General features: G+C 43.7%; 6 non-coding genes across 6 annotated transcripts; 2 read left to right on the top strand and 4 right to left on the bottom strand.

Moving 5' to 3' along the window:
* The first annotated feature begins 39,005 nt into the window (after positions 1-39,005).
* On the top strand, positions 39,006-39,187 carry LOC140285932 (U2 spliceosomal RNA). The gene has a single exon (XR_011910869.1). It is a non-coding gene; the product is annotated as a U2 spliceosomal RNA (small nuclear RNA).
* A 5,816-nt stretch (positions 39,188-45,003) lies between these two features.
* Positions 45,004-45,191, bottom strand: LOC140285930 (U2 spliceosomal RNA). The gene has a single exon (XR_011910867.1). It is a non-coding gene; the product is annotated as a U2 spliceosomal RNA (small nuclear RNA).
* A 275-nt stretch (positions 45,192-45,466) lies between these two features.
* On the bottom strand, positions 45,467-45,580 carry LOC140285952 (U5 spliceosomal RNA). Its single transcript, XR_011910883.1, has one exon. It is a non-coding gene; the product is annotated as a U5 spliceosomal RNA (small nuclear RNA).
* Positions 45,581-45,991: 411 nt separating this feature from the next.
* LOC140285960 (U2 spliceosomal RNA) lies at positions 45,992-46,182 on the bottom strand. Its single transcript, XR_011910890.1, has one exon. It is a non-coding gene; the product is annotated as a U2 spliceosomal RNA (small nuclear RNA).
* Positions 46,183-57,662: 11,480 nt separating this feature from the next.
* LOC140285948 (U5 spliceosomal RNA) lies at positions 57,663-57,776 on the top strand. The gene has a single exon (XR_011910879.1). It is a non-coding gene; the product is annotated as a U5 spliceosomal RNA (small nuclear RNA).
* A 392-nt stretch (positions 57,777-58,168) lies between these two features.
* Positions 58,169-58,282, bottom strand: LOC140285958 (U5 spliceosomal RNA). The gene has a single exon (XR_011910888.1). It is a non-coding gene; the product is annotated as a U5 spliceosomal RNA (small nuclear RNA).
* Between the last annotated feature and the right edge of the window lie 13,807 nt (positions 58,283-72,089).

The following is a 72,089-nucleotide window of genomic DNA, read 5'->3' as shown; positions in this document are numbered from 1 at the left end:
ATATTTATCCATGTCCAAATAGCTTTAAACAAAAAAGACCGTTGTGCTTTGCAGGATAGGAAAGAACAACACTAAACCTTTTCAGGAATCCGAGAATAAGCGTCGTTTGACGAGTTCTACACAATATCGGATTTTGATATAAAATTAATTCCTTCACTCAAACCAAGTTAAAACTGCTTTGTCCTTCATATTTATCCATCTCTAAATACCTTTAAACAAAAACTAACGTAGTACTTTTCAGGATAGGAAACAACAACACTAAATTTTTTCAGGAATCCAAGAATAAGCTTCTTTTCACGAGTTCTACACAATTCCGGATTTTGATATAAAATTAATTCCTTCACTCAAACCAAGTTAAAACTGCTTTGTCCTTCATATTTATCCATGTCTAAATAGCTTTAAACAAAAAAGAACGTTGTACTTTGCAGGATAGGAAAGAACAACACTGAACCTTTAGGAATCCGAGAATAAGCTTATTTTCACGAGTTCTACACAATTTCAGATTTTGTTATAAAATGAATTCCTTCACTCAAACCAAGTTAAAACTGCTTTGTCCTTCATATTTTTGCATGTCTAAATAGGTTTCAGGCATAAAATTCTTCATATTACCCTGTATGTGAAAGAAGCATACTTGTGATGGAGCAATACACTCATTTTGAGTAACCTAAACTGATGGTTGGGGAGGAAAGTTAGAAGAACAATCAACTATCAACCAAAGACAGATGACGTGATGAGCGGGCAATATAACTGTGTGTTTTTGCTTCAGTGGTCAGAGCAACTCTGTATTCTGTACTGTGTTGTTCTCTCTTTCAAGATATTATTATTAAAGACTCTTATCTCCTCAGAAGAAAATAACTGACTCTGTGCGTTACTAAATTTCCACCACAATTTTGGCGTCACGAACAGGATCCCTCGACTGGTGTCTCTGGACCGGATCGCAGTGCATGGCCAGCCTGGACTGAAGTAGCTGTTCCAGCCTCATACCTCCAAGGCCTTTTCTGAGAGAGAGGACTGGCAAGTCCTTTTCTTGAATACCAGCGCTGGGATCATTTTTGAAATATGATAGTCTGAGACGATAGGACTGCTTTTTAGTTTTTATTTGAATAAAAGAGGGTTTCCCGGTTGTGTCATTAGTGAGACAGAGATTTCATAGGTAAGTGAAACTTTTGAAGCAGTCCGAAGAAGTGTGAAGTACTCCGAAGAAGTGTGAGTACAGATTAAGGTCCTCATTGGAGACGTCCTTTGAGTGAAGGAATATATTTCCCCATTCCAAGTCTGAGAATTGGAAACAGTAGGTCTCAGACTTTTGACCCTACCGGGGGACCTAAGCATGTTGAAATGAAAAAGACATATGGTCCAGAGGTTTTCCACCAGAAGGTTCTTTTAGTATGTTAGAAATAAGAAAATTAGAAGAAAAGTTTTGCAAATCTGAGAAAGAGATGAAGCAAAAAAAAAGAAAATTAAGTTTAAATAAGAAGTAAGAAAGGTATAGAATTTTGGAAAAAATAAAGTGTATTAAGAGAAAGAAAGGAAAATGTTAAACAAATGCCATGATGGAATGATGATCATAATTTAGTATTAGCTGTGCCGGATCCAGACCTGGACTCCTGCCCTCCACGACGCCTGCAACAACAACAGCCAGCCCTGCCACAAGCCTCTGGCTCTCGGGAAGAAGGGACTTCTTCCATCCTCCCTTGGGAAGAAATTCCATCATTCTCACAACATCAGCTACATAGGTCTGATGATGAGGAAAAGGAAGACGTTTGGTTCTCCAGCGTACCTGCCCAAGAACTTTTAACGCAAGTGACAAAAATCCTTTACCCACAATCTGGACTTCAGAGATCTAAACGTGAGAAAAAACAAAACCAGATTCAAACCATGCCTATGGTTAAAGTTGCAGTTCCCACTGGACCATTACTGGTTTATCGACCCTGGACTGAGACTGACATCATGGAAGCATAACAATGCTTACCAGATCCAGAGATTTCTGGACCCCATTTTGCTGACGAGTTGCGAGATTTCTGCGCACAATTCTGCCCGACTGGGGTTGAATTGCGTCGCATATTGGCAAAAAAGTTCAAACCGTCCGACCTCTGCAAAATAGAGGCCAGTATGCTACCACTGGATTTGCGACCTACCAACAGTGAACGAGGACATAATGATATCGCTCAATATGAAGCAGCCAACCAAAGACTGTGTCAAGCCATCACCACTCAATTTCCAACCAAAATCAATATGTCCCACATTTACACCTGCAAACAGAAACCCGGTGAAGGGACTGATGATTTTGTACACCGCATCCTTGAGGAAGTCAGCAAGCACAGCGGTCATCAGAGACCAAGGGATTTGGGTAATGAATCAGGACCATGGGAGAGTATTGCATGCAATGCAATAATTAAAGGCCTCATGCCAGATGTCGCCACTGAAGTAAAGAACATTTACGTGGGATGGTGTGAGGGTCCTCGTTTGGCTGACGTTCGCCGATATGTTTGCCATGCTCATAACCAAGTTGAGACGCGTAAGACAACCAAAAGGGACAAGTGTGAAAAGGAGCTGCATTTGGCAGCCATGACCATGTATTACGCAGTTGGTGTAAACAGAGGACGAGGCCGAAGTCGAAGACGTGGACGTGTGGGATCAGAGCTATGATCCGAATATTTGTTTTTACTGTGGCCAGACTGGACACTGGAAGAAGGACTGTCCACAGCTGAAAAGTGATGAAATTGGGCAAAAGGCTGACTGAGGGTGGGAGGCAGGTTCTGGACGTCACGCGGCAGCGGAGCCTCCACTAATGGGTGATAGCACAAACACACTCACACATTTTTCCTGCTCTGTGTAGTGAAGAAGACTCTGATTCACGTAGTAAAGTTTTGCATGCTATTTCCGTCCTAGAACAAAGATATTTCTCTCAGAATATGGGAACTTATGTTCATCAGTAGTGACGTCAGGGGAGTTTGATTGTCCTCCAAAGTTAAGTGGAAACCACGTTTACTGTATGTCTGCCTCAGGCCAGGTTGTGAAGGAGAAAATGACAATGCCCATTGCGTGTTGTCACTCCCGATGAGCTCTCCTTCAAACACTCATTTTTGTTATCAGAGTTGTGTCCCATTAACCTGATGGGCTGTGATCTCATGTGTAAATTAGGCATTATTTTAACTTCTACACCAGAGGGTGTTAAGGTTATGTTACAGCCTGACAAAGTTTTCAGAGCAGTGCAGTTTGATTCATCGGCACTTACATATGCTTATGAGTGGAAACTTCCCAGCTCTCCTTTTTCACAACAACTAGTGGAAGAAGCAAAAGTGTTAGTTTCACCCCTTTCTGATTTCATGCAACCTACTGATTTGCACTGCACATCACACATTTCTTTGGGGCCTGACAATGACTATGAGAAGAAGTGAAAAAATATGTGCGCCTACTTTATTGGCTGTGTCGCTCACTCCAGAGCACTTCGATTTTTTTAATGTTTGTGGTACTCGCCCTCACATTTCCTTGGCCAAACGTACACACTGGCAGTGACAAGGTGTGGGAGAGTTTGTTGCTACATGTCAGAAAGAAATGGAGTGGACCGTTTCACCTGATGATCCAAATTTGATGTTTTCTGAACGATTGTCAGCATACAAAAAAACATTTTTGTGTACAATGCATTGTCAAAGAACTGTGGACTTAATTCCTACCACAGAATCACATTTTGAAGCATGTTTTTTATCTGAAACAGATCTGTCTTCGATACCCATGTTGGCTGAAGTGCCCAATGATCTTTGGGCTAAGAGCAAATATGATGTGGGGTTGATAAAAGGCTGTGAACCAGTAATTGTCACCCCTAAATCAGACTTTTGTCCATGTAAAAAACAATACCCTTTTAAGCCTGAAGCAATTAAAGGGATTAAACCTGTTTTTCAATCTTTTCAGAAAACAGGCGTTATTGTTCCTTTTGAAAATTCACCTGTGCTTACTCCATTGTTTCCTGTTAAAAAGATTAAAGATGCTGGCCAGCCAGATGAATGGCGTTTTGTACAGGACCTCCAAGCGGTGAATGCTGCAGTTCAGCCACATGCTCCTACTGTGCCCAACCCACACACTATTTTGTCTCAAATTACATCAGATGCACAGTTTTTCTCAGTGGTTGACTTGTCGCCAGTGCACCCTGATAGCCCATTTTGGTTTGCTTTTTAGTTTGAAGGGAGATCTTGGACTTTTACCCGGTTATGCCAGGGGTACTGTGAAAGTCCCACTATTTACAATGCTGCCCTCAAAGCTAGTCTGGATTAACTTCAATCAACCACAGGCTCTGCTCTTTTGCAGTATGTGGATGACATCCTTTTATGTGGTCCATCTAAACAACAGTGTGAAAAAGACAGTGAATCTGTTGAAACATCTTCCTTCTTATGGCCATAAAGCCAGCCTTTCTAAGTTACAGTTTGTACAGGACGAAGTCACCTTTTTGGGTCATGTGATTTCTAAGGATGGGCGCTCACTTTCTCCTAAACGTGTTGCTGCAGTTCAGATCATTCCTAAACCGGTTACTAAAAAACAGCTTATGTCATTCTTAGGTATAACATCTTACTGCAGGAACTTTATTCCTAACTACTCTTTTCTCGAAGCTCTCTTAGGTGCTCTTATCCATGGTAAAGGCCTCCAGTCAGCTGATCGTGTTCCATGGACTCCTGAGGCTGAATCAGCCTTTAGTCAGCTTAAGCTGGCTCTTCAAACAGCACCAACACTTGGCATTCCAGATCCTCATAAACCTTTCATACAGGCAGTTGATGAGAAGCATGGTTGTATGACATCTGTTCTTATGCAGGAACATGGGGCAGGCAAAGGCCAGTGGCTCATTTCTCAGCAAAACTGGACTCTGTGGCTGCAGGCCTGCCTGGTGGTCTTCGTGCTGTTGCAGCTGCAGAGAAAGCTGTCCTGGCCTCCCAAGATATTGTGGGCTACGCTAATTTGACTGTTTTGGTTCCTCATGCTGTTGCCATTATTCTTCTCGAGCAGAAAACTTCCCATCTTTCAACATCTTGTTGGCTCAGATACACCTCTGTGCTCCTTGATATGCCAAATGTCACTGTTAAACGTTGTACTGTTCTGAATCCTGCTACTTTGCTTCTGACTCCTGAGGATGGGGAGCCTCATGACTGTGAAGCTGTTTTGGAACAAGTTTGTACACCCCGACCTGATCTTTTAGAGACTCCTCTTCCAAACTCTGACATGATTCTTTTTGTAGATGGATCAGCTTTGCGTGATCCAGCCACAGGTACTAACTGTGTTTGGTTTGCAGTATTTTCTTCACATGACACTTTGTTGTCTGGTTCTCTTCCTAAACATTTCTCTGCTCAAACTACTGAGCTTATTGCACTTACTGAAGCTTGTAAGTTGGCAGCTGGTAAGTCTGTCACTATTTACACAGATTCCAGATATGCTTTTGGTGTTGTTCATGACTTTGGTGCGCTGTGGAAACACAGGCATTTCCTTAAATCAGATGGTAAAACTATTCTGAACTCCAAGCAGGTTTCTGATCTTCTTGATGCGATCCTTTTGCCTACAGCAATCTCGGTCTGTAAGTGTGCGGCTCACACTAACTCAGACGATCCTGTTGCTTGTGGCAATGCCAGAGCTGATGCTGCAGCTAAGCAAGCAGCTAAATTTTTTTCCTGTTTTCGCTTCCCTCTCTTTGCAGGCAGAAGACTCCCTCACAGATCTCCATGCTTTGCAAACTTTTGCCTCTGCAGATGAAATTTGGTCCTCTGGACGCATTTGGTCCTCTGTGGGTGCAACTCATACGGATGGTGTTTGGATGGGACCTGATGGTAAACCCTGTCTACCTAAACATTTTTTTCCTCATTTTTCAAAATTGACACATGGGTTGAACCATGTGTCAAAAGGGGGGATGCTGAATGCACTCACTGCTCAGTGGTTCACAAAAGGGTTCAGTTCATATGCGCAAAAATACTGTCAGTCATGTATGGTTTGTGCCACACATAATGTAGGAAAGGCATTACACACATCGCAAGTTGCACACCCTCCACCAGAGAAACCTTTTGAACATTTGATGATGGATTTTGTTGAACTCACACCAGCTGAAGGAAAGAAATATGCACTAGTAATAGTGGACGTGTTTAGTAAATGGGTTGAAGTTTTCCCTGCAAAACATGCAAACAGTAATGCAGTGACTAAAGCACTGCTAAACAGAAATCATTCCTAGATGGGGCATTCCAGAGAAGATCAGCCGTGATAATGGCACACATTTTGTAAACACTGCATTGACTGAGGTTGGTAAATTCCTGGGAATAACCTTGCGCACACATTGTGCTTATCATCCACAGAGTGGAGGTGCTGTGGAAAGAGAAAATGGTACATTAAAGTCCAAGTTAGCCAAATGTTGTGAAGAAACAGGTCTGCCATGGACAAAAACATTACCTATTGTGCTTACCTACATGAGAATGAGAATCAGAGCTCAAGTGAATCTCAGCCCATTTGAAATTTTATTTGGCAGACCTCCTAACCTGGGATTGGGACCTGTAACCAGACCCCTCCCTTCCACAACTGTTTGTGATGATGCTATGTTGTCTTACTGTCGAAACCTTTCCACTGTTCTATCTCAAGTTTCACAGACAGTAAAAGCAGCCCTTCCAGCCACAGAAAACACACCATTCCAACCAGATGACAGGTGGTGAAGGAACTTCGCAGGAAACATTGGAAGTCCAAACGTTGGCAAGGCCCGTTCCAGGTGCTACTGGTCACTCATACAGCTGTTAAAGTTGCAGAGAGAGCAACCTGGATTCATGCCAGTCACTGTAAGAAGGTACCAGAACCAGTAGATGACTTCCACCCTGACATACATCAGCCTAACCAACACGCCCGGAAGGACAAAGATAAGAGTCAGCAGTAAAAGCTGTACTCCACCGGTGTGTTAAGTGCTAGTAACCTCTGACACCGAAGATTGAAAAATCCTTACTGAGACCAGCGATGAAGATGATCATACACATGCTGTGAACCATGGAAGAAACTGTTTGTTGTTTGTATTTTCTTATTTGTAACCAGCATGTGCACATTGTATCTTGATTTCACAGGAAGCAATAATACAGGGCTGCTGTATTTCCCCACGACCCGAGAGACCACCAGACGCCCGAAGCCACACAGCCCCCCCCAGCACACACCCAACCGCCCAGAGCGACGGGACAGCAACCCACCACCACCACTATGTGATCAAGCTAATCAGAAGGGACCAGAGAGAATTAAATTCAGCCAATTGATGTTTTGAGGAAGCAGACATTGTTTCCATGCTAATATAATCTAAAAGAAAATTTCTAAACTGGTTAATACACAGATTGTTCTTCGCTTTCCAGTTCATGAGAATTGTTTTCTTTGCTATACATAACACTGTGAGGATCATGTGTGCTAAGCTAAATTCCACATTGATGTTGTCTAAGTCACCCAATATGCACAGTGTGGGGCATGCAGGAATGCTACACTTTAGCCATGTTGATAGGTCCGCACAGACTTCAAGCCAGAACTTCTGGACAGGCGCACAAAACCACAAAGCGTGTGCATAATCATCAGGTGTGTTATCTGTGCAATGTGAGCAGATGTTTGAGTGTGTTAGACCCATCCTGAACATCCTTTGTCCTGTATAGTGTGTTCTATGAAGAATTTTGTATTGTATGAGCTGTAAATTAGGATTTCGAGTCATTGTGAAGGTGTTCAAACATATTTGTGGCCAGAAGCTATGACTAGAACTGATGGATAAATCTGCCTCCCATTTTGAGGACGGTAGAGACATTGTGTCATCTATCTTAGACAATAATTTATATATTTTTGATAGTAGTTTTGGGGTGCAGATGCTTAGAAATTCTGCTTCCCTAATCGGGAGTTGTAAGTCTGGTTGGTGGAGGATATATTTCTTTGTTATTATAGACTTAAGTTGTTGATATTCTAGGAATTTATTGCTGCCTATCTCATGTTGTGATATGAGCTCATCAAATGAAATAAAATGTCCATTTTGGATTATATGTTCCAGATGTTTGATTCCTTTGATCTTCCACAGAGTAAAGTTTAGCATTTTTTTGTTTTGCAGGATGTCAGGATTGTTCCAGATGGGTGTAAGCTTACACGGGACAAGTGAAGACTTTGTTATTTTAAGAAATTCCCACCAGGCTGTCAGAGAGGTGCTGATGTTAATGCTTTTGAAACATTTGTGATTTTTCACGTTTTGACTAATAAGTGGCAGGTCAGAGATTTCCAGATTATCACACAATGCTTGTTCTATACTTATCCATGTTCATGTATTGGGCTAGGTTTAAACCATTTTGATATATACTGTAACCTATTGGCTAAGGAATAGTGCTGAAAATTAGGTAAATCTAATCCACCCTGTCCTTGGTCTTCTGTAGGGTTTTTAAACTAATACGTGGTGGTTTGTTTTTCCACAGAAATTTAGAGATGCATGAATCTAGTGACTTAAACCAAGTAGCAGGTGGTTTTATGGGGATCATTGAGAACAGATAGTTAACTTTTGGTAGTATCATCATTTTAATGGTTGTAACTCTCCCCATAAGTGATATAGGTAAGGACTTCCAACGAGAGAGATCGTCCTTTACTGTCTTTAATAATTGCACATTGAGGCGGCCTGTTGCCACTGCGGGTTCTTTCAGAGAGACTCAGAGACAGAGGACGGTTCAACGTATAGTTTATTTAACCCTTTTTCATGAATGTGGAGTCGTTCGCAGGCCTTCCCTCCCGGTTCGTGCTGCCGACTCCACTTCAATCCTCCTTACAGCTCTGAGTTTTTTAAAGAGGAGAGTGATTAGACAAGTGACTGCCGGTGTACTAATCACTCACCTAGTCCTGCTCCCCAGAGCTCTCTCCACAGCTCTCTCCTGCAGCTGATGCACCACGCCCCCTCCACATACCTCCACCGCCTGACCTTGGCCGGGGAGCGGTCCGGCCTAACCTACTCCCCCCCCCCCCCCCCCCCCCCCCCCCCCACCTCGCCATGCGAGCTGTAAAGGAAGTCGGCCACCGCCATCTGTGCCCCCGGCCTATGGACCACTTTGAATTTAAAAGGCTGTAGTGCCAGATACCAGCGGGTGATCCGTGCATTGACATTTTTCATTCGGTGGAGCCACTGGAGGGGAGCAAGGTCCGAGCAAAGGGTGAATGGGCGCCCCAGCAAGTAATACCGCATAGCGCCGACCACCCACCGGATGGCCAGGCACTCCCTCTCCATCGTGTTGTATCTGGTCTCCCTCTCGGATAGTTTCTGGCTGATGTAAAGCACTGGGCGGTCAACGCCCCGCACCTGCTGGGACAGAACAGCCCCTGACCCCCTTCCCGATGCATCAGTCTGCAGGACAAATGGGAGAGAGGAGTTAGGTGTGTGGAGAAGAGGCTCCCCACAGAGGGTCTGCTTTACCCTCTCAAGTGACACCTGGCACTGCTTCGTCCACCGGACCGGATCAGAGGCACCTTTTCGCGAAGTTGGGAATAAATCGCCGGTAATATCCGGCCAGCCCCAAAAACCGCCTCACCTCTTTCTTGATCTTAGGTTTTGGGCAGGCTGCAATCGCTGCTGTCTTGTCTACCTGTGGACGCACCTGTCCGCCGCCCAAGTGGTACCCCAGATACCGTACCTCCCTCCATCCAACTGCACACTTCTTTGGGTTGGCCGTGAGCCCCGCCTGCCGCAGTGACTCCAGCACTGCCGCCATCTGCTGAACATGCTCCGCCCAGCTGTTGCTATGGATGATGACGTCATCCAGGTAAGCGGCAGCATACGCAGGAACTTACATCATGAAAAGCGAGATCAGAGGTGTTTGGCTGAGAGAAGGCCACAGTTTGCGATGCAATAATTAAAGGCCTCATGCCAGATGTCGCCACTGAAGTAAAGAACATTTACGTGGGATGGTGTGAGGGTCCTCGTTTGGCTGACGTTCGCCGATATGCTCGCCATGCTCATAACCAAGTTGAGACGCGTAAGACAACCAAAAGGGACAAGTGTGAAAAGGAGCTGCATTTGGCAGCCATGACCATGTATTCCGGAGTGTGTGTAAACAGAGGACGAGGCCGAAGTCGAAGACATGGACGTGTGGGAGAGGAGGTCGAAATGGGCCACGCCAGAGCTATGATCCGAATATTTGTTTTTACTGTGGCCAGACTGGACAGCTGAAAAGTGATGAAATTGGGCAAAAGGCTGACTGAGGGTGGGAGGCAGGTTCTGGACGTCACGCGGCAGCGGAGCCTCCACTAATGGGTGATAGCACAAACACACTCACACATTTTTCCTGCTCTGTGTAGTGAAGAAACGCTTGCCGACTGTGATTCACGTAGTAAAGTTTTGCATGCTATTTCCGTCCTAGAGCAAAGATATTTCTTTCAGAATATAGGAAATTATGTTCATCAGTAGTGACGTCAGGGGAGTTTGATTGTCCTCCAAAGTTAAGTGGAAACCACGTTTACTGTATGTCTGCATCAGGCCAGGTTGTGAAGGAGAAAATGACAATGCCCATTGCGTGTTGTCACTCCCGATGAGCTCTCCTTCAAACACTCATTTTTGTTATCAGAGTTGTGTCCCATTAACCTGATGGGCTGTGATCTCATGTGTAAATTAGGCATTATTTTAACTTCTACACCAGAGGGTGTTAAGGTTATGTTACAGCCTGACAAAGTTTTCACAGCAGTGCAGTTTGATTCATTGGCACTTACATATGCTTATGAGTGGAAACTTCCCAGCTCTCCTTTTTCACAACAACTAGTGGAAGAAGCAAAAGCGTTAGTTTCACCCCTTTCTGATTTCATGCAACCTACTGATTTGCACTGCACATCACACATTTCTTTGGGGCTATGAGAAGAAGTGAAAAATTATGTGCGCCTACTTTATTGGCTGTGTCGCTCACTCCAGAGCACTTCGATTTTTTAATGTTTGTGGTACTCGCCCTCACATTTCCTTGGCCAAACGTACACACTGGCAGTGACAAGGTGTGGGAGAGTTTGTTGCTACATGTCAGAAAGAAATGGAGTGGACCGTTTCACCTGCTGATCCAAATTTGATGTTTTCTGAACGATTGTCAGCATACAAAAAAACATTTTTGAGTACAATGCATTGTCAAAGAACTGTGGACTTAATTCCTACCACAGAATCACATTTTGAAGCATGTTTTTTATCTGAAACAGATTTGTCTTCGATACCCATGTTGGCTGAAGTGCCCAATGATCTTTGGGCTAAGAGCAAATATGATGTGGGGTTGATAAAAGGCTGTGAACCAGTAATTGTCACCCCTAAATCAGACATTTGTCCATGTAAAAAACAATACCCTTTTAAGCCTGAAGCAATTAAAGGGATTAAACCTGTTTTTCAATCTTTTCAGAAAACAGGCGTTATTGTTCCTTTTGAAAATTCACCTGTACTTACTCCATTGTTTCCTGTTAAAAAGATTAAAGATGCTGGCCAGCCAGATGAATGGCGTTTTGTACAGGACCTCCAAGCGGTGAATGCTGCAGTTCAGCCACATGCTCCTACTGTGCCCAACCCACACACTATTTTGTCTCAAATTACATCAGATGCACAGTTTTTCTCAGTGGTTGACTTGTCGCCAGTGCACCCTGATAGCCCATTTTGGTTTGCTTTTTAGTTTGAAGGGAGATCTTGGACTTTTACCCGGTTATGCCAGGGGTACTGTGAAAGTCCCACTATTTACAATGCTGCCCTCAAAGCTAGTCTGGATTAACTTCAATCAACCACAGGCTCTGCTCTTTTGCAGTATGTGGATGACATCCTTTTATGTAGTCCATCTAAACAACAGTGTGAAAAAGACCAAATGACTCAAATAACTTTCTTGCTTTCTGTTGAAACATCTTCCTTCTTATGGCCATAAAGCCAGCCTTTCTAAGTTACAGTTTGTACAGGACGAATGTGTACAATGTGCACATGCTGGTTACAAATAAGAAAATACAAACAACAAACAGTTTCTGCCATGGTTCACAGCATGTGTATGATCACCTTCATCGCAGGTCTCAGTAAGGATGTTTCAATCTTCGGTGTCAGAGGTTACTAGCACTTAACACACCGGTGGAGTACAGCTTTTACTGCTGACTCTTATCTTTGTCCTTCCGGGCGTGTTGGTTAGGCTGATGTATGTCAGGGTGGAAGTCATCTACTGGTTCTGGTACCTTCTTACAGTGACTGGCATGAATCCAGGTTGCTCTCTCTGCAACTTTAACAGCTGTGTGAGTGACCAGTAGCACCTGGAACGGGCCTTGCCAACGTTTGGACTTCCAATGTTTCCTGCGAAGTCCCTTCACCACCTGTCATCTGGTTGGAGTGGTGTGTTTTCTGTGGCTGGAAGGGCTGCTTTTACTGCCTGTGAAACTTGAGATAGAACAGTGGAAAGGTTTCGACAGTAAGACAACATAGCATCATCACAAACAGTTGTGGAAGGGAGGGGTCTGGTTACAGGTCCCAATCCCAGGTTAGGAGGTCTGCCAAATAAAATTTCAAATGGGCTGAGATTCACTTGAGCTCTGATTCTCATTCTCATGTAGGTAAGCACAATAGGTAATGCTTTTGTCCATGGCAGACCTGTTTCTTCACAACATTTGGCTAACTTGGACTTTAATGTACCATTTTCTCTTTCCACAGCACCTCCACTCTGTGGATGATAAGCACAATGTGTGCGCAAGGTTATTCCCAGGAATTTACCAACCTCAGTCAATGCAGTGTTTACAAAATGTGTGCCATTATCACTGCTGATCTTCTCTGGAATGCCCCATCTAGGAATGATTTCTGTTTAGCAGTGCTTTAGTCACTGCATTACTGTTTGCATGTTTTGCAGGGAAAACTTCAACCCATTTACTAAACACGTCCACTATTACGAGTGCATATTTCTTTCCTTCAGCTGGTGTGAGTTCAACAAAATCCATCATCAAATGTTCAAAAGGTTTCTCTGGTGGAGGGTGTGCAACTTGCGATGTGTGTAATGCCTTTCCTACATTATGTGTGGCACAAACCATACATGACTGACAGTATTTTTGCGCATATGAACTGAACCCTTTTGTGAACCACTGAGCAGTGAGTGCATTCAGCATCCCCCCTTTTGACACATGGTTCAACCCATGTGTCAATTTTGAAAAATGAGGAAAAAAATGTTTAGGTAGACAGGGTTTACCATCAGGTCCCATCCAAACACCATCCGTATGAGTTGCACCCACAGAGGACCAAATGCGTCCAGAGGACCAAATTTCATCTGCAGAGGCAAAAGTTTGCAAAGCATGGAGATCTGTGAGGGAGTCTTCTGCCTGCAAAGAGAGGGAAGCGAAAACAGGAAAAAAATTTAGCTGCTTGCTTAGCTGCAGCATCAGCTCTGGCATTGCCACAAGCAACAGGATCGTCTGAGTTAGTGTGAGCCGCACACTTACAGACCGAGATTGCTGTAGGCAAAAGGATCGCATCAAGAAGATCAGAAACCTGCTTGGAGTTCAGAATAGTTTTACCATCTGATTTAAGGAAATGCCTGTGTTTCCACAGCGCACCAAAGTCATGAACAACACCAAAAGCATATCTGGAATCTGTGTAAATAGTGACAGACTTACCAGCTGCCAACTTACAAGCTTCAGTAAGTGCAATAAGCTCAGTAGTTTGAGCAGAGAAATGTTTAGGAAGAGAACCAGACAACAAAGTGTCATGTGAAGAAAATACTGCAAACCAAACACAGTTAGTACCTGTGGCTGGATCACGCAAAGCTGATCCATCTACAAAAAGAATCATGTCAGAGTTTGGAAGAGGAGTCTCTAAAAGATCAGGTCGGGGTGTACAAACTTGTTCCAAAACAGCTTCACAGTCATGAGGCTCCCCATCCTCAGGAGTCAGAAGCAAAGTAGCAGGATTCAGAACAGTACAACGTTTAACAGTGACATTTGGCATATCAAGGAGCACAGAGGTGTATCTGAGCCAACAAGATGTTGAAAGATGGGAAGTTTTCTGCTCGAGAAGAATAATGGCAACAGCATGAGGAACCAAAACAGTCAAATTAGCGTAGCCCACAATATCTTGGGAGGCCAGGACAGCTTTCTCTGCAGCTGCAACAGCACGAAGACCACCAGGCAGGCCTGCAGCCACAGAGTCCAGTTTTGCTGAGAAATGAGCCACTGGCCTTTGCCTGCCCCATGTTCCTGCATAAGAACAGATGTCATACAACCATGCTTCTCATCAACTGCCTGTATGAAAGGTTTATGAGGATCTGGAATGCCAAGTGTTGGTGCTGTTTGAAGAGCCAGCTTAAGCTGACTAAAGGCTGATTCAGCCTCAGGAGTCCATGGAACACGATCAGCTGACTGGAGCTGCATGTCAGAACTGCAGCTGCCTTTACCATGGATAAGAGCACCTAAGAGAGCTTCGAGAAAAGAGTAGTTAGGAATAAAGTTCCTGCAGTAAGATGTTATACCTAAGAATGACATAAGCTGTTTTTTAGTAACCGGTTTAGGAATGATCTGAACTGCAGCAACACGTTTAGGAGAAAGTGAGCGCCCATCCTTAGAAATCACATGACCCAAAAAGGTGACTTCGTCCTGTACAAACTGTAACTTAGAAAGGCTGGCTTTATGGCCATAAGAAGGAAGATGTTTCAACAGATTCACTGTCTTTTTCACACTGTTGTTTAGATGGACCACATAAAAGGATGTCATCCACATACTGCAAAAGAGCAGAGCCTGTGGTTGATTGAAGTTAATCCAGACTAGCTTTGAGGGCAGCATTGTAAATAGTGGGACTTTCACAGTACCCCTGGCATAACCGGGTAAAAGTCCAAGATCTCCCTTCAAACTAAAAAGCAAACCAAAATGGGCTATCAGGGTGCACTGGCGACAAGTCAACCACTGAGAAAAACTGTGCATCTGATGTAAATTGAGACAAAATAGTGTGTGGGTTGGGCACAGTAGGAGCATGTGGCTGAACTGCAGCATTCACCGCTTGGAGGTCCTGTACAAAACGCCATTCATCTGGCTGGCCAGCATCTTTAATCTTTTTAACAGGAAACAATGGAGTAAGCACAGGTGAATTTTCAAAAGGAACAATAACGCCTGTTTTCTGAAAAGATTGAAAAACAGGTTTAATCCCTTTAATTGCTTCAGGCTTAAAAGGGTATTGTTTTTTACATGGACAAAAGTCTGATTTAGGGGTGACAATTACTGGTTCACAGCCTTTTATCAACCCCACATCATATTTGCTCTTAGCCCAAAGATCATTGGGCACTTCAGCCAACATGGGTATCGAAGACAAATCTGTTTCAGATAAAAAACATGCTTCAAAATGTGATTCTGTGGTAGGAATTAAGTCCACAGTTCTTTGACAATGCATTGTACTCAAAAATGTTTTTTTGTATGCTGACAATCGTTCAGAAAACATCAAATTTGGATCATCAGGTGAAACGGTCCACTCCATTTCTTTCTGACATGTAGCAACAAACTCTCCCACACCTTGTCACTGCCAGTGTGTACGTTTGGCCAAGGAAATGTGAGGGCGAGTACCACAAACATTAAAAAAATCGAAGTGCTCTGGAGTGAGCGACACAGCCAATAAAGTAGGCGCACATATTTTTTCACTTCTTCTCATAGTCATTGTCAGGCCCCGAAGAAATGTGTGATGTGCAGTGCAAATCAGTAGGTTGCATGAAATCAGAAAGGGGTGAAACTAACGCTTTTGCTTCTTCCACTAGTTGTTGTGAAAAAGGAGAGCTGGGAAGTTTCCACTCATAAGCATATGTAAGTGCCGATGAATCAAACTGCACTGCTGTGAAAACTTTGTCAGGCTGTAACATAACCTTAACACCCTCTGGTGTAGAAGTTAAAATAATGCCTAATTTACACATGAGATCACAGCCCATCAGGTTAATGGGACACAACTCTGATAACAAAAATGAGTGTTTGAAGGAGAGCTCATCGGGAGTGACAACACGCAATGGGCATTGTCATTTTCTCCTTCACAACCTGGCCTGAGGCAGACATACAGTAAACGTGGTTTCCACTTAACTTTGGAGGACAATCAAACTCCCCTGACGTCACTACTGATGAACATAAGTTCCTATATTCTGAAAGAAATATCTTTGCTCTAGGACGGAAATAGCATGCAAAACTTTACTACATGAATCACAGTCGGCAAGCGTTTCATCACTTTTCAGCTGTGGACAGTCCTTCTTCCAGTGTCCAGTCTGGCCACAGTAAAAACAAATATTCGGATCATAGCTCTGGCGTGGCCCATTTCGATCTCCTCTCCCACACGTCCACGTCTTCAACTTCGGCCTCGTCCTCTTTTTACACCAACTGCGTAATACATGGTCATGGCTGCCAAATGCAGCTCCTTTTCACACTTGTCCCTTTTGGTTGTCTTACGCGTCTCAACTTGGTTATGAGCATGGCAAACATATCGGCGAACGTCAGCCAAACGAGGACCCTCACACCATCCCAATGTTCTTTACTTCAGTGGCGACATCTGGCATGAGGCCTTTAATTATTGCATTGCATGCAATACTCTCCCATGGTCCTGATTCATTACCCAAATCCCTTGGTCTCTGATGACCGCTGTGCTTGCTGACTTCCTCAAGGATGCGGTGTACAAAATCATCAGTCCCTTCACCGGGTTTCTGTTTGCAGGTGTAAATGTGGGACATATTGATTTTGGTTGGAAATTGAGTGGTGATGGCTTGACACAGTCTTTGGATGGCTGCTTCATATTGAGCGTTATCATTATGTCCTCGTTCACTGTTGGTAGGTCGCAAATCCAGTTGTAGCATACTGGCCTCTATTTTGCAGAGGTCGGTCGGTTTGAACTTTTTTGCCAATATGCGACGCAATTCAACCCCAGTCGGGCAGATTGTGCGCAGAAATCTCGCAACTCGTCAGCAAAATGGGGTCCAGAAATCTCTGGATCTGGTAAGCATTGTTATGCTTCCATGATGTCAGTCTCAGTCCAGGGTCGATAAACCAGTAATGGTCCAGTGGGAACTGCAACTTTAACCATAGGCATGGTTTGAATCTGGTTTTGTTTTTTCTCACGTTTAGATCTCTGAAGTCCAGATTGTGGGTAAAGGATTTTTGTCACTTGCGTTAAAAGTTCTTGGGCAGGTACGCTGGAGAACCAAACGTCTTCCTTTTCCTCATCATCAGACCTATGTAACTGATGTTGTGAGAATGATGGAATTTCTTCCCGAGGGAGGATGGAAGAAGTCCCTTCTTCCCGAGAGCCAGAGGCTTGTGGCAGGGCTGGCTGTTGTTGTTGCAGGGCAGGAGTCCAGGTCTGGATCCGGCACAGCTAATACTAAATTATTATCATCATTCCGTCATGGCATTTGTTTAACATTTTCCTTTCTTTCTCTTAATACACTTTATTTTTTCCAAAATTCTATACCTTTCTTACTTCTTATTTAAACTTAATTTTCTTTTTTTTTGCTTCATCTCTTTCTCATATTTGCAAAACTTTTCTTCTAATTTTCTTATTTCTAACATACTAAAAGAACCTTCAGGTGGAAAACCTCTGGACCATATGTCTTTTTCATTTCATCATGCTTAGGTCCCCCGGGTAGGGTCAAAAGTCTGAGACCTACTGTTTCCCATTCTCAGACTTGGAATGGGGAAATATATTCCTTCACTCAAAGGACGTCTCCAATGAGGACCTTAATCTGTACTCACAATTCTTCGGAGTACTTCACACTTCTTCGGACTGCTTCAAAAGTTTCACTTACCCATGAAATCTCTGTCTCACTAATGACACAACCGGGAAACACTCTTTTATTCAAATAAAAACTAAAAAGCAGTCCTATCGTCTCAGACTATCATATTTCAAAAATGATCCCAGCGCTGGTTTTCAAGAAAAGGACCTGCCAGTCCTCTCTCTCAGAAAAGGCCTTGGAGGTATGAGGCTGGAACAGCTACTTCAGTCCAGGCTGGCCATGCACTGCGATCCGGTCCAGAGACACCAGTCGAGGGATCCTGTTCGTGACGCCAAAATTGTGGTGGAAATTTAGTAACGCACAGAGTCAGTTATTTTCTTCTGAGGAGATAAGAGGCTTTAATAATAATATCTTGAAAGAGAGAACAACACAGTACAGAATACAGAGTTGCTCTGACCACTGAAGCAAAAACACACAGTTATATTGCCCGCTCATCACGTCATCTGTCTTTGGTTGATAGTTGATTGTTCTTCTAACTTTCCTCCCCAACCATCAGTTTAGGTTACCCAAAAGGAGTGTATTGCTCCATCACAAGTATGCTTCTTTCACATACAGGGTAATATGAAGAATTTTATGCCTGAAACCTATTTAGACATGCAAAAATATGAAGGACAAAGCAGTTTTAACTTGGTTTGAGTGAAGGAATTCATTTTATATCAAAATCCGGAATTGTGTAGAACTCGTGAAAAGAAGCTTATTCTTGGATTCCTGAAAAAATTTAGTGTTGTTGTTTCCTATCCTGAAAAGTACTACGTTCGTTTTTGTTTAAAGCTATTTAGACATGGATAAATATGAAGGACAAAGCAGTTTTAACTTGGTTTGAGTGAAGGAATTCATTTTATATCAAAATCCGAAATTGTGTAGAACTCGTGAAAATAAGCTTATTCTCGGATTCCTAAAGGTTTAGTGTTGTTCTTTCCTATCCTGCAAAGTACAACGTTCTTTTTTGTTTAAAGCTATTTAGACATGGATAAATATGAAGGAAAAAGCAGTTTTAACTTGGTTTGAGTGAAGGAATTAATTTTATATCAAAATCCGGAATTGTGCATTATGTCAGCAGAATTATAGTCTGAATACCTTTATGCCAAACAGATTTGCTTTGCCAAGGGAAGTTTTATAAATGTTTATTGTTTATGTTTACAATATATAAACTAGCAGAATAATTAATTCATCCTCCTGGTCCCTCCCACCCCGGAGAGGGCAGCCAGAGACTGGCTGCAATAGGCATCCCCGCTACCTGGGACCCAACACAGGGCAGGAGGGCCTGATGTCCACCAGGCTCGGGGCCTGCAGTCACCATATTCCGGGAGCTACTGTACCCCCAGAAGGAACCCATCCCGCCCCACCCCACTCAACCCAACCCCACCCCGGAGGACCTCTACAAAAACAAACAAACAACAACAAAAATCAAACAAACAAACAAACAAATCACCCGGTCACACCAGTCGCAGCAGCGAGACCCACCATCACCCAGGCCCCCCCAGGCCCCCACCAACAGGGGAAAAGCACACCCCCACACAGACCCCCTCCCCCTCACCGCACGCCCCAACACCCTAAAGAAAATAACCACCTGCGGACACCTTGGAGTTCCCAGAGCAACAAGGCCGGCACCAGGACCTGCACCAACCCACGCATATTGTGGCATGTCCAGGGCAACCCAGACCCCCCAGGCACAGGCAGGGCCCCGCCCCGGGCGCAAGGCAGCGGCAAGCCACCAGGTCCAGGCCCAGCTCCACCACCCACGCCAGAGCGGCCCGGTCACCCGGTACAGAGCCAGCAGCCACCACCCCAAGGCCCCTAAGGGACCCCGCCCCACACCGCAAGACAGCCCCACCCGCAAGCCCCCAAAACTGCCCTCCAAGCCCGACACACAATCCCCCCCAGCAATGACCAACCCGGTCCCCACGACCCGAGAGACCACCTGACGCCCGAAGCCACACAGCCCCCCCCAGCACACACCCAACCGCCCAGAGCGACGGGACAGCAACCCACCACCAACACTATGTGATCAAGCTAATCAGAGGGGACCAGAGAGAATTAAATTCAGCCAATTGATGTTTTGAGGAGGCAGACATTGTTTCCATGCTAATATAATCTAAAAGAAAATTTCTAAACTGGTTAATACACAGATTGTTCTTCGCTTTCCAGTTCATGAGAATAGTTTTCTTTGCTATACATAACACTGTGAGGATCATGTGTGCTAAGCTAAATTCCACGTTGATGTTGTCTAAGTCACCCAGTATGCACAGTGTGGGGCATAAAGGAATGCTACACTTTAGCCATGTTGATAGGTCCGCACAGACTTCAAGCCAGAACTTCTGGACAGGCGCACAAAACCACAAAGCGTGTGCATAATCATCAGGTGTGTTATCTGTGCAATGTGAGCAGATGTTTGAGTGTGTTAGACCCATCCTGAACATCCTTTGTCCTGTATAGTGTGTTCTATGAAGAATTTTGTATTGTATGAGCTGTAAATTAGGATTTTGAGTCATTCTGAAGGTGTTCAAACATATTTGTGGCCAGAAGCTATGACTAGAACTGATGGATAAATCTGCCTCCCATTTTGAGGACGGTAGAGACATTGTGTCATCTATCTTAGACAATAATTTATATATTTTTGATAGTAGTTTTGGGGTGCAGATGCTTAGAAATTCTGCTACCCTAATCGGGAGTTGTAAGTCTGGTTGGTGGAGGATATATTTCTTTGTTATTATAGACTTAAGTTGTTGATATTCTAGGAATTTATTGCTGCCTATCTCATGTTGTGATATGAGCTCATCAAATGAAATAAAATGTCCATTTTGGATTATATGTTCCAGATGTTTGATTCCTTTGATCTTCCAGAGAGTAAAGTTTAGCATTTTTTTGTTTTGCAGGATGTCAGGATTGTTCCAGATGGGTGTAAGCTTACACGGGACAAGTGAAGACTTTGTTATTTTAAGAAATTCCCACCAGGCTGTCAGAGAGGTGCTGATGTTAATGCTTTTGAAACATTTGTGATTTTTTACGTTTTGACTAATAAGTGGCAGGTCAGAGATTTCCAGATTATCACACAATGCTTGTTCTATATTTATCCATGTTCATCTATTGGGCTAGGTTTAAACCATTTTTATATATACCGTAACCTATTGGCTAAGGAATAGTGCTGAAAATTAGGTAAATCTAATCCACCACTGTCCTTGGTCTTCTGTAGGGTTTTTAAACTAATACGTGGTGGTTTGTTTTTCCACAGAAATTTGGAGATGCATGAATCTAGTGACTTAAACCAAGTAGCAGGTTGGTTTTATGGGGATCATTGAGAACAAATAGTTAACTTTTGGTAGTATCATCATTTTAATGGTTGTAACTCTCCCCATAAGTGATATAGGTAAGGACTTCCAACGAGAGAGATTGTCCTCTACTGTCTTTAATAATTGCACATAAATTAGCTTTGTTAGCTCTGAGAGCCTGGAGGAAATGTTTATGCCTAAATATCTAATATTTCCTGACTGTAAAGTGATCGCAGGTATATTCTGGACCCTACAGTTAATGGGCAGAACTGTGGTCTTAGACCAATTGATAGAGTAGTCAGAAAGTGCTGAGAATTTATTTATGAGTGTGATCGTGTGAGTGAGAGACGTCTGTGAGTTCTGAAGGAAAAGTAATACATCATCAGCATAAAGACTTATTTTATGCTCAATATTTTGGGGTTGGATGTCTTTAATATTTCTATCTTGTCTGATAGCAGCTGCTAAAGGTTTGATGAAAATAGCAAAAAGTGGGGGAGAAAGTGAGCAACCCTGTCTTGTACTTCTCTGCAGACTGAAGCTTGGAGAAGTTTGATGATTTGTCCTGACACTTGCATTTGGGGAGTCAGTTATTTTCTTGTGAGGAGATAAGAGACTTTAATAATAATATCTTGCAAGAGAGAACAACACAGTACAGAATACAGAGTTGCTCTGACCACTGAAGCAAAAACACAGTTATATTGCCCGCTCATCACGTCATCTGTTTTTGGGTATAATTGATTGTTCTTCTAACTTTCCTCCCCAACCATCAGTTGAGGTTACCCAGACACACTCGTAAATACCAGCCTAACCCTGTCCCCCCTAAAGTGCAGCTATCTCATTATAACAAGCCCACCATTGTAAAGAGGAATTTAAGAAAACAGGGCAGGGTGGTACCTTGCAGCTCGGTCATTTGCAGGTTATACACAGTAACACTCAATACAATGCATATAAGAATTATTTTCCATTACATTCCTCCATTTTGATTATAATAATACCATTATATTAATCAACCCAAAAGAAACAAGGAAAATAATAACTTTATCTGTAAAACATCAGCCTGCATTTGTACACAACGTGAGTTTAAAATGCAGGCATCATAGTAATAAAGGGTCCAATGATAAACAATCAAAACATGAACAATTAAACATGATTATCTTCATCCCTCTCTAAGTCAGCGTCACTAGAGGAAAGATTTTGAAAGCAAGAAAGTTATTTGAGTCATTTGGTCTTTTTCACACTGTTGTTTAGATGGACTACATAAAAGGATGTCATCCACATACTGCAAAAGAGCAGAGCCTGTGGTTGATTGAAGTTAATCCAGACTAGCTTTGAGGGCAGCATTGTAAATAGTGGGACTTTCACATTACCCCTGGCATAACCAGGTAAAAGTCCAAGATCTCCCTTCAAACTAAAAAGCAAACCAAAATGGGCTATCAGGGTGCACTGGCGACAAGTCAACCACTGAGAAAAACTGTGCATCTGATGTAATTTGAGACAAAATAGTGTGTGGGTTGGGCACAGTAGGAGCATGTGGCTGAACTGCAGCATTCACCGCTTGGAGGTCCTGTACAAAACTCCATTCATCTGGCTGGCCAGCATCTTTAATCTTTTTAACAGGAAACAATGGAGTAAGCACAGGTGAATTTTCAAAAGGAACAATAACGCCTGTTTTCTGAAAAGATTGAAAAACAGGTTTAATCCCTTTAATTGCTTCAGGCTTAAAAGGGTATTGTTTTTTACATGGACAAAAGTCTGATTTAGGGGTGACAATTACTGGTTCACAGCCTTTTATCAACCCCACATCATATTTGCTCTTAGCCCAAAGATCATTGGGCACTTCAGCCAACATGGGTATCGAAGACAAATCTGTTTCAGATAAAAAACATGCTTCAAAATGTGATTCTGTGGTAGGAATTAAGTCCACAGTTCTTTGACAATGCATTGTACTCAAAAATGTTTTTTTGTATGCTGACAATCGTTCAGAAAACATCAAATTTGGATCAGCAGGTGAAACAGTCCACTCCATTTCTTTCTGACATGTAGCAACAAACTCTCCCACACCTTGTCACTGCCAGTGTGTACGTTTGGCCAAGGAAATGTGAGGGCGAGTACCACAAACATTAAAAAAATCGAAGTGCTCTGGAGTGAGCGACACAGCCAATAAAGTAGGCGCACATATTTTTTCACTTCTTCTCATAGTCATTGTCAGGCCCCGAATAAATGTGTGATGTGCAGTGCAAATCAGTAGGTTGCATGAAATCAGAAAGGGGTGAAACTAACGCTTTTGCTTCTTCCACTAGTTGTTGTGAAAAAGGAGAGCTGGGAAGTTTCCACTCATAAGCATATGTAAGTGCCGATGAATCAAACTGCACTGCTGTGAAAACTTTGTCAGGCTGTAACATAACCTTAACACCCTCTGGTGTAGAAGTTAAAATAATGCCTAATTTACACATGAGATCACAGCCCATCAGGTTAATGGGACACAACTCTGATAACAAAAATGAGTGTTTGAAGGAGAGCTCATTGGGAGTAACAACACGCAATGGGCATTGTCATTTTCTCCTTCACAACCTGGCCTGATGCAGACATACAGTAAACGTGGTTTCCACTTAACTTTGGAGGACAATCAAACTCCCCTGACGTCACTACTGATGAACATAAGTTCCTATATTCTGAGAGAAATATCTTTGCTCTAGGACGGAAATAGCATGCAAAACTTTACTACGTGAATCACAGTCGGCAAGCGTTGCTTCACTACACAGAGCAGGAAAAATGTGTGAGTGTGTTTGTGCTATCACCCATTAGTGGAGGCTCCGCTGCCGCGTGACGTCCAGAACCTGCCTCCCACCCTCAGTCAGCCTTTTGCCCAATTTCATCACTTTTTAGCTGTGGACAGTCCTTCTTCCAGTGTCCAGTCTGGCCACAGTAAAAACAAATATTCGGATCATAGCTCTGGCGTGGCCCATTTCGACCTCCTCTCCCACACGTCCACGTCTTCGACTTCGGCCTCGTCCTCTGTTTACACCAACTGCGTAATACATGGTCATGGTTGCCAAATGCAGCTCCTTTTCACACTTGTCCCTTTTGGTTGTCTTACGCGTCTCAACTTGGTTCTGAGCATGGCGAGCATATCGGCGAACGTCAGCCAAACGAGGACCCTCACACCATCCCACGTAAATGTTCTTTACTTCAGTGGCGACATCTATATAATATTGTCTGGGTCCCGTTAAAACATGTATTTTTCTTGTTTGCTTTAAAACAAGTATTCCCCATTTTCTATCCCTTCAGTAGCCAACCAGTTTGTATGGAGTACACTGGAGCAACTTGACTGATCAGTAAAACACTGCTTTTGTTGTCACCGCAAGGCTTCCCCCGTCGGTTGTTTCACTGAGACACTACTGAGTAACTACAACTCAACCCAGTTTATACACATAACATTCATATACATACTAACAAACAAACAAACAATAATTTATCGCAATTTTCTCATCTCTGTTTGAACGTACACCCAGGTAAATATTCCTGTAGTCTTCTCATACCGACTATGGACCCATTCATTGTTTAACTTCACTGTTTTGCAAATCCTAATTGAATATTACACATTGACATTGAACTTTACTGGATAAGCAGGTCTTCATTGCATTCAGCAGCCTAAATGTGAGCATCTATGTGTAAGCTGTTCTTCTTTGCATTTATCAGCAGTGTGAGTGGGGATAGCCTTATAAGGAAATATCATGTATAACCAGCTTGCTCATTTCCGTGGTTGCAAAACAGCTTTATAAGGAGATATCTCTGAGAAAGACATGTTGTGAAACTAGGACCGCACCCACAACGGTCTTCTGAAAGTAACGCCTTATACAAGTACACACACGCACACACATAGAGGAAGAGACAAGATATTGACGCACACACATCTCATAAGGCGGAGACTGAACTCAAGTGTATATAACATCACACCCCTAGACAACGACAGAGCTTTTCCGTACTTTGTGCTGTTCGCATGTATTGTACTGAACTGTTCTCCGCACTTTGCAAACTGCGCAAATAAAACTGTGTTGATTCTTATATCGTCTCCTCTGTCTTCCTCCTTCACTGCATCAACGGACTCGGAAAGAGGTACAGGTTCACCTCAACAGTTTTGGGGGCTCGCCCGGGATGTGGTGAGGAGAGGACGGAGTTCATTCGGATAAAAGATTCCTTCACGGTGACAGAGACGGGACACGAGCCGGCACGTTAACACAGAGGTAAGCAGAACCTGTTTTATCAAACTCTGCACATTGAATATCTTAAAACAACGTGTCCTGTCCTGAAACTGGTGATTGAATCAGCAAAAGACGATAAGAATTAATGTCGAGAACTGCGTAAAACTATAAGAGAAAAGTGAATATAAAAAGAGGATAAAACAGACTGTCTTTGGTCGTGGCGGACCCCACCGGTTGCCTGACGAGGAACCGGAAGCCTGAGAGGCTGCTGGGTTAGAGTCCCGGGGAGGTGAAGACACCCCGAATTCTACTGGGTTTGAGTCCCTGGGGTTAGAGTCCCCTAAAGTAGTATACTCTACGGAGTTGGGTTAGAGTCCCTTGAGGTTATACTCCTCATAAATTCTTGAAGTCTGTTTGGGGCTAGAGTCCCCTATACTAGAGTACAGGAACAGGGTTCCTGAGGTATTTTTCTATAAGTGCATTTTGAAAAAGTTTGTGAAGATTTTAACGTGCTTTGTGTGTTTGAGAGAGAGAAGGAGAAGTGGGCTGTGGGAAGAACAAAATTCTGAGGTGTCTAAAGGTGAATGGTGCATAAAACGGTGTCTTGACAAACTCGACAATCAGACAGAGGAAACCTAACGGTGATAACGTAATCTGTCTGAGCCATTGAAGCCTAGCGGTGTTAACACAAGTGGCTTGGTTTGTCAAAAGGGTCAGTTGCTCGGGTGTTATGCCATACAAACTGACTGGCCGTTAATAAACCATCACCTTACAAGGCTTGTTGCTCGGACGTACGTCATACAAACCGGCTGGCCTCAGAATTTAGAAAAAGAGAAGTAAAATGGAGGGAGAGTTTGACAGGGAAATAGATGATGGGGGATGGGGCCCAGGTATGGGTGCCTGGAGGCCCCTCGAGCTGCAGTTAGAGAATACGTTAAAAGCAGCAGGGGCAGTGTTACCTAAAAAGGGTAGGGACAGGAAATTAGCCGACATGAAGGGACAAGTGGAACAATTGGTGAGATATAAGGGCAAGAAAATGTCAGACCCCGGTCCGTTAGGGGCCTGGTTGTGGGAAAAGGAGAAAGAATGTAAGGTGAGGAAAGAAGAGCTGGCAGAGCAGGGACAAAAGGCAGGTGTGCTGCAACGTTCAAAATTAAAAAAGGAGGCGAAAGAGCAGGAGGAGCGACGACGGGGCTGGTCTGAGCTGGCGGTCTTCTGGCAAAGTGTGAGACATCTCCATGAGAACGCAGGAAAACCAGGAGGCAAACAAATGGTAACTGCACCTGACACTCCTACATGCCCACCTCCATATGCACCGCCTGCTGCACTGACACCAGGGTTATATCCCACACTATATGTGACTAGTGGTACACTTCAGGTTGGAGCCTCAGAAGAGACACTTGTAAGTGACAGTGTGACTGAAGCAGGTGCAGCCACTCCTACAGCATCAATCTCTGAGACTTCAGTAAGGACAGGGACGACGTCCAAATCTTCTTATAACCCCTTCACAGGTGATAACCTCTCGGCGCCCCCAGACCCATTCTCGCAGAGACGGCAACAGACTTCTCGTTTACCGAGTCACACCACAGCCACGGAGGCAGGTCATGAGGGGAAGTGAGATTTCAGATTGTGAGGAGGAAGCAGAAGCAGCAGGGACAGCTTCTTTTCAAGGAAAGGGACAGTGGGAAGGTGAAAGACAAGAAGTACCAGTAAGTTTTAGCTTGGCAGGAACATGGAGGGAAGATGAGGAAGATTCAGCCGTCAGGAAAGAGAGAGAGCTAGATGAGTTATGTCGGAGAGAGTTAGAAGAGCTCTGTCAAAAAAGGGACGGACTGGTGAGAAGTGTAGAGAAAGGAATGAAGGTGGCAGAGGAACTGACAGATACGATAGGCAGAAGAGTTAGCCAGCGCCGACGTGGTGGGACAATCCTTCCGGTCACAATGTACCCACTAACAGCAGTACCAGGACAAGGTGACCAGTACCGACCATTTACTATAGGGGACATACAGGCCATAGTGGAGAAATTACCACCTGTAGCCGAGGGTGGAAATTTGTGGCTCAGCAAATTGGATTCTCTGACGGCAGGACAGAAATTGGCATTGGGGGACTTTAGAGCTATTGCAGGACGATGCATGACGGGTGGGGACATGAGAGAAATTGAGACTATCGCTCATACAGACAGGGTGACAGATGACACCCCTTTCACGCATCATAGCACTGAAATAGGGAAAGCTATGAGAGAAAAATATCCACTACCTAACGCCACCGTAATGCCAAAGATGAGATGGGACCCCAAACAAAATCCCAGGGAGTATGTGGATCAGAGCAAGGATTTATGGTTGAAACACACAGGATGCCACCCAGGGAAAGCTGGAGCTCAGAGAGAGTGGTTTAGACAGGCTATACTGGAAGGAGTGCCGGAGAATGTCAAAACAGCCATGGTAAATAACCCGGACATGCTCGGTAGTGAATCCCATGTCTGGGAGAAACACTTAATACACCACCTCACCCGTGCTCAAGATAATACGCAGAAGGAACAGGATGACTTAAAAGAATTGCAGGTTCAGCTGTTAAAATTACAGTTAACGGAAGCTAGACAGAAATGTAATGATAAAAATAAAAAACAAAAAAGGGGAAGCTGCGAAGGTCATGTTAGCTGCCGAGCCACCACAGGTTCCTGATTTATTTCCGGTCCCACCATGGGTACCGCAGCCCCCATCAGGCGGGAGAAGACATGGGGGAGGACCAATGCGGGGTGGAGGCTTTGGGGGAAGAGGTCGGGGACTAAGGGGCGGTACAGGAAGAGGACAGTCAGGGGAGACTCGTTGTTGTTATCTCTGTGGAGACCCTAATCATTGGATAAGAAGCTGCCCACAGAATCCAAGAGCAGAGAAAGGTATGGATAGTGGTCCTCCTGGGAGAGGTAGGGGTCGCGGCTCTGGACCTCCTGTTACTGCTCCTATGTATCCTCAGCATCCTTGGGGAGCAGCTGGCGCTGGTCAGTACCCATCGTGGGACAATGGGGAGAACCCTGACCAGTCCGGTCAGTATTGACACACCCCACAGAGACTCTCAGACAGCATCACTACGGCAGAACCGATGCTGTCAGTTCAGATTGAGAAAAAAGATCTGCCTTTCTTGGTTGACACTGGAGCCACATGTTCCACATTGAAAGCTGTACCATCTGGTTCCCTGTCATCACATACCATCACGCTTATGGGCTTCTCTGGGGAGAAAAAGACACTGCCGTTCACTAAACCGCTACTCACCCAGGTGGGAAAACAGACTGTGACACATCCATTTGTACATTCACCTTCTGTACCGATGAACTTGCTGGGAAGAGATCTCCTGATAAAACTGGGGGCCACGATACTCTGCAGCGCTGATGGCCTGGTTGTTGTCATGCCTGATGGATCTCATTTGCCGTGCTCTGGACCGATGGAGAACATCACTGGTCAATATCTTGTGCAGCCAGTGAATGAACAATACGCGGACATATACTGGGGTCTATTACAGCCTGAAACATCTGGGCGGCGTGGTATCCTCTCGGCTTACCTCCAGTGGAAACCCTGGATTTCCCAACTCGAACCCTATGTCTCACCTCCCGATTCCCCCCATGTTACTCTATTTTATGATGGGTTACAGACAGATTGGTATCAGGAAAATTTTCAGGACCAACTTGAAGGTCGAGATTGGCAAATTAAGACACATAATATTTATGTGGCACCTGAAGGCGTGGCGGCAGGTGTTGCCCTGACCTCTGCTCAACTTCCCTGGTATATGATGGCAGAAGAAGCGGCCCCACATGTGTCGTTAGCATTACACCCACAGCATCAGGCAAAAGAGCTAGGGAGTATTGTTAAACGGGCACTCCTACAATCCGATTGGGTAAATACACAACTTCCACAAGTTCAGTATTCTGCGCAAGCTCGTACATATCGTATTCAGGTTTCATCGGTAGATACCGTCACATTAGAGCATGCACAGATCTCTAGACATCATGGTCGTGAACGTACAGATCACGTGGAGGCGGCAGCTCTACTCGCCAGCCTCCCTGAACACCTATGGGCACAGGGTCCGACAGATGTTGGACAAGTTAAGTACAAGCCCATTACATTCCAGGTGCGTGAGGGTCCTCATATTCTGATAAGGCAGTATCCTCATAAACCTCAGGCGGAAGAAGGACTTAGGGACACTATTGATGGCCTGTTACAAAAGGGGGTGTTAGAACCCTCGTCCTCAGAGTGGAACACACCCATTTTACCTATTGAAAAGAAAGGGACAGGTAAATATCGCATGGCACATGACCTACGGGCAATCAACGATATTCTCCTCACTCCTACAGTTCCTGTTCCGAATCCATATGTGGCTCTAACCAATTTGGATCCTAAACATGAGTGGTTTACCTGCATTGACTTGGCTAATGCATTCTTTTGTCTTCCCTTGGCGGAAGACTGCAGGCACATTTTCTCGTTTTCGTATCAGCACAAGCAGCTACAGTACACCAGGCTGCCGCAAGGGTTCGCTTTGTCCCCAGGGATTTTTAACCAGGTTCTAAAAGATATCCTGAGTGATTGCCCACTACCAGAGCAGGTGACTCTCGTTCAGTATGTAGATGATTTGTTGTTGGCAGCGCCCACTGCGGCTCTGTGTTTGGAAGCAACTAAAAATGTCCTTTTACATCTTGCAAGAACAGGGTTCAAGGTCAGCAAAGCCAAACTTCAGGTTGCACGGCGGCAGGTAGCGTTTTTGGGCAGGCAAATTTCCCAAAAAGGAGCAGGGCTCTCCCCTCAGCACAGGTCTACTATTCTCCATCACTCTAAGCCAGTGAAGGTAAAGGACATGTTGTCTTTCTTAGGGTTGACGGGCTATAGTAGGACTTACATAGCCAATTACACCGGCTTAACTAGACCTCTGCGGGCCCTAGTGAAAGAACAAGGCATGCGCAACCTGTCAGCGACCCTGAATTGGACTCAGGAGGCGGAGGAAGCCTTTATTGCACTAAAACAGGCCCTCTCCACAGCAGCAGACCTAGCTATACCCGATTATAGCTTACCATTCTACTTGGATGTCTCTGGAACAGAACTTTGCACTAATGGCGTCCTGTTCCAGAGAAAAGGGGGTGAGAGAGTAGTACTAATGTATATCAGTGTGATGCTAGACAATATGGAAAAGCGCCATCCTATGTGTACACAACAGGCAGCAGGGATAGCGAAGCTCATTCAAAAGCTGCACACATTGTCATGGGACATCAACTGCACATTCTGACCACACATAGCGTTGTGGCCTATGTGAACTCACAGACTTTTACGCTGACTGCTCTGAGACAAAGACGACTGAGCAAAATTCTCGAGGCACCAAACCTGACTTTCACTCATGAAGGCATAAACATGGCAGACCAGCTAGGAACAGGCGAGCCACATGAGTGTACGGACAGAGTGCAGAAAGAGGAGAAAGTACGACTGGACCTACAAACAGAACCGATACCAGGGGCCAGAGAACTGTACACAGACGGCTGTTGCTTCAGGGATGAACGAGAAGGACTGAAAGCAGTATATGCAGTTGTAGAGGACGTCCAAGGGGAACTGATCACACGACAAGCAGAGAGACTGGAAGGACAGCAGTCAGCACAAAGAGCAGAAGTACTGGCAGTAATAGCAGCACTGAGGCTAGGGGAAGGGCAGGAAGTAAACATTTACACAGATTCAGCCTATGCAGCAGGAGCAGTACATGTGGAACTGAAACAGTGGTTGAGGGCTGGATTTCTAACCGCAACAAACAAACCAATCAGACATGAGGCAGAAATGAAAGAGCTAGCGGAGGCCCTACTACTCCCGAGCAAAGTAGCTGTTATCAAATGTAAGGGCCATGAGAAAAATGACTCACCTACAAAAAAGGGAAACGACGCAGCAGATATGGCAGCTAAAACCGCGGCAGGATATGTGGTGAAGGCGATCCTCATGTGCGCTGAGACAGAGAAAGACACAGACATGACCGCACTGATAGCTGAGCAAGCTGCGGCCTCTCCACAAGAAAAGACATTATGGAAAGCGAGAGGGGCGACAGAAGTACACGGCCTCTGGAGGGGCCCAGATGGACGACCTATACTACCTCCAGGGATCAGACAGACAGCGTTGGCGGAGGCACATGGAGTGGGACATGTGGGGGTAGCTCAAATGATGAGAAATCTAGAGCACTGGTGGCATCCATACCTAAAGGACATGGCCAAACATTTTGTGGGGTCATGCGAGGAGTGTCTAAAGTACAATGTCAGATCAACAGTGAAACCACACCCTGGACGTTATCCATTGGAGGTAAAGCCAGGGAAAGAAATCATCATTGATTACACAGACATGATCACACCGGTGAAAGGGTATAGGTATATTCTGATGTGTGTGGATGCATATTCAGGATGGCCTGAAGCATGGCCTACCAAGAAAGAGGATGGTAAGTCGGTAATAAAATTTCTGATCAACCATTATATCCCCAGGCATGGATTTCCAGAAAGGATCAGGTCAGACAACGGCACTCACTTCAAAAACCAAGAGTTGCAACAGGTTGAGGCCATGCTAGGGCTAAAACACAAGTTTGGTACTGTCTACCATCCACAATCACAGGGTAAGGTTGAGAGAATGAATCAGACAGTGAAGAGCAAATTGGCTAAAATCTGTGCACAGACCAAAATGAATTGGCTAGATGCGTTGCCCTTAGCCTTAATGTCCATCAGGAGCTCTGTTAATCAGTCCCCAAGGTTTACACCACATGAGCTCCAGACAGGGAGAGCTTTTCCTGGACCTCAATCTAAGTTGCCAGGAACAGGACATATTGAACAACACCTAACCCACAAAATGTATTTCCATGAACTCCAAAGTCTCGTTGCAGAATTTTCAAAGCAGGTGGCGAGTAGCAGAGGAGAGGGCCAAACAGCGCCGGCTCCAGAGGCTGAGTGGGTATTGCTGAGGGTCATCAAACGAAAGTGGTCGGAGCCAAGGTGGACAGGGCCCTATCAGGTGACCGAAAGGACCTCCCACGCAGTCCGAGTCAAAGGGAAAGGTGATACGTGGTTCCATTGGAGCCAGTGCGCTGCAGCCGAGGAACCTCAGCGCTCCCTAGCAGCCACTCACCAGGCGCTGACAGATTTGTACACTGTACCAGCTGGTACAGAGGAAAAGACCACCAACCAACAAGGGGCAGAATAATCCCCTGGTGGCATTTTGCAGGCAGAAGTAGTACACTTCTGCCTCCTTGCAACGACATCATTTACGAGCAGGAAGGGTGTTAGACCCGGGCTCCAACTCAACCCTCATCGGGAGAAAGTGAAATCTCCTCCGAAGAACGACTCCAGATGACGGCATCTCAGTTGAATTGTGTTATTTTTGGATTTGTTATAATCATAATCTTGTTTGCTTGGGCTTTGCTTAAACTTGCTCTTACAGGTCATACCAAATTATAATCATTGCAGTATCACCCTTATGTTATCTTTTTAATAATGTGTGCTATTTGCTAAGGAGTTGGGTAATGTTGACAAACTATAAGGTTTAAAGCTCCTCTAGGGGTAACCCCGCCTAGAGCACCCTGACAGATAAGGTCTGAATTACCAAGAAAGTTTTGCTTGCTATTTTTATCATACTTAAGACACAGTGACACATATTAAAATGTTATTGTTTGGGAGTTGGAAAATTCTCACATGCTGTGCAGCCATCACGTGCGTGATTGTACCCCTGATCTTCTGGTTATGCGAACCCAGTCCTGAACACATACGACCCAAAAGACACACTCAAAAACAAGATTTTTGTTTGAACCAATATGGCGGCTTGGAGTTGAATTACACAGTAGGCTCCACCACAGCGTTTCAATCCGATTTGTGCGACGTTATTAAATGCGGAGGCAATGCAGCGGGTTGGAGAGGATATGATGTTTATCTCTGTGCTGACTCCTTTGTAAGTGAAGATTGCGCAAGGCGCCGAACGCCAGGTGGCTCCACGTGGTGGAAGCGTCTGTGCCACTCGTGGGGTCAGGCGGTGGGTTATACAGGGCCATGGACGCCCACTTATACGTATGGGAATGCAACCAAAGCTGCGAAAGTCGCCTTAGCCAGAGAAGGATGGGTTAATGATAAGCAAGGTCTGAACCCTCTCATGTTATCAATTGATAAAATGACAGGCGGATTTCACCCGGAAGGGCAAAATCATGACAAAACAGTGTATTTCATTCTCGGGGTGGAGACCTCAGGTAATGACCCTCAGGCTTTTGTAAAAGTCAATTTCATCACACCACCAGTCAATTTAACTAGCACCCCTTCGCCAGACACAACTGTAAACCCACCAGTTGGACAGGATAAGAAACTGGCCGAATCGGTAATCCAAGACAGCAATTCTAAGTTTAAGGTAATTGACTTTTCTCAACTGAAACCCGCAGATGTAGTGCGTATGGCCACTGGCGTCTCAGAGGAAAATTTATGGCTATCTTGGGTAGCTCAAACTGCTCAGGAAAATAGTAAAGGAGATTGCGTGGCCTGTGCGTCTGCGCGCCCTAAACTGGTTACCGTCCCAGCTCCTCTAATTACTAATGACACATCAGGGTATCAATGTATGATGAATCTCACTTGGGGCAGAGATACAAGCTGCCAGACTCTGGGCAGTCTTTTCCCACCAATTAGCAACAAGACTATAGTTGGCCCATTTACGCCAGAGAAGGGTAATGGGTCTTATGTGTGCTTTAACATTACATCCCCGCGCTGCACAGTTAATCATACCAAGCCATCACCCAATGTTCATTTCGGCGCTATCAATCTCTCATGGTGTCAGGAGATGAGGCCAGGTAAGGAATTAGGATCGTGGGCAAGAACAGGATTGTATTTCTATTGTGGTCAGCCTAAATTACATGTCAGGGTCCCACCTCACAGCACGGGGGTTTGCGCGATGGTCAGATTACGTACTCCTCTTATCCTGTTAGGAGATAGGTTAAGACATTTACATGGTGAACGGGACAGCAGTGCGGCTTTGACTCGCCGACGACGTCGTCATATTCTTAACCGGCGCAGCACACACGGTTTTGATTTATCAGTTGATAACCCCACCTACATGGATGCTATAGGAGTACCACGTGGAGTCCCTGACGAATTTAAATTAGCAGATCAAGTGGCGGCAGGGTTCGAGAATATTCCTATCATAGCGGCCTTCTTTCCGGTCACTCCGAATAAAAATGTGGATCGGATTAATTATGTACATTATAACGTGTTGCGACTGACCAATTTGACCAGGGATGCTGTTGCAGGTTTGGCAGAACAGACAGCTCCCACCTCGCTCATGGCGGTGCAAAATAGGATGGCCTTAGACATGTTGTTAGCGGAAAAAGGTGGTGTTTGTGCCATGTTTGGTGATATGTGTTGCACATTTATCCCCAATAATACGGCTCCAGATGGTTCGGTATCGAAAGCCCTACAAGGTTTGCGCACGCTCTCTAAAACAATGCATGAACACTCTGGGATTGACAATCCTCTGGATGAATGGCTGACCAAGGTGTTTGGGAAATGGAAGACTCTGATAATGTCACTTTTTGTATCTCTTGCTATATTCGTCGCTATTTTGGTGACTTGTGGTTGTTGCTGTATCCCATGTATCCGTTCACTTGCCATTAGACTTATAACTACCACTATAGAGGGGAAGGCTCCCTCCCCTTTGGTAATGTCACTGCTGAACCCTCCCGATCCTGATATAGATGAAGACGATATCATCAGAATGTCGGAGATTGTGTGATCACCTTGTAGTGATCAAAAGGGGGCGTGAGGTTTTTCAATTTCTTTTTAGTCATGTATTGTTACTCAACTATTTGTGTGATCTCTTAAAAGAGATCAAAAGGGGGTATTGTGAGTGGGGATAGCCTTATAAGGAAATATCATGTATAACCAGCTTGCTCATTTCCGTGGTTGCAAAACAGCTTTATAAGGAGATATCTCTGAGAAAGACATGTTGTGAAACTAGGACCGCACCCACAACGGTCTTCTGAAAGTAACGCCTTATACAAGTACACACATGCACACACATAGAGGAAGAGACAAGATATTGACGCACACACATCTCATAAGGCGGAGACTGAACTCAAGTGTATATAACATCACACCCCTAGACAACGACAGAGCTTTTCCGTACTTTGTGCTGTTCGCATGTATTGTACTGAACTGTTCTCCGCACTTTGCAAACTGCGCAAATAAAACTGTGTTGATTCTTATATCGTCTCCTCTGTCTTCCTCCTTCACTGCATCAACGGACTCGGAAAGAGGTACAGGTTCACCTCAACAGCAGCAAGCAATTCTTCACTGCACATGCATATGTAAATAGTAAAACAATTCCAATGTGTTAGCGAAACCTTCTATATCACAGTGGTTTCTAAGATCTATTTTAAGTTCTTTGCCATCAGTGAGATGACATAGTTTACAAAGTGTGTCAAATTATCACTGAAGATCTTTTCAGGAATTTCAAATCTAGAAATGAGTTATTTTACGCGTGATTTTGCTACTGAGAGTGCATCTGCTTGTGCACATGGAAATATTTCAGACCATTTGGTAAAAACATCTGTTGTCACTGAGCAGAATCGTTTCCCTTAACATTAATTTAGTTCAATGAAATCTACACAATAATGAAATAATGAAATCCAAACAAATATGTTGAAAAAGATACACTGGCTTAGGGAATTATCTTCGTTTTGGTCTTAGATTGCCCTGTGGAATGTATTTTGCACATATTTGACCTGCTAGACAAAACTTTATTCATTTATTTATTCTAAAAAAAAAATTCAATAATAAGTAAAACCATATGCTGTAAAAACCTTGTTCATTATTGCTTCCATCCCTCCTGTTGAGACATGACATGGTCCGTGGCTCAATACTGCAGCATATTTAAACAAATTCTTTGGCAGTATGGTTTTCCTTCCGGTCATTCATACGAGTCTATTGTAGATGGCAATTGAATAACATCTAATAATGCTAAAATATTTGTAGTTTATACATTTAGCTGTGGATGTCAACATACCTGTTTTTCCAATGCTGTGTTAACACATGTACAGTTGAGAAGGCATACTGACTGTCAGTGTAAACGTTAACAACCTTTTTGTTATTTAATTTACAAGCTTCAGTTAAAGCTACCAATTCGACTGCTTGAACAGAGTAATTTTTTGGTAGTGGTTGTTTTAAGAAAACTTCAGTTTCTGTTACTACTGCAAATCCTGTAGCATTTGTGCCATCAGGGTTTTTTGCTTGACCTGTTGAATAAATATAGTTATTTCTGCATTTTCATAACGTATATCAGTTAAGTCTGGCCTGGGTAAAACACTGATGGTTATTTCTGACATGCAATCATGAGGCTTTCCATCTGTGGGGTAGGTAGCAGTGTGGATGGATTAAGTGTAGCACATCTCTCGACAACAAGGTGTGGCTGTGAAAGAAGAACTGTTATGTAGGAGAGATGTCTGGTAAAGATATTTTGTTAAGTAACCATATCACAGCCACTGCATGAGGTACCTTAAGTGTTAATGGGTGAAATAACACCATTATTGTTGATGCCTGCACTGCCAATGGCTTCTGGCCATTGATTCAAAAGTACGATCTCGTCCCTGTTTCCCCCTTTCAGTGGACACTGGCCCCTAATTACCGCAATTCAGCAGGGGGTCTTTCATTAGGAGTACTGGACTCCCCCGTGCACGGTTTCAGCTCCGACCCTGGAAAGCGGAAAAAACGTTGAGATCTGGTTTGAGGACCCAATTGTTGAGAAAAGTCTCTCAATGAGACTCAGAGTTGCTGGAGTCAGTTAATGCAAATGTTTAATCTTGCAGCAAGTTCAAGAATGTGTGTGTGTGTGTGTGTATGGGTGTATGTGTGCGAACGTGTGTGAGTTTGTGTGTGTGAGAGTTTACAGAACCTGTTATCCACATGCCGGTCTTAACTAGTATGGCACAGGTCCAGCCTGTCTCATCTTTTTTGGAAGGTCCAGCGCTCGGCCGTAACCCTTCTGTCTGTTTGGACTCTCACATACATTCGGTTAATCATAGAAAAACGAGAACAAAACTTTTTAGCCCCTTAAATTCATAAAACAGACATGGTGCAGTTATTTCCATTCTAGAAAATAAGAGTAATCACCACCATTCCTATAAATTCTGGATATTCTAACAATCTGAATCTTTTTTAAATGTTCGATGAAGCCCTTTGCTGTTCTGTTTAGAGACTCAGCTGATCATAAACCAAGTTTTGCTCTTGAACCAAGCTTCTAAACTCTTCACCTTTTTCATTTCTCAGTTAGTATTCACTTTAAAACTGATTAAAAGAAAAATTAAATGAATGCCTATCAACAAATATGGGATCTAAACTCTAGTGCTTTCTCTAAAATAATTTCCTTTCTCAATTCAGAAATGTGTGTGTGTAAGTCACAACACCCGTGACACCAAAATGGCTTTCTTTTCTCTCTTTTCTCTACACTCTGCACTGTGAGCACACACACCAAATCAGAAAGGCTTTTTTCTCTCTTTTCTACATTATGGACTGTGGGGACACAAAACCGCTCTCTCTCTTCTTTTTTTTTTGATTGTGTGCCAGGGCGTTGTCTCACGTATTAGATTGTGCTTAAGATACGAATGGGTTTATCAGTCACATCAGAATCCATACATACTGATCCTCCCGTAATAAAATGGTCGGATCTTATCAAACACACTTTGTTTCTTGTGACAAGTCAGCGAAACAGCGTATACACGTCAAGACACTGAATCAAGTTTGCCACAAGAACTCATAAGTTTGGCAGTATTGCTCTGCCGTCAGCAATCATACACCCATTTTATTTTCATGAGACATGTGCAGGCACCTGTTCATCTACTGTTCTATAACTATGAATTAGTTTATCTATTATCAATAAGGATACTTCTACAACTACTATCAAAGTATGTCCAGACTTCTTATGTTGTCAGTTGCTATATATGAATAAGTGGGTTGCTACTGAAAAGCATTAAGCATGTCACACAGCCCAAACATATAACATTTCAGGACACACCACACAGTTAACAACCACAGTGAAGCGTGTCAAAGCCCAAACATGTAACATTCAACAGGACACTTACACAACACATTCAAATCAAACAGTCAGACAACATACAAGAACATATACCCCAGCCGGCATTGCTCCCTGCCTATTTTCCTACAACTCACTATGTGTGCGCACACCTTTATTCACAAACTCTTCAACTTATACTCTTTTACCGAAGCTGCTACAGCTCGATTGGCCAAATACCCTTAGATCCTATTTCGGTGAATTTGACATCTGCCTTGTATGTAACAGATTAGCGGTTTAGCAGTTTTAATTTAGTTTGAGTGAAGGAATTCATTTTATAGCAAAATCCGAAATCGTGAAGAACTCATGAAAGTAAGCTTATTCTCGGATTCCTGAAACTTTAGATTTGCTCTTTCTTTTACTGCAAAGTACAACGTTGAGCAGCACTAATGAGTTGTTTCTATTTTTGGCAGGCTTTACCTTTGCGGATGAAGCCCTTTCTGTCTGTGCAAAAGAAATCTTGTTACTGTGCAAAGTGACTTCTCTGAGTAGAGTCGCCTTACTTGTTGCGACTGTGCCGATGTTCGAAGCTGGAGTGCAAAGTTGTTGCTTGAATGGTGCTCGCTGGAGCGTGTGGTAGTGTAAAGTTATACCATTTAAAAGGGCTGAAGAGTGCTCAGTGCAGCGGGTGGGCGGAGGTGCAAAGTGACACTATGGCCATAAAAAGAACACCGCTACAAGTGCGCATTGTGCCAGGAAGGGCCCTCGGACGTGAACCAGTGGACAGTTATCGCTTCTCTGCCTTTTGGCTAAGATCAAGTGTAGTATCTGTTCTTATCAGTTTAATGTCTGATATGTCCTCTATGCGAGACTACATATTAAATGGATTTTTATCAATAGGAGTTGAAAAAGGAGCTTACTCCGTTCACTCCAAGCATCGACCCAGTGCTGCTGGGAATGGTGCGCTCTCCTCTGCTCTTGTGAAAAAGCAAACAGCGGTGCAGGATGGAAGTTTCAGGGAGCCTAAGATGAAACTTTCTTTTAATCTGCTGATAAAAGAGAGTGAATGCGAAGCAGACTTTAACACGGCTCTGGGAGCGAGCCGAGTGCGGGCTAACCAGGAGAATTGCTTGAAAGAAACGCGACACCGAATGAGCGGTCAGAACAAAGCCTCACTACGGTGTTCCTGTGGTGTTTTTATAAAATGCGGTGTAAAAAAAGGTGTGAATGCCCCATAGAAAACTAAAAGGTGGAGCGGAAGTGTTCGGCTGCAAGAAGGTGTGAATGTCCGACTATATTTGGTGAAAAGCAGGTGAAGCAAGGTCTGAATGCCCAATCTTACATCATCATCAAAAGCGAGATCAGAGGTGTTTGGCGGCAAGAAAACGGGTAAGGTGTGAATGACCGACTAAATATCAACAAAAGTGGGGGCGGAGGTCTTCGGATGCAAGTAGGTGTGAATATCCCACCATACAAGTATGGTGGAGAGGAAGCTGTGAATGGCCGACCATAGTTTGCAAAAAGCGGGTGAGAAAAGGTGCGAATGTCCAACCATACATGATCAAAACAGGGAGCGGAGGTGTTTGGCTGCGACAAGGTGTGAATGTCCACCCATAATTAATGAAAAGCGGGCAACAAGTAGGTTCGAATGCCCAACCATACATCAACAAAAGCAGGAGTGGATGTGTTTGGCTACAAGAAGGTTTGAATGTCCGAGCATAGTTTGTAAAAAGCGGGTAAGAAAAGGTGCGAATGCCCGACAAAGTATGATCAAAAGAGGGAGTGGAGGTTTTCGGCTACAAGAAGGTTTGAATGTCTGACCATAGTTTGTAAAAAGCGGGTAAGAAAAGGTGCGAATGCCCGAACATACACCATCAAAAGAGGGAGCGGAGGTGTTCCGCTGAAAGACGGTGTGAATGTCCGACCATAGTTGGTAAAAAGCGGGTAAGAAAAGGTTCGAATGCCCGAATATATACCATCAAAAGCGGAAGCGGAGGTGTTCGGCTGTAAGAAGTTGTGAACGTCCGACCAAAGTTTGTAAAAAGCAGTTAAGAAAAGGTTCGAATATCCAACCAAACATAATAAAAAGTGGGAGCAGAGCTGTTCGACTGCAAGTAGGTGTGAATGTCCAGCCATAATTCCTGAAAAATGGGTAAGAAAAGGTGCGAATGCCCAACCATACATCATCAAAAGAAGAAGTGGATGTGTTCTGCTACAAGAAGGTTTGAATGTCCGACCATAGTTTGTAAAAAGTGGGTAAGAAAAAGTTCGAATGCCCGAACATACACCATCAAAAGAGGGAGCGGAGGTGTTCCGCTTTAAGACGGTGTGAATGTCCGACCATAATTGGTAAAAAGCGGGTAAGAAAAGGTTAAAATACCCGACTGTACACAATCAATAGCGGGAGCGGAGTTGTTCAGCTACAAGAAGGTTTGAAAGTCCGACCATGGTTTGTAAAACGCGGGTAAGACAAGGTGCGAATGCCCGACAATGTATGATCAAAAGAGGGAGCGGAGGTGTTCGGCTGCAAGGTCTGAATTTCCAACCGTAATTTGTAAACACCGTTGAAGAAAAGCCTCGAAAGCCCGACTATACACCATCAAAAGCGGGAGCAGAGGTGTTCAATTGCACACAATCAGGTTTTTGCAAATTATGATCTGATATTCACACATGCTTTTGATGATGTATGGTTGGGCATTCGCACCTTTTTTTACCCATTTTTCAGGAATTATGGGTAGACATTCACACCTTCTTGCAGCTGAACACCTCCACTCCCGCATATGATCATGTGAAATTTGATATTGTGAAGTTTGATATTCGAAAATTTTCTTTCATGTTTTCTAGCAATTATTGATGGACATTCAGACCTTCTTGCAGCTGAACCCCTCTGCTCCCGCTTTTGATGGTGTATAGTCGGGCTTTCGAGCCTTTTCTTCCCCGGTTTTTACAAATTATGGTTGGACATTCAGACCTTCTTTTAGCCGAAAACCTCTGCTCCCTCTTTTGATCATACATTGTCGGGCATTCGCACCTTTTCTTACCCGCTATTTACAAAAAATGGTCGGCCATTCACACCTTCTTGTAGCCGAACACATTCGCTCCCGCTATTGATTGTGTACAGTCGGGTATTTTAACCAACTACGGTCGGACATTCACACCTTCTTATGGCAGAACACCTCCGCTCCCTCTTTTGATGGTGTATGTTCGGGCATTCGAACCTTTTCTTACCCGCTTTTTACAAACTATGCTCGGACATTCAAACCTTCTTATAGCCTAACACATCCAGTCCTGCTTTTGATGATGTATGGTTGGGCATTCGCACCTTTTTTTTTACCCATTTTTGAGGAATTATGGGTGGACATTCACACCTTCTTGAAACTGAACACCTCCTCTCCCACTTATGATCATGTCCGGTTGGATATTCGAAATTTTTTTTTCATGTTTTCTAGCAATTATTGATGGACATTCAGACCTTCTTGCAGCTGAACACCTCCGCTCCCGCTTTTGATGGTGTATAGTTGGGCTTCCGAGCCTTTTCTTCCCCGGTTTTTACAAATTATGGTTGGACATTTAGACCTTCTTGAAGCCGAAAACCTCCGTTCCCTCTTTTGATCATACATTGTCGGGCATTCGCACCTTTTCTTACCCGCTTTTTACCAATTATGGTCGGATATTCACACCTTCTTACAGCGGAAAACCTCCGCTCCCTTTTTTGATCATTTATGGTCTGGCAATACTACCTTTTCGTACCCGTTTTTGAGTAATTATGGCTGGACATTCACAGCTTCTTGCAGCCGAACACCTCTTCTCCCGCTTTTGATGATGAATGGTCCGGCATGCTTACCTTTTCTAACACATTTTTCAGCAATTATTGTCGGTCATTCACACCTTTCTCATCAGCTTTTTGCAAATTATGATCTGACATTCACACCTACTTGCAGCCGAACACCTCGGCTTCCGCTTTTGATGGTGTATATTTTGGCATTCGAACCTTTTCTTACCCGCTTTTTACCAACTCTGGTCGGACATTCACACCTTCTTACAGCGGAACACCTCCGCTCCCTCTTTTGATGGTGTATGTTCTGGCATTCGAACCTTTTCTTACCCACTTTTTACAAACTATGCTCGGACATTCACACCTTCTTACAGCGAAACACCTCCGCTCCCTCTTTTGATTGTGTATGTACGGGCATTCGAACCTTTTCTTACCCGCCTTTTACAAACTATGGTCGGACATTCAAACGTTCTTGTGGCCGAACACATCCATTTCTGCTTTTGATGATGTATAGTTGGGCATTCACACCTTTTCTTACCCATTTTTCAGTAATTATTGGTGGACTTTAACACCTTCTTGTAGCCGAACAACTCCGCTTCCGCTATTGATTGTGTACAGTCGGGTTTTTTAACCTTTTCTTACCCGCTTTTTACCAACTATGGTCGGACATTCGCAGCATCTTACAGCGGAACACCTCCGCTCCCTCTTTTGATGGTGTATGTTCGGGCATTCGAACTTTTTCTTACCCACTTTTTACAAACTATGGTCGGACATTCAAACCTTCTTGTAGCAGAACACATCCACTTCTTCTTTTGATGATGTATGGTTGGGCATTCGCACCTTTTCTTACCCATTTTTCAGGAATTATGGGTGGACATTCACACCTACTTGCAGTCGAACAGCTCTGCTCCCACTTTTGATTATGTTTGGTTGGATATTCGAACCTTTTCTTAACTGCTTTTTACAAACTTTGGTCGGACGTTCACAACTTCTTACAGCCGAACACCTCCGCTTCCGCTTTTGATGGTATATATTCGGGCATTCGAACCTTTTCTTACCCGCTTTTTACCAACTATGTTAGGACATTCACACCGTCTTTCAGCGGAACACCTCCGCTCCCTCTTTTGATGGTGTATGTTCAGGCATTCGCACCTTTTCTTACCCGCTTTTTACAAACTATGCTCGGACATTCAAACCTTCTTGTAGCCAAACACATCCACTCTTGCTTTTGTTGATGTATGGTTGGGCATTCGAACCTACTTGTTGCCCGCTTTTCATTAATTATGGGTGGACATTCACACCTTGTCGCAGCCAAACACCTCCGCTCCCTGTTTTGATCATGTATGGTTGGACATTCGCACCTTTTCTCACCCGCTTTTTGCAAACTATGGTCGGCCATTCACAGCTTCCTCTCCACCATACTTGTATGGTGGGATATTCACACCCACTTGCATCCGAAGACCTCCGCCCCCACTTTTGTTGATATTTAGTCGGTCATTCACCCCTTACCCGTTTTCTTGCCGCCAAACACCTCTGATCTCGCTTTTGATTATGTAAGATTGGGCATTCAGACCTTGCTTTTCCTGCTTTTCACCAACTATATATATAACATTCACACCTTCTTGCAGCCGAACACTTCCGCTCCACCTTTTAGGTATCTATCACACCTTTTTTTTTCACCGCATTTTATAGATTATGGTTGGAAATTCTCGACCACTCATCCGAAGACCTCTCCTCCCGCTTTTGTTAATATATTTGAACTTTAGTCAGACATTCACACCTACTTGCAGCCGAACACCACCTCTCTAGCTTTTGATGATGTATGGTCCGGCATTCTTACCGTTTCTAACACATTTTTCAGCAATTATGGTAGGATATTCACACCTTCTTGCAATTGAACACCTCCTCTCCCACTTATGATCATGTGCGGATTGATTTTCGAAAATTTTCTTTCATGTTTTCTAGCAATTAAAAATGGACATTTAGACCTTCTTGCAGCTGAACACCTCCGCTCCCGCTTTTGATCATACATTGTCAGGCATTCGCACCTTGTCTTACCCGCTTTTTACAAAATTTAGTCGAACATTCACACCTTTTTGCAGCCGAACACAGTTTTTTGCAGCCGAATTTGGGCATTCGAACCTTTTCATACCCACTTTTTACCAACTATGGTCGGACATTCACACCGTCTTACAGCGGAACACCTCCGCTCCCTCTTTTGATGGTGTATGTTCGGGCATTCGAACCTTTTCTTACCCGCTTTTTACAAACTATGCTCGGACATTCAAACCTTCTTGTAGCCGAACACATCCACTCCTGCTTTTGATGATGTATGGTTGGGCATTCGAACCTACTTGTTGCCCGCTTTTCATTAATTATGGGTGGACATTCACACCTTGTCGCAGCCAAACACCTCCGCTCCCTGTTTTGATCATGTATGGTTGGACATTCGCACCTTTTCTCACCCGCTTTTTGCAAACTATGGTCGGCCATTCACAGCTTCCTCTCCACCATACTTGTATGGTGGGATATTCACACCCACTTGCATCCGAAGACCTCCGCCCCCACTTTTGTTGATATTTAGCCGATCATTCGCACCTTACCCGCTTTTGGCAAACTATGGCCTTCTTGCAGCCAAAAACCTCTGATCTCGCTTTTGATGATGTAAGGTTGGGCATTCAGACCTTGCTTCGTCTGCTTTTCACCAAATATAGTCGGACATTCACACCTTCTTGCAGCCGAACACTTCCGCTCCACCTTTTAGTTTTCTATGGGGCATTCACACCTTTTTTTACACCGCATTTTATAAAAACACCACAGGAACACCGTATTGAGGCTTTGTTCTGACCGCTCATTCGGTGTCGCGTTTCTTTCAAGCAATTCTCCTGGTTAGCCCGCACTCGGCTCGCTCCCAGAGCCGTGTTAAAGTCTGCTTCGCATTCACTCTCTTTTCTCAGCAGATTAAAAGAAACTTCCATCCTGCACCGCTGTTTGCTTTTTCACAAGAGCAGAGGAGAGCGCACCGTTCCCAGCGGCACTGCAGTACCGGGTCGATGCTTGGAGTGAACGGAGCAAGTTCCTTTTTCAACTCCTATTGATAAAAATCCATTTAATATGTAGTCCTTGCATAGACATATCACATATTAAACTGATAAGTACAGATACTACACTTGATCTTAGCCAAAAGGCCGAGAAGCGATATCTGTCCACTGGTTCACGTCCGAGGGCCCTTCCTGGCACAATGCGCACTTGTAGCGGTGTTCGTTTTATGGCCATAGTGTCACTTTGCACCTCCGCCCACCCGCTGCACTGAGCACTCTTCAACCCTTTTAAATGGTATAACTTTACACTACCGCACGCTCCAGCGAGCACCATTCAAGCAACATCGGCACAGTCGCAACAAGTAAGTCGACTCTACTCAGAGAAGTCACTCTGCACAGTAACAAGATTTCTTTTGCACAGACAGAAAGGGCTTCACCCGCAAAGGTAAAGCCTGCCAAAAATAGAAACAATTCATTAGTGCTGCTCTCCACGGAAGTCTTTAGTAAAAGGCGAAAGACTTGTACATTATGAAGAGAAACCAGTGTATGATTATCCATCACTGCAGGAGCAGGGCATCAGGCTAGTTGGCATAGCCACCTTCCCCATGGTGAGCTTTGCTTGGTTGAGACGCTTGCTCCCCCCCCATGCTCCTCGGCTGACCAAGTAGGAACAATCAGGCCCTATTCGATGGCTGCCTTGTCTTTTACTCTGTGCAAAAGACAAGGCAGCCACAAACAACACGGGAACACCGTATTGAGGCTTTGTTCTGACTGCTCATTCGGTGTCGCGTTTCTTTCAAGCAATTCTCCCGGTTAGCCCGCACTCGGCTCGCTCCCAGAGCCGTGTTAAAGTCTGCTTCGCATTCACTCTCTTTTCTCAGCAGATTAAAAGAAAGTTTCATCTTAGGCTCCCTGAAACTTCCATCCTGCACCGCTGTTTGCTTTTTCACAAGAGCAGAGGAGAGCGCACCATTCCCAGCGGCACTGCAGTACCGGGTCGATGCTTGGAGTGAACGGAGCAAGCTCCTTTTTCAACTCCTATTGATAAAAATCCATTTAATATGTAGTCCTCGCATAGAGGACATATCAGACATTAAACTGATAAGAACAGATACTACACTTGATCTTAGCCAAAAGGCGGAGAAGCGATAACTGTCCACTGGTTCACGTCCGAGGGCCCTTCCTGGCACAATGCGCACTTGTAGCGGTGTTCGTTTTATGGCCATAGTGTCACTTTGCACCTCCGCCCACCCGCTGCACTGAGCACTCTTCAACCCTTTTAAATGGTATAACTTTACACTACCACCAACTCTGAGTCTCATTGAGAGACTTTTCTCAACAATTGGGTCCTCAAACCAGATCTCAACGTTTTTTCCGCTTTCCAGGGTCGGAACTGAAACCGTGCACGGGGGAGTCCAGTACTCCTAATGAAAGACCCCCTGCTGAATTGCGGTAATTAGGGGCCAGTGTCCACTGAAAGGGGGAAAAAGGGACGAGATCGTACTTTTGAATCAATGGCCAGAAGCCATTGGCAGTGCAGGCATCAACAATAATGGTGTTATTTCACCCATTAACACTTAAGGTACCTCATGCAGTGGCTGTGATATGGTTACTTAACAAAATATCTTTACCAGACATCTCTCCTACATAACAGTTCTTCTTTCACAGCCACACCTTGTTGTCGAGAGATGTGCTACACTTAATCCATCCACACTGCTACCTACCCCACAGATGGAAAGCCTCATGATTGCATGTCAGAAATAACCATCAGTGTTTTACCCAGGCCAGACTTAACTGATATACGTTATGAAAATGCAGAAATAACTATATTTATTCAACAGGTCAAGCAAAAAACCCTGATGGCACAAATGCTACAGGATTTGCAGTAGTAACAGAAACTGAAGTTTTCTTAAAACAACCACTACCAAAAAATTACTCTGTTCAAGCAGTCGAATTGGTAGCTTTAACTGAAGCTTGTAAATTAAATAACAAAAAGGTTGTTAACATTTACACTGACAGTCAGTATGCCTTCTCAACTGTACATGTGTTAACACAGCATTGGAAAAACAGGTATGTTGACATCCACAGCTAAATGTATAAACTACAAATATTTTAGCATTATTAGATGTTATTCAATTGCCATCTACAATAGACTCGTATGAATGACCGGAAGGAAAACCATACTGCCAAAGAATTTGTTTAAATATGCTGCAGTATTGAGCCACGGACCATGTCATGTCTCAACAGGAGGGATGGAAGCAATAATGAACAAGGTTTTTACAGCATATGGTTTTACTAATTATTGAATTTTTTTTTTTAGAATAAATAAATTAATAAAGTTTTGTCTAGCAGGTCAAATATGTGCAAAATACATTCCACAGGGCAATCTAAGACCAAAACGAAGATAATTCCCTAAGCCAGTGTATCTTTTTCAACATATTTGTTTGGATTTCATTATTTCATTATTGTGTAGATTTCATTGAACTAAATAAATGTTAAGGGAAATGATTCTGCTCAGTGACAACAGAGGTTTTTACCAAATGGTCTGAAATATTTCCATGTGCACAAGCAGATGCACTCTCAGTAGCAAAATCACGCGTAAAATAACTCATTTCTAGATTTGAAATTCCTGAAAAGATCTTCAGTGATAATTTGACACACTTTGTAAACAATGTCATCTCACTGATGGCAAAGAACTTAAAATAGACCTTAGAAACCACTGTGATATAGAAGGTTTCGCTAACACATTGGAATTGTTTTACTATTTACATATGCATGTGCAGTGAAGAATTGCTTGCTGCTGATAAATGCAAAGAAGAACAGCTTACACATAGATGCTCACATATAGGCTGCTGAATGCAATGAAGACCTGCTTATCCAGTAAAGTTCAATGTCAATGTGTAATATTCAATTAGGATTTGCAAAACAGTGAAGTTAAACAATGAATGGGTCCATAGTCGGTATGAGAAGACTACAGGAATATTTACCTGGGTGTACGTTCAAACAGAGATGAGAAAATTGCGATAAATTATTGTTTGTTTGTTTGTTAGTATGTATATGAATGTTATGTGTATAAACTGTGTTGAGTTATAGTTACTCAGTAGTGTCTCAGTGAAACAACCGACGGGGGAAGCCTTGCGGTGACAACAAAAGCAGTGTTTTACTGATCAGTCAAGTTGCTCCAGTGTACTCCATACAAACTGGTTGGCTACTGAAGGGATAGAAAATGGGGAATACTTGTTTTAAAGCAAACAAGGAATTAGATGGGAAAAATACATGTTTTAACGGGACCCAGACAATATTATATAGATGTCGCCACTGAAGTAAAGAACATTTACGTGGGATGGTGTGAGGGTCCTCGTTTGGCTGACGTTCGCCGATATGCTCGCCATGCTCAGAACCAAGTTGAGACGCGTAAGACAACCAAAAGGGACAAGTGTGAAAAGGAGCTGCATTTGGCAACCATGACCATGTATTACGCAGTTGGTGTAAACAGAGGACGAGGCCGAAGTCGAAGACGTGGACGTGTGGGAGAGGAGGTCGAAATGGGCCACGCCAGAGCTATGATCCGAATATTTGTTTTTACTGTGGCCAGACTGGACACTGGAAGAAGGACTGTCCACAGCTAAAAAGTGATGAAATTGGGCAAAAGGCTGACTGAGGGTGGGAGGCAGGTTCTGGACGTCACGCGGCAGCGGAGCCTCCACTAATGGGTGATAGCACAAACACACTCACACATTTTTCCTGCTCTGTGTAGTGAAGCAACGCTTGCCGACTGTGATTCACGTAGTAAAGTTTTGCATGCTATTTCCGTCCTAGAGCAAAGATATTTCTCTCAGAATATAGGAACTTATGTTCATCAGTAGTGACGTCAGGGGAGTTTGATTGTCCTCCAAAGTTAAGTGGAAACCACGTTTACTGTATGTTTGCATCAGGCCAGGTTGTGAAGGAGAAAATGACAATGCCCATTGCGTGTTGTCACTCCCGATGAGCTCTCCTTCAAACACTCATTTTTGTTATCAGAGTTGTGTCCCATTAACCTGATGGGCTGTGATCTCATGTGTAAATTAGGCATTATTTTAACTTCTACACCAGAGGGTGTTAAGGTTATGTTACAGCCTGACAAAGTTTTCACAGCAGTGCAGTTTGATTCATCGGCACTTACATATGCTTATGAGTGGAAACTTCCCAGCTCTCCTTTTTCACAACAACTAGTGGAAGAAGCAAAAGCGTTAGTTTCACCCCTTTTCATGCAACCTACTGATTTGCACTGCACATCACACATTTCTTTGGGGCCTGACAATGACTATGAGAAGAAGTGAAAAAATATGTGCGCCTACTTTATTGGCTGTGTCGCTCACTCCAGAGCACTTCGATTTTTTTAATGTTTGTGGTACTCGCCCTCACATTTCCTTGGCCAAACGTACACACTGGCAGTGACAAGGTGTGGGAGAGTTTGTTGCTACATGTCAGAAAGAAATGGAGTGGACTGTTTCACCTGCTGATCCAAATTTGATGTTTTCTGAACGATTGTCAGCATACAAAAAAACATTTTTGAGTACAATGCATTGTCAAAGAACTGTGGACTTAATTCCTACCACAGAATCACATTTTGAAGCATGTTTTTTATCTGAAACAGATTTGTCTTCGATACCCATGTTGACTGAAGTGCCCAATGATCTTTGGGCTAAGAGCAAATATGATGTGGGGTTGATAAAAGGCTGTGAACCAGTAATTGTCACCCCTAAATCAGACTTTTGTCCATGTAAAAAACAATACCCTTTTAAGCCTGAAGCAATTAAAGGGATTAAACCTGTTTTTCAATCTTTTCAGAAAACAGGCGTTATTGTTCCTTTTGAAAATTCACCTGTGCTTAAAGATGCTGGCCAGCCAGATGAATGGCGTTTTGTACAGGACCTCCAAGCGGTGAATGCTGCAGTTCAGCCACATGCTCCTACTGTGCCCAACCCACACACTATTTTGTCTCAAATTACATCAGATGCACAGTTTTTCTCAGTGGTTGACTTGTCGCCAGTGCACCCTGATAGCCCATTTTGGTTTGCTTTTTAGTTTGAAGGGAGATCTTGGACTTTTACCCGGTTATGCCAGGGGTACTGTGAAAGTCCCACTATTTACAATGCTGCCCTCAAAGCTAGTCTGGATTAACTTCAATCAACCACAGGCTCTGCTCTTTTGCAGTATGTGGATGACATCCTTTTATGTGGTCCATCTAAACAACAGTGTGAAAAAGACCAAATGACTGGGAATTTCTTAAAATAACAAAGTCTTCAATTGTCCCATGTAAGCTTACACCCATCTGGAACAATCCTGACATACTGCAAAACAAAAAAATGCTAAACTTTACTCGGTGGAAGATCAAAGGAATCAAACATTTGGAACATATAATCCAAAATGGACATTTTATTTCATTTGATGAGCTCATATCACAACACGAGATAGGCAGCAATAAATTTCTAGAATATCAACAACTTAAGTCTATAATAACAAAGAAATATATCCTCCACCAACCAGACTTACAACTCCCGATTAGGGTAGCAGAATTTCTAAGCATCTGCACCCCAAAACTACTATCAAAAATATATAAATTATTGTCTAAAATAGATGACACAATGTCTCTTCCATCCTCAAAATGGGAGGCAGATTTATCCATCAGTTCTAGTCATAGCTTCTGGCCACAAATATGTTTGAACACCTTCAGAATGACTCAGAATTCTAATTTACAGCTCATACAATACAAAATCCTTCATAGAACACACTATACAGGACAAAGGATGTTCAGGATGGGTCTGACACACTCAGACATCTGCTCACATTGCACAGAGAACACGCCTGATGATTATGCACACGCTTTGTGTTTCTGTGCGCCTGTCCAGAAGTTCTGGCTTGAAGTCTGTGCGGACCTATCAACATGGCTAAAGTGTAGCATCCCTGCATGCCCCAGACTGTGCATACTGGGTGACTTAGACAACATCAACATGGAAATTAACTCAGCACACATGGTTCTCACAGTGTTATGTATCGCAAAGAAAACTATTCTCATGAACTGGAAAGCGAAGAACAATCTGTGTATTAACCAGTTTAGAAATTTTCTTTTAGATTATATTAGCATGGAAACAATGTCTGCCTCCTCAAAACATCAATTGGCTGAATTTAACTCTCTCTGGTTCCCGCTGATTAGCTTTATCACATAGTGGTGGTGGTGGGTTGCTGTCCCGTCGCTCTGGGCGGTTGGGTGTGTGCTGGGGGGGGCTGTGTGGCTTCGGGCGTCTGGTGGTCTCGCGGGTCGTGGGGACCGGGTTGGTCATTGCTGGGGGGGACTGTGTGTCGGACTTGGAGGGCAGTTTTGGGGGCTTGCGGGTGGGACTGTCTTGCGGTGTGGGGCGGGGTCACTTAGAGGCCTTGGGGTGGTGGCTGCTGGCTCTATGCCGGGTGGCTGGGCCGCTCCGGCATGGGTGGTGGTGCTGGGCCTGGGCCCTGGTGGCTGGGCGCTGCCTTGCGCCCGGGGGGGGGGGCCCTGCCTGTGCCTGGAGGGGCTGGGTTGTCCTGGACGCGCCACAGTATGGGTGGGTTGGTGCAGGTCCTGGTGCCGGGCTTGTTGCTCTGGGACCTCCAAGGTGTCCGCAGATGGTTGTTTTTTTTTCAGGGTGTTGGGGCGTGCAGTGGGGGGGGGCGATGCTTTTCCCCTGTTGGGGGGGGGGGGGGGGGGGGTGGCCTGTGTGATGGTGGGTCTCAGGCCCGGGCTGCTGCGACTGGTGTGACCGGGAGGTTTGTTTGTTTGTTTTTTGTTGTTGTTTGTTTGTTGTTTGTAGAGGTCCTCCGGGGTGGGGTGGGGCGGGATGGGTACCTTCTGGGGGTACAGTAGCTCCCGCAATATGGTCGCTGCAGGCCCCGAGCCTGGTGGACATCAGCCCCTCCTGCCCTGGGTTGGCTCCCAGGTAGCGGGGATGCCTATTGCAGCCAGTCCCTGGCTGCCTTCTCCGGGGGAGAGTAGCTGCCCCGGTGTATATCCCCATACCCCTCTCCCTTTTGGCTCCTGTACACAGCACACACTCACACATGAAGGGTTTTGGGGGCGTGTGTGTTCGGTGGGGTGTAGTGGATGGGGCCACGTAGGTGGTCCCCTTTGGTTGCACTCTGCAGTTCCCCGCCCCTGTTTTAATTACACCTTAGACATTACTACTTATCAAACACACACTCACACACACACATTAGGTCTTGGGGGGTGGTTACACTGAGTGGCATCTGGTGGGCGGGGCTCTTTGGGTATGTAGGCTGCCCAGAGGGCCGCGCTCCCAGTCCTACAAGTTGGGCTGCCCCTCAATTTTAATCGCTCATATTAGAACTTGCAGCCGAACACTTCCGCTCCACCTTTTAGTTTTCTATGGGAAATTCACACCTTTTCTAATAGTTGTCAGGCATTCGCACCTTGTCTTACCCGCTTTTTATAAACTTTAGTCAGACATTCACACCTTGCAGCTGAACCACCTCCGCTCCCTGTTTTGATAATGTATGGTCTGGCAATACTACCATTTCTTACCGGTTTGTGAGTAATTATGGCTGGACATTCACACCTACTTGCAGCCGAACACCACTTTTCCCGCTTTTGATGATGTATGGTCCGGCATTCTAGTCTTTTCTAACACATTTTTCAGCAATTATGGTTTGACATTCACACCTACTCACAGCCGAACACTTCCGCTCCCGCATTTGATGGTGTATAGTCGGGCATTCTCACCCTTTCTCATCAGCTTTTTGCAAATTATGATCTGACATTCACACCTACTTGCAGTCGAACAGCTCTGCTCCCGCTTTTGATTATGTTTGGTTGGATATTCGAAACTTTTCTTCACTGCTTTTTACAAACTTTGGTTGGACGTTCACACCTTCTTGTAGCCGAACACATGCACTCCTGCTTTTGATGGTATATATTCGGGCATTCGAACCTTTTCTTACCCGCTTTTTACAAACCATGGTCGGACTTTCACACCTTCTTGTAGCCGAACAACTCCGCTCCCGCTATTGATTGTGTACAGTCGGGTATTTTAACCTTTTCTTACCCGCTTTTTACCAACTATTGTTGGACATTCACACCGTCTTACGGCGGAACACCTCCGCTCCCTCTTTTGATGGTGTATGTTCGGGCATTCGAACCTTTTCTTACCCGCATTTTACGAACTATGGTCGGACATTCAAACCTTCTTTTAGCCGAACACATCCACTCCTGCTGTTGATGATGTATGGTTGAGCATTCGCACCTTTTCTTACCCATTTTTTACAAACTATGGTCGGACATTCACACCTTCTTGCAGCTGAACACCTCCTCTCCCGCTTATGATGATGTGTGGTTTGATATTCGAAAATTTTCTTTCATGTTTTCTAGCAATTATTGATGGACATTCAGACCTTCTTGCAGCTGAACACCTCCGCTCCCGCTTTTGATGATGTATAGTCGGGCTTTCGAGCCTTTTCTTCCCCGGTTTTTACAAAATTATTGTTGGACATTCAGACCTTCTTGCAGCCGAAAACCTCCGCTCCCTCTTTTGATCATACATTGTCGGGCATTCGCACCTTCTCTTACCCGCTTTTTACAAACCAGGGTCGGACTTTCACACCTTTTAGTAGCCGAACAACTCCGCTCCCGCTATTGATTGTGTACAGTCGGGTATTTTCACCTTTTCTTACCCGCTTTTTACCAACTATGGTCAGACATTCACACCTTCTTACAGTGGAACACCTCCGCTCCCTCCTTTGATGGTGTATGTTCGGGCATTCGAACCTTTTCTTACCCGCTTTTTACAAACTATGGTCAGACATTAAAACCTTCTTGTAGCCGAACACATCCACTCCTGCTTTTGATGATGTATGGTTGGGCATTCGTACCTTTTCTTACCCATTTTGCAGTAATTATGGGTGGACATTCACACCTTTTTGCATTTTAACACCTCCTCTCCCGCTTATGATCATGTGCGGTTTGATATTCGAAAATTCTCTTCCATGTTTTCTAGCAATTATTGATGGATATTCAGACCTTCTTGCAGCTGAACACCTCCGCTCCAGCTGTTGATGGTGTATAGTTGGGCTTTCGAGCCTTTTCTTCCCAGATTTTTACAAAATATGTATGGACATTCAGACCTTGTTTCAGCCGAAAACCTCCGCTCCCTCTTTTGATCATACATTGTCGGGCATTCGCACCTTTTCTTACCCGCTTTTTACAAACCATGGTCGGACTTTCACACCTTTTAGTAGCGGAACAACTCTGCTCCCGCTATTGATTGTGTACAATCGGGTATTTTAACCTTTTCTTACCTGCTTTTTGCCAACTATGGTCGGACATTCACACCTTCTTACAGCGGAACACCTCCGCTCCTTCCTTTGATGGTGTATGTTCGGGCATTCGAACCTTTTCTTACCCGCTTTTTACAAACTATGGTCAGACATTCACACCTTCTTGCAGCCGAACACTTCCGCTCTACCTTTTAGTGTTCTATGGGGTATTCACACCTTTTTTTTCACCGCATTTTATAGATTATGGTTGTAAATTCTCACCAACTCTTATCCGAAGACCTCTCCTCCTGCTTTGGTTAATATATAGTCGGGCATTCGAACCTTTTCTTACCCGCTTTTTACAAATTATGGTCGAACATTCACACCTACTTGCAGCCGAACACCTCCGCTCCCGCTTTTGATGGTGTATAGTCGGGCTTTCGAGCCTTTTCTTCCCCGGTTTTTACAAATTATGGTTGGACATTCAGACCTTGCAGCCGAAAACCTCCGCTCCCTCTTTTGATCATACATTGTCAGGCATTCGCACCTACTTGCAGCCGAATACTTCCGCTCCACCTTTTAGTGATGTATGGTTGGCATTTGCACCTTTTCTTACCCTTTCTTACCCTACTGATTGCTTAAGATTAAGTTGTTTTTTCTCAAACTACAACATTTTTTTAATTGTTGAAACTTGATTTGAAGTGGATAAATAAGGAGGACAAACAGTTTTAAGTCAGGCTGATAGAAGGAATTAATTTTATAGCAAAATCTGTATTTCGTCATATGTCGAGAGATGCTTATTGCTGAAGAAGTACAAAGTACAACGTTGTTTATCGTTGAAACTTGATTAGACATGAATAAATATGAAGGACAAAGCAGTCTTAACTTGGTTAGAGTTAAGGAATTCGTTTTATAGGAGAATCCGAATTCGTGCATAACTCGTAAAATAGAGCTTATTTTCGGATTCCTGAAGAATGAGTCTGGTTCTTTCTCATAATACAAAGTTTGTTGTTTATTGTTGAAACTTCATCAGAAGTGAAGAAATAAATTAATGCCTATCAACAAATGTGGGATCTAAACTCTAGTGCTTCCTCTAAAATAATTTCCTTTCTCAATTCAGAAATGTGTGTGTGTAAGTCACAACACCCGTGACACCAAAACGGCTTTCTTTTCTCTCTTTTCTCTACACTCTGCTCTGGGAGCGAGCCGAGTGTGGGCTAACCGGGAGAATTGCTTGAAAGAAACGCGACACCGAATGAGTGGTCAGAACAAAGCCTCAATACGGTGTTCCCGTGGTGTTTGTGGCTGCCTTGTCTTTTGCACAGAGTAAAAGACAAGGCAGCCATCGAATAGGGCCCGATTGTTCCTACTTGGTCAGCCGAGGAGCAAGGGGGGGGAGCAAGCGTCTCAACCAAGCAAATCTCACCAAGTAGGAACAATCGGGCCCTATTCGATGGCTGCAACACCTGAAAGAGATATTGATGCGAGACCCGATCAAAAGCTTTTTCAAAGTCTAAATTTAAGATGACAAGCCGGGTGTTTCTGTCTCTAGCGTAATCAATGATGTCTCGAATCAGTACGAGGCTGTCGGTGAGTTGTCTCTCTGAGATGGCACAAGCCTGGTCTGGGTGAATTGCCTCCTCTAAAACAGAGGACATCCGTGTCGTTAAAACCTTGCTAAAAAGTTTACAGTCAAAGTTTAAAAGTGTGATGGGCCTCCAATTCTTTAGGTCAGTCTTATCATTTTTATCAGAAGTGAAGAAATAAATGAATGCCTATCAACAAATGTGGGATCTAAACTCTAGTGCTTCCTCTAAAATAATTTCCTTTCTCAATTTAGAAATGTGTGTGTGTAAGTCACAACACCCGTGACACCAAAACGGCTTTCTTTTCTCTACACTCTGCACTATGAGCACACACACCAAATCAGAAAGGCTTTTTTCTCTCTTTTCTACATTATGGACTGTGGGGACATAAAACCGCTCTCTCTTTTTTTTTTTTATCGTGTGCCAGGGCGTTGTCTCACGTATTAGATTGTGCTTAAGATACGAATGGGTTTATCAGTCACATCAGAATCCATACATACTGATCCTCCCGTAATAAAATGGTCGGATCTTATCAAACACACTTTGTTTCTTGTGACAATCAAGTCAGCGAAACAGCGTATACACGTCAATACACTTAATCAAGTTTGCCACAAGAACTCATAAGTTTGGCAGTATTGCTCTGCCGTCAGCAATCATATATCCATTTTATTTTCGTGAGACATGTGCAGGCACCTGTTCATCTACTGTTCTATCACTATGAATTAGTTTATCTATTATCAATAAGGATACTTCTACAACTACTCTATCAAAGTATGTCCGGACTTCTTACGTTGTCAGTTGCTATATATGAATAAGTGGGTAGCTACTGACAAGCATTAAGCATGTCACACAGCCCAAACATATAACATTTCAGGACACACCACACAGTTAACAACCACAGTGAAGCGTGTCAAAGCCCAAACATGTAACATTCAACAGGACACTTACACAACACATTCAAATCAAACAGTCAGACAACATACAAGAACATATACCCCAGCCGGCATTGCTCCCTGCCTATTTTCCTACAGCTCACTATGTGTGCGCACACCTTTATTCACAAACTCTTCAACTTATACTCTTTTACCAAAGCTGCTACAGCTCGATTGGCCGAATACCGAATAATCCTAATTCGGTGAATTTGACATCTGCCTTACATGTAACAGATTAGCGGTTTAGCAGTTTTAATTTAGTTTGAGTGAAGGAATTCATTTTATAGCAAAATCCGAAATCGTGAAGAACTCATGAAAGTAAGCTTATTCTCGGATTCCTGAAACTTTAGATTTGCTATTTCTTTTACTGCGAAGTACAACGTTGTTTTTTTTGTTTAAATCTTTCAAGACATGGTAAATATGAAGGACAAAGCAGTTTTAACATAGTTTGAGTGAAGGAATTAATTTTATTGATAAAATCCCAAGAGTCTGCTGAGAAAAGAGAGTGAATGCGAAGTAGACTTTAACACGGCTCTGGGAGCGAGCCGAGTGCGGGCTAACCGGGAGAATTGCTTGAAAGAAACGCAACACCGAATGAGCGGTCAGAACAAAGCCTCAATACTTTGTTCCCGTGGTGTTTTTGTTGCTGCCTTGTCTTTTGCACAGAGTAAAAGACAAGGCAGCCATCGAATAGGGCCCGATTGTTCCTACTTGGTCAGCCGAGGAGCAAGGGGGGGGAGCAAGCGTCTCAACCAAGCAAAGCTCACCATGGGGAAGGTGGCTATGCCAACTAGCCTGATGCCCTGCTCCCGCAGTGACGGATAATCGTACTCTGGTTTCTCTTCATAACATACAAGTCTTTCGCCTTTTACTAAAGACTTCTGTGGAGAGCAGCACTAATGAGTTGTATCTATTTTTGGCAGGCTTTACCTTTGCGGGTGAAGCCCTTTCTGTCTGTGCAAAAGAAATCTTGTTACTGTGCAGAGTGACTTCTCTGAATAGAGTCGCCTTACTTGTTGCGACTGTGCCGATGTTCGAAGCTGGAGTGCAAAGTTGTTGCTTGAATGGTGCTTGCTGGAGCGTGCGGGAGTGCAAAGTTATACCATTTAAAAGGGCTGAAGAGTGCTCAGTGCAGCAGGTGGGCCGAGGTGCAAAGTGACACTCTGGCCACCTATGGCCATAAAAAGAACAGGGGTGTTAGCGGACAAGTGCGCATTGTGCCAGGAAGGGCCCTCGGACGTGAACCAGTGGACAGTTGTCGCTTCTCGGCCTTTTGGCTAAGAAGTCACTCTGCACAGTAACAAGATTTCTTTTGCACAGACAGAAAGGGCTTCACCCGCAAAGGTAAAGCCTGCCAAAAATAGAAACAACTCATTAGTGCTGCTCTCCACAAAAGTCTTTAGTAAAAGGCGAAAGACTTGTATGTTATGAAGAGAAACCAGAGTACGATTATCCGTCACTGCGGGAGCAGGGCATCAGGCTAGTTGCCATAGCCACCTTCCCCATGGTGAGCGTTGCTTGGTTGAAACGCTTGCCCCTGTGCAATCGACAAGGCAGCAACAAAAACACCACGGGAACACCGTATTGAGGCTTTGTTCTGACCGCTCATCCGATGTCGCGTTTCTTTCAAGCAATTCTCCCGGTTAGCCCACACTCGGCTCGCTCCCAGAGCCGTGTTAAAGTCTACTTCGCATTCACTCTCTTTTCTCAGCAGACTCTTGGGATTTTATCTATAAAATGAATTCCTTCACTCAAACTATGTTAAAACTGCTTTGTCCTTCATATTTACTATGTCTAGAAAGATTTAAACAAAAAAAAAAAACGTTGTACTTTGCAGTAAAAGAAAGAGCAAATCTAAAATTTCAGGAATCCGAGAATAAGCTTACTTTCATGAGTTCTTCACGATTTCGGATTTTGCAATAAAATGAATTCCTTCACTCAAACTAAATTAAAACTGCTAAACCGCTAATCTGTTACATGTAAGGCAGATGTCAAATTCACCGAAATAGGATCTAAGGGTATTCGGCCAATCGAGCTGTAGCAGCTTTGGTAAAAGAGTATAAGTTGAAGAGTTTGTGAATAAAGGTGTGCGCACACATAGTGAGCTGTAGGAAAATAGGCAGGGAGCAATGCCGGCTGGGGTATATGTTCTTGTATGTTGTCTGACTGTTTGATTTGAATGTGTTGTGTAAGTGTCCTGTTGAATGTTTGGGCTTTGACACTTCACTGTGGTTGTTAACTGTGTGGTGTGTCCTGAAATGTTATATGTTTGGGCTGTGTGACATGCTTAATGCTTGTCAGTAGCTACCCACTTATTCATATATAGCAACTGACAACATAAGAAGTCTGGACATACTTTGATAGTAGTTGTAGAAGTATCCTTATTGATAATAGATAAACTAATTCATAGTGATAGAACAGTAGATGAACAGGTGCCTGCACATGTCTCACGAAAATAAAATGGGTGTATGATTGCTGACGGCAGAGCAATACTGCCAAACTTATGAGTTCTTGTGGCAAACTTGATTCAGTGTCTTGACGTGTATACGCTGTTTCGCTGACTTGATTGTCACAAGAAACAAAGTGTGTTTGATAAGATCCGACCATTTTATTACGGGAGGATCAGTATGTATGGATTCTGATGTGACTGATAAACCCATTCGTATCGTAAGCATAATCTAATACGTGAGACAACGCCCTGGCACACAATCAAAAAAAAAAAGAGAGAGCGGTTTTATGTCCCCACAGTCCATAATGTAGAAAAGAGAGAAAAAAGCCTTTCTGATTTGGTGTGAGTGCTCACAGTGCAGAGTGTAGAGAAAAGAGAGAAAAGAAAGCCGTTTTGGTGTCACGGGTGTTGTGACTTACACACACACATTTCTGAATTGAGAAAGGAAATTATTTTAGAGGAAGCACTAGAGTTTAGATCCCACATTTGTTGATAGGCATTCATTTATTTCTTCACTTCTGATGAAGTTTCAACAATAAACAACAAACTTTGTATTATGAGAAAGACCCAGACTCATTCTTCAGGAATCCGAAAATAAGCTCTATTTTACGAGTTATGCACGAATTCGGATTCTCCTATAAAATGAATTCCTTAACTCTAACCAAGTTAAGACTGCTTTGTCCTTCATATTTATTCATGTCTAATCAAGTTTCAACGATAAACAACGTTGTACTTTGTACTTCTTCAGCAATAAGCATCTCTCGACATATGACGAAATACAGATTTTGCTATAAAATTAATTCCTTCTATCAGCCTGACTTAAAACTGTTTGTCCTCCTTATTTACCCACTTCAAATCAAGTTTCAACAATTAAAAAAATGTTGTAGTTTGAGAAAAAACAACTTAATCTTAAGCAATCAGTAGGGTAAGAAAGGGTAAGAAAAGGTGCAAATGCCAACCATACATCACTAAAAGGTGGAGCGGAAGTATTCGGCTGCAAGTAGGTGCGAATGCCTGACAATGTATGATCAAAAGAGGGAGCGGAGGTTTTCGGCTGCAAGGTCTGAATGTCCAACCATAATTTGTAAAAACCGGGGAAGAAAAGGCTCGAAAGCCCGACTATACACCATCAAAAGCGGGAGCGGAGGTGTTCGGCTGCAAGTAGGTGTGAATGTTCGACCATAATTTGTAAAAAGCGGGTAAGAAAAGGTTCGAATGCCCGACTATATATTAACCAAAGCAGGAGGAGAGGTCTTCGGATAAGAGTGGGTGAGAATTTACAACCATAATCTATAAAATGCGGTGAAAAAAAAGGTGTGAATACCCCATAGAACACGAAAAGGCTCGAAAGCCCGACTATACATCATCAAAAGCGGGAGCGGAGGTGTTCAGCTGCAAGAAGGTCTGAATGTCCATCAATAATTGCTAGAAAACATGAAAGAAAATTTTCGAATATCAAACCACACATCATCATAAGCGGGAGAGGAGGTGTTCAGCTGCAAGAAGGTGTGAATGTCCGACCATAGTTTGTAAAAAATGGGTAAGAAAAGGTGCGAATGCTCAACCATACATCATCAAAAGCAGGAGTGGATGTGTTCGGCTAAAAGAAGGTTTGAATGTCCGACCATAGTTCGTAAAATGCGGGTAAGAAAAGGTTCGAATGCCCGAACATACACCATCAAAAGAGGGAGCGGAGGTGTTCCGCTGTAAGACGGTGTGAATGTCCAACAATAGTTGGTAAAAAGCGGGTAAGAAAAGGTTAAAATACCCGACTGTACACAGTCAATAGCGGGAGCGGAGTTGTTCGGCTACAAGAAGGTGTGAAAGTCCGACCATGGTTTGTAAAAAGCGGGTAAGAAAAGGTTTGAATGCCCGAATATATACCATCAAAAGCGGAAGCGGAGGTGTTCGGCTGCAAGAAGGTGTGAACGTCCGACCAAAGTTTGTAAAAAGCAGTGAAGAAAAGTTTCGAATATCCAACCAAAAATAATCAAAAGCGGGAGCAGAGCTGTTCGACTGCAAGTAGGTGTGAATGTCAGATCATAATTTGCAAAAAGCTGATGAGAAAGGGTGAGAATGCCCGACTATACACCATCAAATGCGGGAGCGGAAGTGTTCGGCTGCAAGAAGGTGTGAATGTCTGACCATAGTTTGTAAAAAGCGGGTAAGAAAAGGTTCGAATGCCCGAACATACACCATCAAAGGAGGGAGCGGAGGTGTTCCACTGTAAGAAAGTGTGAATGTCCGACCATAGTTGGCAAAAAGCAGGTAAGAAAAGGTTAAAATACCCGATTGTACACAATCAATAGCGGGAGCAGAGTTGTTCCGCTACTAAAAGGTGTGAAAGTCCGACCATGGTTTGTAAAAAGCGGGTAAGAAAAGGTGCGAATGCCCGACAATGTATGATCAAAAGAGGGAGCGGAGGTTTTCGGCTGAAACAAGGTCTGAATGTCCATCCATATTTTGTAAAAATCTGGGAAGAAAAGGCTCGAAAGCCCGACTATACACCATCAACAGCTGGAGCGGAGGTGTTCAGCTGCAAGAAGGTCTGAATGTCCATCAATAATTGCTAGAAAACATGGAAGAGAATTTTCGAATATCAAACCGCACATGATCATAAGCGGGAGAGGAGGTGTTCAAATGCAAGAAGGTGTGAATGTCCACCCATAATTACTGCAAAATGGGTAAGAAAAGGTACGAATGCCCAACCATACATGATCCTAACAGGGAGCGGAGGTGTTTGGCTGCGACAAGGTGTGTATGTCCACCCATAATTAATGAAAAGCGGGCAACAAGTAGGTTTGAATACCCATCATCAAAAGCAGGAGTGGATGTGTTCGGCTACAAGAAGGTTTGAATGTCTGACCATAGTTTGTAAAAAGCGGGTAAGAAAAGGTTCGAATGCCCGAACATACACCATCAAAGGAGGGAGCGGAGGTGTTCCGCTGTAAGAAGGTGTGAATGTCCAACCATAATTGGCAAAAAGCAGGTAAGAAAAGGTTAAAATACCCTATTGTACACAATCAATAGCGGGAGCAGAGTTGTTCCGCTACTAAAAGGTGTGAAAGTCTGACCATGAATTGTAAAAAGCGGGTAAGAAAAGGTGCGAATGCCCGACAATGTAAGATCAAAAGAGGGAGTGGAGGTTTTCGGCTGAAAGAAGGTCTGAATGTCCATCCATAATTTGTAAAAATCGGGGAAGAAAAGGCTCAAAAGCCCGACTATACACCATCAACAGCTAGAGCGGAGGTGTTCAGCTGCAAGAAGGTCTGAATGTCCATCAATAATTGCTAGAAAACATGGAAGAGAATTTTCGAATATCAAACCGCACATGATCATAAGCGGGAGAGGAGGTGTTAAAATGCAAAAAGGTGTGAATGTCCACCCATAATTACTGCAAAATGGGTAAGAAAAGGTACGAATGCCTAACCATACATCATCAAAAGCAGGAGTGGATGTGTTCGGCTACAAGAAGGTTTTAATGTCCGACCATAGTTTGTAAAAAGCGGGTAAGAAAAGGTTCGAATGCCCGAACATACACCATCAAAAGAGGGAGCGGAGGTGTTCCACTGTAAGAAGGTGTGAATGTCTGACCATAGTTGGTAAAAAGCGGGTAAGAAAAGGTGAAAATACCCGACTGTACACAATAAATAGCGGGAGCGGAGTTGTTCGGCTACTAAAAGGTGTGAAAGTCCGACCCTGGTTTGTAAAAAGCGGGTAAGAGAAGGTGCGAATGCCCGACAATGTATGATCAAAAGAGGGAGTGGAGGTTTTCGGCTGCAAGAAGGTCTGAATGTCCAACAATAATTTTGTAAAAACCGGGGAAGAAAAGGCTCGAAAGCCCAACTATACATCATCAAAAGCGGGAGCGGAGGTGTTCAGCTGCAAGAAGGTCTGAATGTCCATCAATAATTGCTAGAAAACATGAAAGAAAATTTTCGAATATCAAACCACACATCATCATAAGCGGGAGAGGAGGTGTTCAGCTGCAAGAAGGTGTGAATGTCCGACCATAGTTTGTAAAAAATGGGTAAGAAAAGGTGCGAATGCTCAACCATACATCATCAAAAGCAGGAGTGGATGTGTTCGGCTAAAAGAAGGTTTGAATGTCCGACCATAGTTCGTAAAATGCGGGTAAGAAAAGGTTCGAATGCCCGAACATACACCATCAAAAGAGGGAGCGGAGGTGTTCCGCTGTAAGACGGTGTGAATGTCCAACAATAGTTGGTAAAAAGCGGGTAAGAAAAGGTTAAAATACCCGACTGTACACAATCAATAGCGGGAGCGGAGTTGTTCGGCTACAAGAAGGTGTGAAAGTCCGACCATGGTTTGTAAAAAGCGGGTAAGAAAAGGTTCGAATGCCCGAATATATACCATCAAAAGCGGAAGCGGAGGTGTTCGGCTGCAAGAAGGTGTGAACGTCCGACCAAAGTTTGTAAAAAGCAGTGAAGAAAAGTTTCGAATATCCAACCAAAAATAATCAAAAGCGGGAGCAGAGCTGTTCGACTGCAAGTAGGTGTGAATGTCAGATCATAATTTGCAACAAGCTGATGAGAAAGGGTGAGAATGCCCGACTATACACCATCAAATGCGGGAGCGGAAGTGTTCGGCTGTGAGTAGGTGTGAATGTCAAACCATAATTGCTGAAAAATGTGTTAGAAAAGACTAGAATGCCGGAACATACATCATCAAAAGCGGGAAAAGTGGTGTTCGGCTACAAGTAGGTGTGAATATCCAGCCATAATTACTCACAAACCGGTAAGAAAAGGTAGTATTGCCAGACCATACATTATCAAAACAGGGAGCGGAGGTGGTTCAGCTGCAAGGTGTGAATGTCTGACTAAAGTTTATAAAAAGCGGGTAAGACAAGGTGCGAATGCCTGACAATGTATGATCAAATGAGGGAGCGGAGGTTTTCGGCTGCAAGGTCTGAATGTACAACCATAATTTGTAAAAACCGGGGAAGAAAAGGCTCGAAAGCCTGACTATACACCATCAAAAGCGGGAGCGGAGGTGTTCGGCTGGAAGTAGGTGTGAATGTTCGACCATAATTTGTAAAAAGCGGGTAAGAAAAGGTTTGAATGCTCGACTATATATTAACAAAAGCAGGAGGAGAGGTCTTCGGATAAGAGTGGGTGAGAATTTCCAACCATAATCAATAAAATGCGGTGAAAAAAAAAGGTGTGAATACCCCATAGAACACTAAAAGGTGGAGCAGAAGTGTTCGGCTGCAAGAAGGTGTGACTGTTCGACTATATTTGGTGAAAAGCAGGTGAAGCAAAGTCTGAATGCCCAACCTTACATCATCAAAAAGGAGATCAGAGGTGTTTGGCTGCAAGAAGGCCATAGTTTGCCAAAAGCGGGTAAGCTGCGAATGACCGACTAAATATCAACAAAAGTGGGGGCGGAGGTCTTCGGATGCAAGTGGGTGTGAATATCCCACCATACAAGTATGGTGGAGAGGATGCTGTGAATGGCCGACCATAGTAAAAAGCGGGTGAGAAAAGGTGCGAATGTCCAATCATACATGATCAAAACAGGGAGCGGAGGTGTTTGGCTGCGACAAGGTGTGTATGTCCACCCATAATTAATGAAAAGCGGGCAACAAGTAGGTTTGAATACCCATCATCAAAAGCAGGAGTGGATGTGTTCGGCTACAAGAAGGTTTGAATGTCTGACCATAGTTTGTAAAAAGCGGGTAAGAAAAGGTTCGAGTGCCCGAACATACACCATCAAAAGAGGGAGCGGAGGTGTTCCGCTGTAAGACGGTGTGAATGTCCAACAATAGTTGGTAAAAAGCGGGTAAGAAAAGGTTAAAATACCCGACTGTACACAATCAATAGCGGGAGCGGAGTTGTTCGGCTACAAGAAGGTGTGAAAGTCCGACCATGGTTTGTAAAAAGCGGGTAAGAAAAGGTGCGAATGCCCGACAATGTATGATCAAAAGAAGGAGTGGAGGTTTTCGGCTGCAAGAAGGTCTGAATGTCCAACCATAATTTGTAAAAACCGGGGAAGAAAAGGCTCGAAAGCCCGACTATACACCATCAAAAGTGGGAGCGGAGGTGTTCAGCTTCAAGACGGTCTGAATGTCCATCAATAATTGCTAGAAAACATGAAAGAAAATTTTCAAATATCAAACTGCACATGATCATAAGCAGGAGAGGAGGATTTCAGCTGCAAGAAGGTGTGAATGTCTACCCATAATTACTGAAAAATGGGTAAGAAAAGGTGCGAATGCCTAACCATACATCATCAAAAGAGGGAGCGGAGGTGTTCCGCTGTAAGACGGTGTGAATGTCCGACCATAGTTTGTAAAAAGCGGGTAAGAAAAGGTTAAATTACCCGACTGTACACAATCAAAAGAGGGAGCGGAGTTGTTCAGCTAAGAGAAGGTGTGAAAGTCTGACCTTGGTTTGTAAAAAGCGGGTAAGAAAAGGTTTGTATGCCCGAATATACACCATCAAAAGCGGAAGCGGAGGTGTTCGGCTGCAAGATATTGTGAACGTCCGACCAAAGTTTGTAAAAAGCAGTTAAGAAAAGGTTCGAATATCTAACCAAACATAAGAATGAGTCTTTTCCGCTGTAGAATGCCCAACTATAGACCATCAAATGCGGGAGCGGAGGTGTTCGGCTCTGAGTAGGTGTGAATGTCCGACCATAATTGCTGAAGAATGTGTTAGAAAAGGTAAAAATGCTGGACCATACATCATCAAAAGCGGTAGAGGTGGTGTTCGGCTGCAAAAAGGTGTGACTGTTCGACTAAAGTTTGTAAAAAGTGGGTAAGACAAGGTGCGAATGCCTGACAATGTATGATCAAAAGCGGGAGCGGAGGTGTTCAGCTGCAAGAAGGTCTACATGTCCATCAATAATTGCTAGAAAACATGAAAGAAACTTTTCGAAAATCAAACCGCACATGATCATAAGTGGGATAGGAGGTGTTCAGCTGCAAGGTGTGAATGTCCACCCATAATTCCTGAAAAATGGGCAAAAAAAAGGTGTGAATGCCCAACCATACATCATCAAAAGCAGGAGTGGAAGTGTTCGGCTACAAGAAGGTGTGAACGTCCAACCAAAATATGTAAAAAGAAGTTAAGAAAAGGTTCGAATATCCAACCAAACATAATCAAAAGCGGGAGCAGAGCTGTTCGACTGCAAGTAGGTGTGAATGTCAGATCATAATTTGCAAAAAGCTGATGAGAAAGGGTGAGAATGCCCGACTATACACCATCAAATGCGGGAGCGGAGTTGTTCGGCTGTGAGTAGGTGTGAATCTCCGACCATAATTGCTGAAAAATGTGTTAGAAAAGGTAAAAATGCCGGTCCATACATCATCAAAAGCGAGAGAGGTTGTGTTCGGCTGCAAGTAGGTGTGAATGTCCAGCCATAATTACTCACAAACGGGTAAGAAAAGGTAGTATTGCCAGACCATATATGATCAAAACAGGGAGCGGAGGTGGTTCAGCTGCAAGAAAGTTTGAATGTCAAACTAAAGTTCAAATATATTAACAAAAGCGGGAGGAGAGGTCTTCGGATGAAAGTGGTTGAAAATTTCCAACCATAATGTATAAAATGCGGTGAAAAAAAAGGTGTGATAGAACACTAAAAGGTGGAGCGGAAGTGTTCGGCTGCAAGAAGGTGTGAATGTTCGACTAAAGTTTGTAAAAAGCTGGTAAGACAAGGAGCGATGTCCCGACATTGTATGATCAAAAGCGGGAGCGGAGGTGTCCAGCTGTGAGTAGGTGTGAATGTCCGACCATAATTGCTGAAGAATGTGTTAGAAAAGGTAAGAATGCTGGACCATACATCATCAAAAGCGGGAGAGGTGGTGTTCGGCTGCAAGAAGGTGTGAAAGTCCGACAATGGTTTGTAAAAAGTGGGTAAGACAAGGTGCGAATGCCTGACAATGTTTGATCAAAAGCGGGAGTGGAGGTGTTCAGCTGCAAGAAAGTCTACATGTCCATCAATAATTGCTAGAAAACATGAAAGAAACTTTTCGAAAATCAAACCGCACATGATCATAAGTGGGATAGGAGGTGTTCAGCTGCAAGGTGTGAATGTCCACCCATAATTCCTGAAAAATGGGCAAAAAAAAGGTGTGAATGCCCAACCATACATCATCAAAAGCAGGAGTGGAAGTGTTCGGCTACAAGAAGGTGTGAACGTCCAACCAAAATATGTAAAAAGAAGTTAAGAAAAGGTTCGAATATCCAACCAAACATAATCAAAAGCGGGAGCAGAGCTGTTCGACTGCAAGTAGGTGTGAATGTCAGATCATAATTTGCAAAAAGCTGATGAGAAAGGGTGAGAATGCCCGACTATACACCATCAAATGCGGGAGCGGAGTTGTTCGGCTGTGAGTAGGTGTGAATCTCCGACCATAATTGCTGAAAATGTGTTAGAAACGGTAACAATGCCGGTCCATACATCATCAAAAGCGAGAGAGGTTGTGTTCGGCTGCAAGTAGGTGTGAATGTCCAGCCATAATTACTCACAAACGGGTAAGAAAAGGTAGTATTGCCAGACCATATATGATCAAAACAGGGAGTGGAGGTGGTTCAGCTGCAAGAAGGTTTGAATGTCCGACTAAAGTTCAAATATATTAACAAAAGCGGGAGGAGAGGTCTTCGGATGAGAGTGGTTGAAAATTTCCGACCATAATGTATAAAATGCGGTGAAAAAAAGGTGTGATAGAAGACTAAAAGGTGGAGCGGAAGTGTTCGGCTGCAAGAAGGTGTGAATGTCCGACTATATTTGGTGAAAAGCAGGTGAAGCAAAGTCTGAATGCCCAACCTTACATCATCAAAAGCGAGATCAGAGGTGTTTGGCTGCAAGAAGGCCATAGTTTGCCAAAAGCGGGTAAGGCGCGAATATCCGACTAAATATCAACAAAATTTGGGGCGGAGGTCTTCGGATGCAAGTGGGTGTGAATATCCCACCATACAAGTATGGTGGAGAGGAAGCTGTGAATAGCCGACCATAGTTTGGAAAAAACGGGTAAGAAAAGGTTTGAATGCCCGAACATACACCATCAAAAGAGGGAGCGGAGGTGTTCCGCTGTACGAAGGTGTGAATGTCCGACCATACTTGGTAAAAAGCGGGTAAGAAAAGGTTAAAATACCCGACTGTACACAATCAATAGCGGGAGCGGATGTGTTCGGCTACAAGAAGGTGTGAAAGTCCGACCATGGTTTGTAAAAAGCGGGTAAGAAAAGGTGCGAATGTCAGACAATGTATGATCAAAAGAGGGAGCGGAGGTTTTCGGATACAAGAAGGTTTGAATGTCCCACCATAGTTTGTAAAAAGCGGGTAAGAAAAGGTTCGAATGCCCGACTATACACCATCAAAAGCGGGAGCAGAGGTGTTCCGCTGTAAGACGGTGTGAATGTCCGACCATAGTTGGTAAAAAGCGGGTAAGAAAAGGTTAAAATACCCGACTGTACACAATCAATAGCGGGAGCGGAGTTGTTCGGCTACAAGAAGGTGTGAAAGTCCGACCATGGTTTGTAAAAACCGGGAGGAAAAGGCTCGAAAGCCCGACTATACACCATCAAAAAGAAGGTTTGAATGTCCATCAATAATTGCTTTAAAACAAGAAAGTAAATTTTCGAATATCAAACCGCACATGATAATAAGCGGGAGAGGAGGTGTTCGGCTGCAAGAAGGTGTGAATGTCCACCCATAATTCATGAAAAATGGGTAAAAAAAAAGGTGCGAATGCCTAACAATACATTATCAAAAGCAGGTGTGAATGTCAGATCATAATTTGTAAAAAGCTGATGAGAAAGGGTGAGAATGCCCGACTATACACCATCAAATGCGGGAGCGGAGGTGTTCGGCTCTGAGTAGGTGTGAATGTCCGACCATAATTGCTGAAGAATGTGTTAGAAAAGGTAAGAATGCTGGACCATACATCATCAAAAGCGGGAGAGGTGGTGTTCGGCTGCAAAAAGGTGTGACTGTTCGACTAAAGTTTGTAAAAAGTGGGTAAGACAAGGTGCGAATGCCTGACAATGTATGATCAAAAGCGGGAGCGGAGGTGTTCAGCTGCAAGAAGGTCTACATGTCCATCAATAATTGCTAGAAAACATGAAAGAAACTTTTCGAAAATCAAACCGCACATGATCATAAGTGGGATAGGAGGTGTTCAGCTGCAAGGTGTGAATGTCCACCCATAATTCCTGAAAAATGGGCAAAAAAAAGGTGTGAATGCCCAACCATACATCATCAAAAGCAGGAGTGGAAGTGTTCGGCTACAAGAAGGTGTGAACGTCCAACCAAAATATGTAAAAAGAAGTTAAGAAAAGGTTCGAATATCCAACCAAACATAATCAAAAGCGGGAGCAGAGCTGTTCGACTGCAAGTAGGTGTGAATGTCAGATCATAATTTGTAAAAAGCTGATGAGAAAGGGTGAGAATGCCCGACTATACATCATCAAATGCGGGAGCGGAGTTGTTCGGCTGTGAGTAAGTGTGAATCTCCGACCATAATTGCTGAAAAATGTGTTAGAAAAGGTAAAAATGCCGGTCCATACATCATCAAAAGCGAGAGAGGTTGTGTTCGACTGCAAGTAGGTGTGAATGTCCAGCCATAATTACTCACAAACGGGTAAGAAAAGGTAGTAGCCAGACCATATATGATCAAAACAGGGAGCGGAGGTGGTTCAGCTGCAAGAAGGTTTGAATGTCAAACTAAAGTTCAAATATATTAACAAAAGCGGGAGGAGAGGTCATCGGATGAGAGTGGTTGAAAATTTCCAAAATGCGGTGAAAAAAAAGGTGTGATAGAACACTAAAAGGTGGAGCGGAAGTGTTCGGTTGCAAGAAGGTGTGAATGTCCGACTATATTTGGTGAAAAGCAGGTGAAGCAAGGTCTGAATGCCCAACCTTACATCATCAAAAGCAAGATCAGACTTGTTTGGCTGCAAGAAGGCCATAGTTTGCCAAAAGCGGGTAAGGTGCGAATGTCCGACTAAATATCAACAAAATTTTGGGGCGGAGGTCTTCGGATGCAAGTGGGTGTGAATATCCCACCATACAAGTATGGTGGAGAGGAAGCTGTGAATAGCCGACCATAGTTTGGATAAAGCGGGTAAGAAAAGGTTTAAATGCCCAAACATACACCATCAAAAGAGGGAGCGGAGGTGTTCCGCTGTAAGATGGTGTGAATGTCCAACCTTAGTTGGTAAAAAGCGGGTAAGAAAAGGTTAAAATACCCGACTGTACAAAATCAATAGCGGGAGCGGAGTTGTTCGGCTATGAGAGGGTGTGAAAATCCGACCATGGTTTGTAAAAAGCAGTTAAGAAAAGGTTCGAATATCCAACCAAACATAATCAAAAGTGGGAGCAGAGCTGTTCGACTGCAAGTAGGTGTGAATGTCCAGCCATAATTACTCACAAACGGGGGAAGAAAAGGTAGTATTGCCAGACCATACATGATCAAAACAGGGAGCGGAGGTTCAGCTGCAAGGTGTGAATGTCTGACTATAGTTTGTAAAAAGCGGGTAAGACAAGGTGCGAATGCCCGACAATGTATGATCAAAAGAGAGAGCGGAGGTGTTCGGCTGCAAGGTCTGAATGTCCAACCATAATTTGTAAAAACCGGTTAAGAAAAGGCTTGAAAGCCCGACTATACATCATCAAAAGCGGGAGCGGAGGTGTTCAGCTGCAAGAAGGTGTGAATGTTCGACTAAAGTTTGTAAAAAGCTGGTAAGACAAGGAGCGATGTCCCGACATTGTATGATCAAAAGCGGGAGCGGAGGTGTCCAGCTGTGAGTAGGTATGAATGTCCGACCATAATTGCTGAAAAATGTGTTAGAAAAGGTAAGAATACTGAACCATACATCATCAAAAGCGGTAGAGGTGGTGTTCGGCTGCAAGAAGGTGTGAAAGTCCGACAATGGTTTGTAAAAAGCGGGTAATAAAAGGTTCGAATGCCCGAATATACATCATCAAAAGTGGAAGCGGAGGTGTTCGGATGCAAGAAGGTGTGAACGTCCGACCAAAGTTTGTAAAAAGCAGTGAAAAGCGAGAAAAAGCTTTTCGTGAGTTCTGCATGATTTGGGATTTTGCTTATAAAATGCATTACTTCACTCAAACTATGTTAAAACTGATTTGTCCTTCATATTTACCATGTCTAGAAATATTTAAACAAAAAAACAACGTTTTACTTTGCAGTAAAAGAAAGAGCAAATCTAAAGTTTCAGGAATCCGAGTATAAGCCTGCTTTCATGAGTTCTGCACGATTTCGGATTTTGCTATAAAATGAATTGCTTTGCTCAAACCAAGTTAAAACTGCTTTGTCCTTCCATATTCATTAATGTCTAGATCGACTTCAACAAAGAAAAACATTGGACTTTGCAGTAGAAGAAGTTGAAATCCATCTACACATTGATAAATATGGACAAAGCAGTTCCCATTTGCCCATAAGAAAATAAGCTTATTCTCGGATTCCTGATCAGTTCAGGAAACTTCAGTTTTGCTCTTTCTTCTACTGCAAAATACAATGTTTTTCTTTGTTGAAGTCGATCTAGACATTGATAAATATGAATGAAAAAGCAGTTTTAACTTGGTTTGAGTGAATGAATTCATTTTATACATAAAATCCGAAATCGTGCAGAACTCATGAAAATAAGCTTATTCTCGGATTCCTAAAACTTTTGATTGGCTCTTTCTTTTACTGCAAAGTACAACGTTGTTTTTTTGTTTAAATCTATCGAGACATTGATAAATATGAAGGTAAAAGCCGTTTTAACATAGGTTGAGTGAAGGAATTGATTTTATAGATAAAATCCCAAATCATGCAGAA

Source organism: Leuresthes tenuis, unplaced genomic scaffold (genome assembly GCF_036924035.1).
Source record: "Leuresthes tenuis unplaced genomic scaffold, fLeuTen1.0.hap1 SCAF_65, whole genome shotgun sequence".
Taxonomy (NCBI): domain Eukaryota; kingdom Metazoa; phylum Chordata; class Actinopteri; order Atheriniformes; family Atherinopsidae; genus Leuresthes; species Leuresthes tenuis.
The sequence above is the reverse complement of the archived record's forward strand: the minus strand, read 5'-3'. Positions and strand labels throughout refer to the sequence as shown.